Here is a 72,089-nt window from a genome sequence, read left to right as displayed (position 1 = left end):
TCTTTGGTACTACCTTTCTTATGTATTAGAATTATTTTGGCTGTATTCCAGTCTCTTGGTAATGTTCCACAGTGCAAAACAACCTGAAAATATCTTAGCTAAATGCTTTATGGATTCCTCATCCATCAGCCTTAGAATATCTACTGGGAGGTCATCACTACCTGGAGCAGTCCCTTTGCTTGTATTTTCTATTCATGTTTGACTTCTGATGGGAGTATTTCTGTAATTTGGGAGATAGAAGCATCCAATTCATCTAGGATCAAGGTATCATCATTGACTTTACTGTATAGGTTAATATAGAAATTTCCAATATATTCAAGTATTTTTTCCTTGTCCGTAATTCAGCCTTGATCTGTGTCCAATGCTATTAGCTGATTCATTCTGATCATAAGCATTCGCTTGGCTTTCTTTAAACTAGATTTATTCTCAAGACTGACTTTTAGCATGTCTTCTTCATACTTCTTGATGTCGTCTTTCATGCTCTTTCTCAGAGCTTTGCACAGGTCTGCATATTCTATCTTATCTTTGTCTGTATCAACTTTCATTCTTCTTCTCTGGTCCATCAAACCTGTTGTTTTATTTGTCAGTTTCTTGGGTTAGTTTTGAGATTTACGTAAGCCACCCACTTTTTCAGCTGTCATGATTAGTACATATAATACTTCTGCTTCACATTCTTTTAATTTTCTCTGAATTCTTTCTTGAAATTCCTATTTCTGTTTTCCAAGATTTTTGACATTTAAAATTTTACTTTCTTGATTAATTAGTTTTAATCTTTCATATTTTGTATGAAATTCAAATCTTGCTCTTACTAATCTATGATCACTGCTTGTCTTGAACCTGTTTAACACAGTGACTTCTTTAATTTTTTAGGTCAATTGGTGAGAATGAAGTCACTTCAGAGTTAGAACTCCTCCAAGTCCATTTATGACTTGGGTGCTTCTTGAAAAATGTATTCATAATAGGTGTTTTCATGCATTCTGAAAATTGTACCAATCTCTCACCTCTATCATTTCTTTAGTGTATTCCATATTTGCCAACACACTGAATCACCTTCTTTGTATGTTCCAACTTTGGCATTAAAGTCTCCAATTATGAATTTATAAAAACAATCTCTGTCTTTTTCATAGGCTTCCTCGAGACATTCGTAGAAAGATTCTATCTCTTCATCTGAGTGAGCAGATGTAGGTGCATATGCTTGAACTATTTTGATCTTATATCTGTCTAATATTTTTAGAACTAAGCGTGCAATTCTGCTTGAAAATCCTTCTGATACTGTTATCTTGTCGACAATGGTTTTGTTTATTTAAAATCCAACTCCATTTAATTTTCCATTTGGTTCTCTGCAGTAATATAAGAGATTCCCTGAATTCAAGCAAAGGCAGTTTTCGCCTTTATGGCACACTTCACTTAAACCAACGATGTCCCAGTTTATTTTCTCTAGTTCCTCTTCTACTTCCAGTAATCTGTCATCTCCCACCAGCATATGACAATTGTATGTACATATTTGAAGGCACTGCTTCTCTTGGTTTGTAAACTTAGGATTCTGTGACACTAAAGCAGCTCCCAGCCGGAGATCTGAACTTGGGGCTATTTTAACTCCGGAACATTTTACCTTACTGTCACACATTATGACTCAAAGGTGAGAAGCATAATCACCATGCTTGCTTCAGAACGGATTGGCAATGTAACTTTCCAGGCCGCCCCTAACATGGGGTACAGATGCATTTGGCAGGCCGCTCATCTGGAGTACAGATGCCGCCTATGCATGAGAAGTATATGTTGGAAAATGAAAGACCGAGGATGGCCAAACAGGAAAGATAAAAGTGAGGGGCCTGGCATAAGTAAGTGGACAAAATTCAAGCTTTCGCAACAAACTGTTGCCTCATCAGGAAAGAGAGGAAGGAGAGGGAAAGACGAAAGGATGTGGGTTTTAAGGGAGAGGGTAAGGAGTCATTCCAATCCCGAGAGCAGAAAGACTTACCTTAGGGGGAAAAAAGGACGGGTATACACTCGCACACACACACATATCCATCCACACATATACAGACACAAGCAGACATCTCACAAGCAGACATATTTAAAGACAAACATAATAAGCAGAAGTGGACCAAGTGTGGATCCTAGCTTGCTCCTTTAATGGTATGACTCCAGCATTTTTTGAGGTGATTACAACTTTTTGTAATCTATTTGAGAGATATGATCTAAATGATTATTTGCATTTTCCATTAATTCTAATATGTAGCAGTTTACCCAGAAATAATTCATGGTCGATAAATTGCAAGCCTTTATGAGATCAAGGAACACTCCTGTTATATGTTTTTGTGTCGCTGGGTGCACTATAAGCTTCATTTAGAAATGAATTTAGGACCCCAGTTATTGGCCTCCCTTTATGAAAGCCAAACTGATGAGACCTCAGTAAACAGTTGCTTTCCATGAACCTTGTATATGCTTGATAATATCGAGATAGGTTTGTAGTTATTTCATCATTTAAAAGAGAGGTATTGTACCATCAGATGCTCAACAGAAGAATATAATTAAAAGCTTCAAGAACTTACTCCCTACCACTACATGTTCAAAACTTTTTTATAGGTCAGTCATTTGGCTTAAATTATGGGATTACACTCTTCACTGTCTCTGGCAAAAATTAGTAAGCCATCTCCTTTTGTCAGTTTTCAGAACTAAGTTACACAGTGGTAGCCTGAAAGAGCAAAGCAGGCAACTTCATCATCTTTAAGACAATTCTCAGCAACACAAAGCAAATCTATGGTTTCTAAGTGGCTTTCCAAGAATATTAATTGTAAGCCTAATCTTTTGTTTCTCGTGCTTTTCAGATTTTGGAAGCAACCTTAGAATTATGATTCCTTTGTATGGCTGCACTACTTTTAATTGATGTTTCTCCTGCCTGTGATCACTTTTAATAAGGAATGATTGACTGATCAATTTTAAATAGTTGACAGATTAGTTTGCATTATACTTTTGATAAAATTGGGCTCTTGTTAAGGCAGGATACCAAAAATTTGGAAGGGTTGTGGGTATTCTGCTTCTAGTTAACTTTATTCCTGTTCCTGCTGACTGTGTAGCATCTAATGGGTTTCATGGAACTGCTTCTGTTGGTGGAGCCACTGCTTCTGCTGTGATGTTTTAGCTGTTGGTACTGGTACTGCCTCTGTGGTGCTACTGCTTGTGCTGAATGTGGTAATGTTGTTTTGTTTGGAGACTTCTTGTTTTTTCTTGTCTTTGACTAAAAAATCATTTGTATGATGACAAGGTATAGTTTTCTTCCTATTCAATTCATTATCCCCGGTTCCATCTCTTGATTAGTCACCTTTTTGCAGTTTTTGCTACTAACACATTTTTTGTTGGCACTGATGACAGTGCTGCTGGTTTGACCTCTTTTAGTAGTGTTGTTGTTCTTCCTGTTGGGATTGATGGCGAAGTTGCTATGAAAAGCTTAGTATTGAAACTATTTTGGTGATTTTGATTTATTTTATTGTCAAATTCACCAGATATTGTTCCCCAAGCCTTTCAGGTGTAGTGCACATTGCATATGAAACCTACATCCTATAGTGCTTGTATCAACAAATTTCACAGTTTTGAAATATCTACAGAATCTGATAAACTGATTATTGTGCAGCATACTCCTTCCTGCTTTGCCCATATTCATTTCAGAAGATTATGGTATTGTGGAATATTTACACTTATGACATTATTATGTGTAAAGTTTTTCAGACACTGTTTAAGATGGTGTTCAGCACTGACAAGTCACTGACTGGATGCTTTCTCAGCAAACCAAACAGCTTGTACTTTCTGAGGTTTACATTAATTATTTGTTATTGTCAATAAGTAAATAGGCAAAAGCACTTATTTTCTGAGGGTAAAAGCATCCTAATGAAAGGCAACTCATTATCACAGAACACAACCAAACAATAATTTAATAGTTTCACAGCAAATATTTTACCATAAGGACTTCAAAAACGTCTTACATGGTTTTGGAAAGTGAATAGTAGCTTCTAGTTTCCTATAATTGATATTAAAAGGTAGAAAAGCAAAGAAACTGCATGTAAATGTCTTAGACATCTAAACTGATATTCAGTTAATAAATTAGCATATTGCTTTATGCCTCAAGAAGTGAAGTTTAGTATGTTTTACTCAGATATTTGTTACAATTATCCTGATGAGTACATAGAATAATCATCACATTTTGCATATTTTGACTTCCTTCTGTATTACATAATAATATACAGACGAAATTTTTGCATTTTGTCATTACATAGTTGTGAATTACGGTCTAGCTCCCTGTAGGAAGCCAACATCAAATTTGGATGTAATATATGCTTATAATCATGTAGTGATTCTGTATAATGCACAACTTTTTTTAAGTTACTGAACTAAATATAACTAGATAAACAAGATCAAAGCACTTTCAGCTACTGGTCTGCAAAGCAAAATAAATTAGTGCTCAATGATGTAAAAACAATTATATCTACATCTACATCTACATCTACTCCCTGCAAACCACTGTGAGGTACCAACTAATATTTTCTTATACAATGGGCTTCGTCAATAAGTTCAATTACAGTATAAAGATGGTTATATTCTCATAACAATGTTTATATAAATCATATGAATGTTAGTGTAGTACAATAGCACACATTTGGAATTTTATATATTTTTAATTTTACAATAAAAAAGAAAACATTATACAGATTTATATTAAGCGAGGAGTATTCATGTTGATGACACTATGTCATTATCATATACATGTTGATAATACTATGTCATTATCCTAAGCTATTGATACAAATATAGAGCACTCGAAATAGGTCTATTATGCCTACATGTTAGATATTGTTTTTCCAAATTTAGTTCCTACTACAGGCAGAGGTACCTTTCTCTATGTTAAAACAGCAAATCTGCCATATTACAATCTTGATATTCATCAAGATTCTATGCAGAATCGGAGAGGAAAGGAATATGTGGAAAACACTGATAAGGAGAAGGGACAGGATGATAGGACATCTGCTAAGACATGAGGGAATGACTTCCATGGTGCTAGAGGGAGCTGTAGAGGGCAAAAACTGTAGAGGAAGACAGAGATTGGAATACGTCAAGCAAATAATTGAGGACGTAGGTTGCAAGTGCTACTCTGAGATGAAGAGGTTAGCACAGGAAAGGAATTCGTGGCGGGCCGCATCAAACCAGTCGGTAGACTGAGAGTAAAATGCTTTACCTTTGAGCCATTGACCCAATGTTGTCTTAAATTTACTTTTAGATACTGTTCGTACAATTTTAGGGAGCACATTAAACAGTTCGAGGCCTACATATTTATAACTATTATGTATCTTGGACAGTCTAGAGTATGGCAGATCAATTATGTGGTTTCATCTTGTATTGTGGTTGTGGACAGATGACCTAAGGGGATATTGAGCTATGTTTTCTTTTACGTGTAATAAGCAATAATAGATGTACAAACAGGGAACGGTCATGATGTTAAGTTTTTTGAAATGATCCCTGCATGTATCTCTAGGAGATAAACCCACTATACATCGAAGAGCTTTTTTTTGCCATCTGAAAATTGATATTGAATTGGGAGAATTTCCCCAGAGCAGAATACCATATGAAAGATGGGGGTGGATATAAGCAAAATATGAATGCAGCAGCAAGTTTTGGCTGACATTACTCCTAAGCTTATAAAGTAGGATCATAGCACGTGAAAGTTTAGAACAGACGTATGTGATATGTTTATCCCAGCTAAGTTTCTGGTCGATCATCATTCCTAACAGTTTAACGGACTTATTTTCTTTGTTTGATACCTTCAAATTAAAGAATATTTCCTCAGTTTTAGTTTCATTTATGAATAGGGAGTTTGCACTAAACCAATGAACCGATTTTTCAAATATTATATTATTTTTTTCTCGTACAGATTCAAGAGTCTTGATAAAAGTTGTATTGTCCGCATAGAGGAATGTTTTACAGGGTAAATACTGTGGCATATCATTAACATACACTACAAACAGGAAGGGCCCAAGTATGGAGCCCTGTGGCACACCTCTTTTTATTGTTTGTGGGTTTGACAGCTGCCCATTTACACTAACAAATTGTACTCTGTTGTTTAAGTAGGATTCTAATAATTTCAGGGTGTCCTCTTCCATGCCGTGGTGTCTTAATTTCATGATCAAAGTACTACGATATACAGTGTCAAATGCTTTACTCAGGTCTAGGAGAGTAGCACAGGAGATTAATTTATTTTCAAAGTCATCATATATATCACTAACAATATTTTCAACCACTTTAACTGTGGATAGTTTAGACCTGAATCCATACTGTTTGTTACTTAACAAGTTATTCCTCTCAAAATAGTGATTCATTTGTTGGTGAACACAGTCTTCAATTATTTTAGATATTATTGGGATTAATGAGATAGGGTGATAGTTACTTGGATTTGATTTATCTCCTTTCTTAAATATGGGAATAGTTACTGCTATTTTCAAACAGTCGGGGAAAATCCCTTGCTGTAATATACGGTTAATGAGAGTGGTTGGAGGGGGCAGAAGATCACTTGATGTCTTCTTTATGACAAAGTTTGACAGACCATAGAAGTCCTCTGCTCTGGAACTACTTAGTTTGCCTATTGCTTTGCTAACATCATTTTCCGTTACTGTTGCCCAGTAGAATTTATGGACTACATACTTATTTGAACCTAAAAGAGTTTTAGCATCAAGCATGGTGTTGAGGGGAGACAAATCTTGTTGTAAACTGAAGTTAACAAAGTTAACAAAGTTAGCTATGGGTATAGCTAGTTGAGTTGTTGGTCTATTTATTTCACTTTTACTTACTTCTCAGGCAGCTTTACAGCTGTTTCTGGATTTAAGAATATAGTTATCATTCGCCCTACATTTTGCCAAACTTATTTCAGATCTATAATTTTTTTTTAAATTCTAATGTACATCTCTTTGTACTCGCTGCTGTTATGAGATCTGTCCTTAAACATAAGAAGCATAATCCTGATGCTGTTGAGGTATGGTGTAAACCAATTATTTAGTCTCTGTGGTTTATGAGCTTGGTTATTATTCTGTCTTTTTACTAATCTGGGACAACACTCATCAAATATTCTTGCAATTTCCTCTATAAATATTTTGCTTGTGTTATTCACACACATATCTTTGTATAAGATGTCATTCCAGTTAACTGACCTTAATCTAATTCTAAACTCTCTTATCTTGCATTCATTCATAGGTCTAACAGTTTTGTGTTGTTCATCTGGAATGCTGATTGGAACTGTAATCCATAGGCCATCATGGTCAGCTAGACCTAACTTGACTACTCCAATTTCAACATTATTTTAATGTTATTATATTGTCTAAGCATGCATTATATCTTGTAGGCTTAACATTTAGACAATAGCAATCGAAAGCTCTTAGGCTATCCAAGAATTCCAATATGATATGACTCTGTATCCTGACATGCATATTAATATCACCAAAAATTAAGATTCTTTGGTATTTACATTTAGGCTTAGTTAGTAAGACTAACAGTTTTTTTAAATGTACTATAAATTCATATTCACTAGAAGAGGGTGTGCGACATACAGATGCAACAATAATATTATGATTAGGTATATGTACAACTGCAGCCTCAAAGGTGGTGTCTATACACAGGTCTGTGACATCAATAGTAAAGTATTGTAGATTTAGTCCATTCTTAATATATATTGCAACACCCCCATGTCCAATTGTTGATCTGCAGTAACTACTAGCTAAGGAGTAGCCAAATGGAATATTGAGGTCAATTTCTGATGAATATAGCCAGTGCTCATTTACACTAAGTATACCACAGTTGGAAGTTTCTAACCAGTACTGCAATTCTTCCAACTTCTTTCTTAAATACTGTATATTAATATGTAAGAACAGAAGACTATTTTTGCTAACCCTGGGCGGTAAAGATGAGGGTTCAGATTGTCTTCTTAAGGGCACTTCTATATAGCTGATATCTTGAGTTGTTCGTAAGTCTACTGCTGGTAGCCAGGCCCCATTTTGACAATGTTCAGATACATCTAGTTTCATGGGCTCAGAGTGAATGGTTTGAAGATTATTTTGATCCTGCTGGAGCATATCTGTTAATATTTTGCCAGACAGACCAGCAGGCTTTACAGGTTTCCCTGGTCCAGCGGTATTACTGTAAAGGTGGCCATTTCTTTACTCACAGAGATTGAAAGAATGTATGTTGAGATAAAGGAAATTATTTAGATAGTTAAGACAGAGGCAAACTTAATTGTGATGGGTACTGGAATTTGGTAGTAGAAAGAAGAAGAGAAAGAAAAATAGTCTGCAAATATGGACTGGGGAAAAGAAATGAAAGAGGAAGCTGCCTGGTAGAATTTGGGGCAGAGCATAATTTAATCATTGCTAACACTTGATTTAAGAATCACAAAAGAAGACTATGTGGAAGAGACATGGGGACACTGGGAGGTTTCATGTTGATTATATAATGGTAGAAAATGAGATTTCGAAACAGGATTTTACACTGTAAAACATTTCCAGGGGCAGGTGTGGACTCAGACTATAATTTCTTTGTTATGAATTGTATATATTAAAACTGAAAAAACTGCAAAAAAGGTTGGAAAGTAAGGAGATGGCACTCAAATATGGCGAAATAACAAGAAGTTATTGACAGTTTCAAAGGCAACATTACACTACATTCACTGAAACGGGAGACAGGAATACAGTAGAAGATGAACGGGTAGCTTTGAGAGATGAAATAGAGAAGGCAGCAGAGGATCACACAGGCAAAAAGACAAAGCATACCAGTAATAGAAATCTTGGATATGGCAAGAGATACTCAATTTTATTGATGAAAGTGGAAAATATAATAATGTTGCAAATGAAGCAGGTGAAAGAGACTAGATAGTCTAAGAAATGAGACTGACAGGAAGAGCGAAAGGGCTAAGCAGAAGTGGTTAGAAGATGAATATACATCTACAGAAGCATTTATAATGAGGGGAAAGATAGATAGTGCCTATAAGAAAATTAAAGAGGTGTTTAGAGGAAAGAGAAGCAATTGTATGAAAATCAAGTGCTCAGATGGAAAACCTGTACTAAGCAAAGAAAGGATAGCTGAATGGTGGAAGGATTATATAGAGGGAATACACAAGGGAAATAAACTTGCAGGCAATGTTACAGATAGGGAAGAGGAAACAGATAAAGGTGAGATATGACATATGATGACTTATCTTAGAAGATAGGTTAAATTAAGGCAGACCTATGTTTATAGCATTTGTAGACTTAGAGAAAGTTTCTGACAGTGTTGCTCTCTCTAAATTTCTGAAGCTAACAGGGGTAAGATGAAGGGAGCAATAGGTTATTTACAGTTTGTACAGAAACCACACTGCAGTTATAGGTTGAAAAACATAAAAAAGATGGGTAAACATTGCTGAGGAAAACCAAGATATGAGTACAGTTAGCAGGTTCATATGGATGTGGCTTGCAGTATTTATCCACAGATAGAGAGGCTTGCAGTATTTATCCACAAACAGTTAGGTTTGTTTGCAAGGGACTGAGTAGCATGGAGAGCTGCATGAAACCACTCTTCAGACTGAAGACAACAACAACACACTAGTCACACACCTTGGCTTTGCACCTACAGCTCTAAGTGTCTATGGCTACACAACTTGTATGGCATGGTGATAATACTTATAAATTATATACACAAACCTTCCTCATGAATTATTCTATGTATTGGTGAAAACTGTATCAGAATACCTACAGTAATTACTGAGATTAACTTTCACATATAGACAGAAAAACATGGCAAAGGACTTTATAATATGTATAGATAAATGAAATAACAACCAATGTATTACATTATTGAAATACTGTATGAACCTGTTAGAAAAATTTAGGATATTGAAAACCACATGTCAGGATATATAAACCCTGATGGTATTTGTAGCAGGTGACTGCACTCATGTTTCAAACAAAATGTGTCATTTGCAACACTTTCCCTCTCTCATTTTTTTCATGAAACCCATCAAGAAGAAGAACCTGCAGGGATGTAGCACACACAAAGGTATACTTTTACAAAAGACAAAACTATCGTAAAAGCTTGATTTGTATAGGCTACTGTATTAACTATAAACTATCATTATACTACTTAGTGCTATTCACACTTAAGCTGTCTAAATTTAGTCAAGTAAATTAAAATGAAAACTGTTACTTTGAAAAAAGGTGCTGCCTCATCTGCTTTAATATGTAGTCACTGATTATCTGCTATAAGTAGCTTAAAATTTGTTAGATTAGAGTGGTATTTTTCAAAGTAAATGTATTTTTATTGGCTGCACCCCACCTGTCTTGCAGAGTGGAACAGAGCCTTGATGACTATTGTGTGCCCAAAATCAAAATCAAAATATTTTTTCTGTGAACATGCCTTCTGTTTCTTTATAAAAGTACCATAGTAAGTTAATATCTCATTTTACTTAATATGAATAGGAGTAATTCATCAATTTATGCAAGAATTACTTTTTAACATAGTCATAGGCTAAGTTTATTTTATTCCTTGTACAATGTAGCAAGACTTATAATACTAACAGTTTTATGCAAATAAATATGATATACTATATGAAAGAACACCACACACTGTTGAACAACTGTGAACAGGAAAATACTTGTTTTAATCAAGGAGTTTCTTGTAGCATTCTTAACATTATGAATTGTTCCACGTTATTATGTTCATCATGTATCTGATTTGTAGTGAATGTAGCAATTTTGTGCTATACATTGAGTTCACTTTATGTATCACATCTTAATCAGTTTAGCAGTTAACTGAAAGAAGTGCACATGCATAAGTTACATAATAAAATTTATGGTCATCTTAATAGATTTCAGAGTCAACTACTATTTAAAATATGTCACATAGGGGAAACAAGACAAATAAATTCACATATCTGTGCTGTGTGAACTTAGTTCTCAAATATTCTGTCTCTTCTTGTGTAACTTGAAGGACTGTGATGTTCATTCATAATTTTCATCAACTGCCTTACTAGAAGAATACTGTTTTATGCTATGTATGAAACTAATTCTTAGTGACATTCTTAAAAATACATAAATAAAGATACGTACAAAACATTTCCAGACACAAGAAATTCTTAGAATAATTATTAAAAATTCAAATCTTCCATTGGTCATAATATTCAACTGTCGGTTTAATAGCAGACCAAAGCACCAGCTCTACAGGAAATGGAGGAGACCTTGAAGGCACAAAGGAGACGCACTCCGTGTCTACTCAACTGAATCATTATTGTCTGCAGTGTCACTAACCTGATGTTAAGAAACTGGTGTGACAAATTTGGTTTCCTCAACTCCAGTACTACATTACACAACATAACAACTTTATCAAAAAGATTTCTGTGAATATCTATTACGATAACGTTTAAAAAGAAGAGAAAAAAATTGGTTTTCTGTATTGTGTCAGTATTAAAGAATGAACTTCCAGTAATTTATACTTGTAACTAATTTTCAGTAATTACAAAATAAGGAGGCAGAGCTCAGTATTATATGGTTAAAAGGGGTATTGTCAACATTGTTATTACTGTCAGTCATTCTGAACACTATTACAAATTTTCACACATGACCCTGCAAGGAAGTCCTTTATTATGCAGTGCATGGTCATATCCAAGGCCATCCAATATCCTGTTTCTTTTACTTCCTTTTCACAGAGGTGGGAGAACCTTTATATAAGGAGGACTGGCATAGAGACCTCAGCAGTAAGACTTTATACTTTTCTCTGTGAGAGTGAGTGACAATGAAAGCAAACAATTACTTTTATTTTGTGTGCATTTTATTAAGTGTGCTGGATAGTTTTATGTGCAGTGCATCTAATGGGATAGAATTTATTGAAAACAAACATCAGTCACTTAAGGATTCACCATCATATTTACTTTCAGTATCTGAAGATCCTCATAATTTTCAAAGGTATTTGAATTTTCGTGGAATTCTACTAGACCAAACACCATCGAGTTCAGAATTATTGGGGCCAAGTATTGATTTAGATTACACACATTTACAAGAAGATACTTCAGGAAAACAAAGTCATGGTATTTCTAGTGATTCACGTGGTTTCTACAATGAAAATGATGCTGCTAGAGCCACAGGACGTCTTGGATTTTTTGGAAGTTCTGCAAAACAGGGTGCATCTGGGCATATGTCTGAACATGCTTATGATGGCCTTCAGAGAAGAGTTCATCATGATTCATCTGACAGAAACTTTTACAATGGTATTTCTGGAGCACATGCTGATAGACGGTTTGGAGGTCTGTACAATGGTGGTCATGAATTAAAACAAAAAGGGCTCGCAGCTGCTGCAGTTGGATCTAATGGTTCACACCGTAAAGGCCATCACTCATCAGGTTTTCATAATTCTTATCATAAAGATGAATCAGGAAACAATACAACTTTCTACGATGATTCTGCAGATTTTGGTGGACATTTCTTCTTAGGTTCCGAAGATGGTTCATATATGAATCAAGCGGATGAACTGTATGGAGGTAACTATAACCATGGTGCTTTCAAAGACCAAGTTAAAGGACGGCAAAGCAACTATGGTCTTTCTAATGCGTATGATGCTGTTAATGGTCATAAACAAAATTATGGTCAGGGTCGTTTCTTCGATAATGCAGCCGGTTATGCTGAAGAGGAGCAAGTTAAAAACAATGAGCGTGCTTTGTTTACTGGACGGAATGGTGATTCAAAAACCTATCATGGGGCAAACAGAAACCATGAGCAGCTTTATGGTGGAGGTTTGAAGCCTAAATTTCATCCCACACTTGATGAACCCGAACATAGAAACAGTTTCTCGAGTGAAAAACGTAATTATTATCCAGCTGATGGCCGAACTTACGCGCTACGGAAAAGACCAAGCGACAGTTTAAGTGACTATGGTATTGACGATGGGGCAAGGCAATATTCTAAACAGTACGAATCAAGTGCGAGTAAATATCTTAAACCACAAACTTCTGCTGAAATCGGATACTATGGGACTTATAGAGGTATTACTTACTGAACAGCTGTCAAATGCGCATCGTTTATGGAAAGGTACTAAATTTTAACGAAATGTGTTTAGTGCGTGGGAGTTTTATGAAGTAATTTAACGGCTGCAATTCTTTCTGCGGCTTTCACAATCTGTATTCCAGAAAACCAGTCACAATTTCTTTTATCGAGTACTTGTAAATTTTGCTGTGTAGTAATGTGTTCTACTGGAAATTTTTTGTGTCGTCATTGAAGGAAAGCTTGATATTGTAACTACTGTTAATTTTTTATGTGCGTAAATATGCCATTGTGTTTTATACTTTGATATCACTGTCAACTCTTTAATTTTCAATAAATTAATTAGTAGCAACTTTTATAGTTTTGTTCTGTCATTTATCAACCACCACAACATTTGGTAATGGGATTTGATTACAAGTGCTGTTTACTACTTCAGTATTTAAGCTGTTGAAATATAATAAACAGTCATAGGTACGATTACGCCAGCTTTCATATCGTTATTTACATAGTTCATTATCTGTCGTGACGTCCTGAATAATATCATTGTCCAAAGAGGTATGTGCATCGTCCTTATCCTCAAAGATACTGCGCCTTGCAAGTCACCCCTATGAATGTGGCGTGACCGGCATGACAACGTAAAAGTTGTCAAGATGGCGGATACCTTGGATGTGGTGGAAGAGAGCGGGTTTCTTTCAAGTTTAATATGGGAAATTCTTAAAAGTCCAATTAACATTGCTTTGGTGGGAATAATCAGTTATCTTGTATATAAAATAATAAAAAGCAGGCAAAAGGTACATGAACCTGTGCACATTGAACCAGAATTACCGAAGTTAAGAAGAGATTTTACAGTAGAAGAGCTACGAAAGTATGATGGAACTGGCCCAGATGGAAGAATTCTTGTTGCTGTGAATGGAAACGTCTACGATGTCACGAAAGGGAAACGTTTTTATGGACCAGGTGTGTAGTAATTCTTGTTGAACCGTAGTATATTCTGAAGGTTCCAGGTTGCATTCCAAGTGATGGACAGGTTTCTTAAGTCTTTAATGTATCTATATCTACTTTTACGCCTTCACACAGTATGTAGTATAATAGCATGCATCGAATGACAAATTCTCGCCTTAGTGCTATCAGAATAAATCTTAGCTAGTTTATTATAAACACCGTAGTTTGTCTCATGTTCACATCTTCTGAAGAAAAACATTTTTCATTGAAGCTAAATAATTGCCACTTTCAAGGAGTCATAAGTAACTTTGAGGGACTGTTCAGTGCGGGATTATGATTTCAACCATTAAAAGAATGGGAAAATTATTCATTCAAGGAAGTTGATAAATTATTTTTGCAATCAATTTTGTACTATGGCTATCATTCACATAGTTACTGTGCCATTTACTTACCATGTTTGTTATTGAATGTTTAATGAAATGTAGTAGGATTGTGAGTCATGCATAAGTGGTATGCTCACACCATATCTAATCTGTTCCATTTAGAAAATATGAACAGTGCTTTGAGTTCCTTTGCATTCTGTATAGCTAGAGGAGTAGCAAGCTAATCTATCCTTATTTCAGTAACATAAAAACTGTACAGTAGATGCACCACTATATATGGGCCTATAGGCCTAAAAGAAGTTGAATGTACTTCAAAATAAGATATATTTTACTTTAAGCTAATGAGAAAATCATTCAGATTATTTATACAAGTAAATATGCTTTGGCATTTACTTTCATGAAATGGGGTCAACTGAAGACTAGGATACACTCTGTAGGCTTTGAGCAGTGACGTCATAGTTTACTCATATATATTGTCTTTATTTTCAAGTCGTAGATAATAATAAATCTGTTATCTTCAGTGGTGAGGCATCATCATTGTTCATTGAAGTAAATGAATGTGTTCTTAAATGATAGGGTTAGACACACTGTAAGATTTGTCACTTGTATTAATTTACGTCATATGTTCATTGCAGTTCATTAGATACTTATTTTCGTTCTTAGTGAGATAGTTTGGAAAGAACTGCTTTTCATTCTAGACAATTTTTACTTTTTTATCTTCTTATGTGGGTTGGATTTATCTATATTAACTGCAGCAAGGTATATAAATTTTTTGTTCGCATTTTTTCAGTTGGTACTAGTATTATCGCAGGTGAAAAGGCAGACATTCTAAAAATTATCTTATATCTCAGTTGAGGTATATAGGTCCACTGAAGAATACAACATTAGTGCTAGCCAAGACAAAAAAAAAGTGACATACGTAACATCAGTATCCTGTACCTCAGTTGAACTACGAAGGTAGTAACATGTTCTTCAGTTGACCTATATAGGTGTTATGTATGTCACTATTTTTCTCCTTCACTAGAATCTTGGTCCGTCAGCTTATATAGCTCAACTGAATAACAGTACACTACCTTCACAGTTCAACTGAGTGTAGGATGCCAGTGTCACATATGTTGGTTTTTTCATCTTCACTAGCAGTAGTATCCTGTTCTTCAGTTGACCTTTGCAAGTCAACTGCAGCATGGGATACATATTTTACACATGGGTCATTCCATGTCAAATCAACCAATTGTACTACATGATTTGAACCATGACCTCTTAGATTCTCCCCCCCCCCCTCGCCCTCCGGGTAAGGTACCCACTAACACTAGTTTAAATTTGAAATTTCAGATTTTTCTGACCTTTGGTTTTGGAGTTTCAAGGGTTTAAAAATAAAAAAATCTGCTTTTGATCAGTCGATGATTGTTTTAATATGCTGTAGCTCAAAAACTATACAACCTAGAGAGCTCAAACTTGCACAATTGTTTTCCTGTAAAAATTCCCTTCAATTTTATATGTAACATGACTGTTGTTGTTGTTGTTGTTGTTGTTGTGGTCTTCAGTCCTGAGACTGGTTTGATGCAGCTCTCCATGCTACTCTATCCTGTGCAAGCTTCATCATCTCCCAGTACCTACTGCAACCTACATCCTTTTGAATATGCTTAGTGTATTCATCTCTTGGTCTCTCCCTACGATTTTTACCCTCCACGCTGCCCTCCAATACTAAATTGGTGATCCCTTGATGCCTCAGAACATGTCCTACCAACCGATCCCTTCTTCTGGTCAAGTTGTGCCACAAACTCCTCTTCTCCCCAATCCTATTCAGTACCTCCTCATTAGTTATGTGATCTACCCATCTAATCTTCAGCATTCTTCTGTAGCACCACATTTCGAAAGCTTCTATTCTCTTCTTGTCCACACTATTTACCGTCCATGTTTCACTTCCATACATGGCTACACTCCATACAAATACTTTCAGAAATGACTTCCTGACACTTAAATCTATACTAGATGTTAACAAATTTCTCTTCTTCGGAAACGCTTTCCTTGCCATTGCCAGTCTACATTTTATATCCTCTCTACTTCGACCATCATCAGTTATTTTGCTCCCCAAATAGCAAAACTCGTTTACTACTTGAAGTGTCTCATTTCCTAATCTAATACCCTCAACATCACCCGACTTAATTCGACTACATTCCATTATCCTCGTTTTGCTTTTGTTGATGTTCATCTTATACCCTCCCTTCAAGATACCATCCATTCCATTCAACTGCTCTTCCAAGTCCTTTGCCTTTCTCTGACAGAATTACAATGTCATCGGCGAACCTCAGAGTTTTTATTTCTTCTCCATGGATTTTAATACCTACTCCGAATTTTCCTTTTGTTTCCTTTACTGCTTGCTCAATATACAGATTGAATAACATCGGGGAGAGGCTACAACCCTGTCTCACTCCTTTCCCAACCACTGCTTCCCTTTCATGCCCCTCGACTCTTATAACTGCCATCTGGTTTCTGTACAAATTGTAAATAGCCTTTCGCTCCCTGTATTTTACCCCTGCCACGTTTAGAATTTGAAAGAGAGTATTCCAGTCAAGATTGTCAAAAGCTTTCTCTAAATCTACAAATGCTAGAAACGTAGGTTTGCCTTTCCTTAATCTTTCCTCTAAGATAAGTCGTAAGGTCAGTATTGCCTCACGTGTTCCAGTATTTCTACGGAATCCAAACTGATCTTCCCCAAGGTCGGCTTCTACTAGTTTTTCCATTCGTCTGTAAAGAATTCGTGTTAGTATTTTGCAGCTGTGGCTTATTAAATTGATTGATCGGTAATTCTCACATCTGTCAACACCTGCTTTCTTTGGGATTGGAATTATTATATTATTCTTGAAGTCTGAGGGTATTTCGCCTGTTTCATACATCTTGCTCACCAGATGGTAGAGTTTTGTCAGGACTGGCTCTCCCAAGGCCGTCAGTAGTTCCAATGGAATGTTGTCTACTCCGGGGGCCTTGTTTCGACTCAGGTCTTTCAGTGCTCTGTCAAACTCTTCACGCAGTATCATATCTCCCATTTCATCTTCATCTACATCCTCTTCCATTTCCATAATATTGCCCTGAAGTAAATCACCCTTGTATAGACCCTCTATATACTCCTTCCACCTTTCTGCTTTCCCTTCTTTGCTTAGAACTGGGTTTCCATCTGAGCTCTTGATACTCACACAAGTGGTTCTCTTTTCTCCAAAGGTCTCTTTTAATTTTCCTGTAGGCAGTATCTATCTTACTAGTGAGATAAGCCTCTACATCCTTACATTTGTCCTCTAGCCATCCCTGCTTAGCCATTTTGTACTTCCTGTCGATCTCATTTTTGAGACGTTTGTATTCCTTTTTGCCTGCTTCATTTACTGCATTTTTATATTTTCTCCTTTCATCAATTAAATTCAATATTTGTTCTGTTACCCGAGGATTTCTACTAGCCTTTGTCTTTTTACCTACTTGATCCTCTGCTGCCTTCACTACTTCATCCCTCAAAGCTACCCATTCTTCTTCTACTGTATTTCTTTCCCCCATTCCTGTCAATTGTTCCCTTATGCTCTCCCTGAAACACTGTACAACCTCTGGTTCTTTCAGTTTATCCAGGTCCCATCTCCTTAAATTCCCACCTTTTTGCAGTTTCTTCAGTTTTAATCTACTGGTCATAACCAATAGATTGTGGTCAGAGTCCACATCTGCCCATGGAAATGTCTTAAAATTTAAAACCTGGTTCCTAAATCTGTCTTACCATTATGTAATCTATCTGATACCTTTTAGTATCTCCAGGGTTCTTCCATGTATACAACCTTCTATCATGACTATGCTACCTAAATCTGAAAATTTTAAACTATTCAAAAAACCTTTTTTGAAATTCCCAAAATATGTACCCTCGGATTTTTTTATAAAAATTGTGTGTTGTCCAGTCTAACAGACTACATGCATGCAAAATTTCAAAATGGGATCTCAGTGGGTTCTTGTATAAAATATTTTACTACCACAATACACACTAGTGAGGTGAAAAGCAGACTATTTGTAGGCTATGAATACTAAGCTAGGCCTATGTAATTCTAACAAACTTATATTATTATGTTAGCCTTTTTATGCAACATTACACTCTTATTGTTTGTTAATTCATTAAATGATATAGTGTTGTTTTTAATTTAATGTTCATGATTCTTTTAACTACGCATCAGAAGGAAGTGAACACATTTTAATTGGTAAAATACGTGCTAGAAGTTAAAATTTTGAATAAAGCCACTCACCTTCATCCTTAGTTGTAAATGGCAGAAATTATCTTTTTCTCGGTTTTCCAGTGTTATTTGAAATCATTTACAACAAGTTCCTTATATTAGAAATTGGCATATAAGTAATTTCACTTGGGAAAAAGATTAACTTGTTGATATTTGCATGGATAGAACTGTATTTGTAATACTAATTGGTATTTACACAACTTAGTGTTTAGTGAGGGTACGTGTAACATAATTTAAATGTGCTTCTTTTATGATCTTTTAGGATATTTTTCCAAAGCAAGAGAAGACAACTTCATTTCTTAAGCACTTAAAGTGTTGATTCTTCCCCTAGCTGTTGTTGGATTCGCTGTTTGTAAAAGAGTATTTTCTGGGTCATCTCTTGGTTGTGGATAGTAAAAAGACTGTGCTGGACCCTTTGGGTGTAAAAAAAATTTATTCGGTACATGTCTGTGTTTTTCTTCAGTGCATCCTAGCCACTAAGTCATCATATGCTACTGTCACAAAACCAGCAGCAATATTTTCCACGTGTGATGGTGTTGTTCAGTGTTGTCACGTATTCAGGAGACTCATCGGAAATACGGAAGCGTCCGATCCCACCCATCTGCTTTGACCCATGACGTCACAAATATGGCGGAAACAAAAACAAACACACACACTTTCAACAAGAAGCCTAATGACACTAACAGGACAAGTGCGGGAAATGGGGTGTTTTCGGTGGGGGGGCAAACTAAATATAAACAAATTCAGACGCCTTGTGTAGCTACAACGTGTAAGTGGAGACAGCCATGCATGAATACCCACCCACCTCCCCAGGGGTCGTAACCCCTGCAACCCATAGAAGATAAAGATGCTTCAGTTGCTGATTAGTGTTTTTAGTCTTTTTTTTTTTTTTTTTTTAAAAAAAAACTCACGGGATAGAACAAACAGATCAGAAAGATAAATATAATAAACTAAAACAGAAATTGGAGGAAACAGATAATTAAAATAAGTAATAAGTGTTTTTAAATTTTAAAAAAATCTCACGAGATAGAACGAACAGATCAGAAAAGTAAATAAAATAAGATAAAACAGAACTGGAGACAGCCACACTCAAACCAAACTCCGCGCCGTCATGACGTCACACACGACAACACCCTTACGTCACGGGTCAAAGCCGATGCGTGGGATCGGACGCTTCTGTCGACCCGACTCATCCAGACTAAAATGATAAGGCTTGACAGTAATTTGACTCTCTTTGCAGGGTTTGGGTCGACCGAAGCGTCAGAACCCACCTGTAAGACTGTTGTGGTGTGTGACGTCACGATAGCGCGGAATTTAGTTTGTGAGTGGCGTGTTTGTAGGTGTCGTTTTGATGCTATCAGTGGTGCTCTCTGGTGGTGTGTTAGATGATGTTTTTGGTTTAGTTTGCGAGTGTGGCGTTATGTGTGAATTTTGGTAAATTGCTTTTTTCTGTCTTTGGTAGGTATGGATATGACTGACAGGGTCAACAGTTTTCGGTTGTCGGCTATGATGGGGGACAGTGCGTTGTCTCTAATAAAATTTCTTCAACTATTCATATTTTTGGATGAAGTTGTGAACTGTTCAGTATGCTGTCAAGAAATGAGGCTTACTTAAAGTTCCGGCATCTCAGACCCGGGACGGCTGTATGTGGAAATGTTGAAAGGATAACAGGTCAAGGGAAGTGTTCGATCCCAATGTGTGGCTGTGAATGTTGGTATCGGGAGAGGTTTTTGAGCTATATAGGTCAAGGGAAGTGTTAGGTCCTAATTTATGGGATCCGGGAGCTGCTGTTGAGCTATATAGGTCAAGGGAAGTGTCAGATTCCAGATGATTTTGTGTTGTATTTGGGGAGTTTTGTGATGTCATTTTGCGTGGTTTTGTATGGTGGTGGATGTCTAAATTTGTTTATACACTCCTGGAAATTGAAATAAGAACACCGTGAATTCATTGTCCCAGGAAGGGGAAACTTTATTGACACATTCCTGGGGTCAGATACATCACATGATCACACTGACAGAACCACAGGCACATAGACACAGGCAACAGAGCATGCACAATGTCGGCACTAGTACAGTGTATATCCACCTTTCGCAGCAATGCAGGCTGCTATTCTCCCATGGAGACGATCGTAGAGATGCTGGATGTAGTCCTGTGGAACGGCTTGCCATGCCATTTCCACCTGGCGCCTCAGTTGGACCAGCGTTCGTGCTGGACGTGCAGACCGCGTGAGACGACGCTTCATACAGTCCCAAACATGCTCAATGGGGGACAGATCCGGAGATCTTGCTGGCCAGGGTAGTTGACTTACACCTTCTAGAGCACGTTGGGTGGCACGGGATACATGCGGACGTGCATTGTCCTGTTGGAACAGCAAGTTCCCTTGCCGGTCTAGGAATGGTAGAACGATGGGTTCGATGACGGTTTGGATGTACCGTGCACTATTCAGTGTCCCCTCGACGATCACCAGTGGTGTACGGTCAGTGTAGGAGATCGCTCCCCACACCATGATGCCGGCTGTTGGCCCTGTGTGCCTCGGTCGTATGCAGTCCTGATTGTGGCGCTCACCTGCACGGCGCCAAACACGCATACGACCATCATTGGCACCAAGGCAGAAGCGACTCTCATCACTGAAGACGACACGTCTCCATTCGTCCCTCCATTCACGCCTGTCGCGACACCACTGGAGGCGGGCTGCACGATGTTGGGGCGTGAGCGGAAGACGGCCTAACGGTGTGCGGGACCGTAGCCCAGCTTCATGGAGACGGTTGCGAATGGTCCTCGCCGATACCCCAGGAGCAACAGTGTCCCTGATTTGCTGGGAAGTGGCGGTGCGGTCCCCTATGGCACTGCGTAGGATCCTACGGTCTTGGCGTGCATCTGTGCGTCGCTGCGGTCCGGTCCCAGGTCGACGGGCACGTGCGCCTTCCGCCGACCACTGGCGACAACATCGATGTACTGTGGAGACCTCACGCCCCACGTGTTGAGCAATTTGGCGGTACGTCCACCCGGCCTCCCGCATGCCCACTATACGCACTCGCTCAAAGTCCGTCAACTGCACATACGGTTCGCGTCCACGCTGTCGCGGCATGCTACCAGTGTTAAAGACTGCGATGGAGCTCCGTATGCCACGGCAAACTGGCTGACACTGACGGCGGCGGTGCACAAATGCTGCGCAGCTAGAGCCATTCGACGGCCAACACCGCGGTTCCTGGTGTGTCCGCTGTGCCGTGCGTGTGATCATTGCTTGTACAGCCCTCTCGCAGTGTCCGGAGCAAGTATGGTGGGTCTGACACACCGGTGTCAATGTGTTCTTTTTTCCATTTCCAGGAGTGTATTTAGTTTGTCCCCACCCAAAAACCCCCTATTTCCTTCGCTTGTCCTGTTAGTGTCATTAGGATTTTTGTGGAACGTGTGTATGTTTGTTTTTCGATGTATTTTCGTCCTCTTAATGTGTACGTAACGACTTTATTTGCGCCATATTGGAATCGTGGTTTATGGTCATTTCCGCCATATTTGTGACGTCGTGGGTCAAAGCAGACGGGTGGGATTGGACGCTTCCGTATTTCCCAGGGTTTATATGAGTGAAACTTTTGTGTTCCCATAATCGCTTTTGATTCACTAAACTGAGGAAGTAAGTATTCTTTGGTCAGTTCATAGTCCTCTGTTGTGCAATATTCAAAGTCATTGTTTTTGTTTTCCATGGCAAATACATAAAGTGATTTGGGTGTTAAGATTTGTTGGTCATATGGCCTTTGTAAGCTGGCTTTAGCAGCTAGCCGCTTAACAGTTCTGCCAAGGCCATCGCATGCGCTCTTGCCAAGGGATGTTTTAAAGAACCCCCACTCTGCCACAACTTCAATATCAGTTTTGTGCAAACACAAATTAAGGAAGTTTTTCTGATTTTTATATTGTGCAGCGCTGCCATCAAAAAAGTAAGTAATCTTTTAAGTACAAAAGGCAAGGTTTTCTTTATGATTTCTAGCAGTTTTTTCTGGAATACACAGAAAGTGACTGTATTATGTTTCAGGCAATCTAATATGAAGACAAACTGCAGATATTTGTTTTCCCTCCCATTTGTAATATATGATGAAAGGATGCAGTGTAGTTTGGGAGGTAGTCCAGTGGAATGATTGTATTTCATCTTGTACTACGAAAGAGTAGTTTTCTGCAAAATCACAGTTGACTACTACATGGCCTTCAGTTAAATTGGACTTCATTTCGCTGTAGTATTCTTTCTGCTGACTAGCTATATAAATGAATGAGTTTTCACCTTCATTAGTGTGACCAAAAACTCATCCATAAAGTCATCAGTACTTTTTACTACAGTTTCCATCAAACACCTATCTACAGTTACCCACTTTTTCTAGGTAACTTCATCAATCATATCGTCAGTGAACTTCGCATTCAATAGATCCTTAAGTCTAGACACACCAGGACATTCTTTACAAATATCCATAAAACATTGTTGTGATATGGATTGCACATCATCTTGACTATGCAGGAATGATAGATTTCAAAGCAGTTTTATCTCCATCCAAAATAAAATTTTGCATCTTAGCACCATTCATCATTAGCTTAATGTTTTGGTGTAAGGTACACACACAAACAGTATGTGTGCCACTTCTTCCAGCCAGGATACAGTTCCTTGTTTTTAATTTGCAAAACTTGGAAAACCCAATTTTGTTTGCAGGGATCTTTTCCTTAAATAATTGGTATATTTCTTGCAAATTTGCCAACACTAGCCTCTTTTGAACCTGGATCTTCCCATCTTTATTTCTTATGGTCACATAATCTTTTTTCCCTGGCATCATTCTACTAATGTCGTCAGAATTGTAAAAGTCTTTTACACAGTCAACAATATTCTCATTTAGAATTCTTCCAGGTTTAGGATTAGGATTTGACAAAATTCCTTTTTCTTTTACTAACAGTTTTACTGCACGAGCCATGTAGTTTGTCACTCCAATTATTTCTCCTATTTTCTGACAGCTCCAACTCGTAGGTGAGATAGACAAAATCATCATGTTTTCACTTCTTTTTGTTGTTTGAGCAAACTTTTCTTTTAACTGTTGAATAATCTCCAATTCACCTTCGGAATGTTCAGTAATAACTTCTTCAGGGCTCGATTCTGGAAGTAAGTTTTTTTCTAAGCTAGACTTTATTTTATCAAGTTTTTTCTTTGTGTAGGTAGGCACAGCAAACTTTTTCTTCTTTTGTGGTGGCTCACCAATGAGTTCCAGTGACTTGTTCAAATAGTCTACAGAAGAATGAGGATCAATAAAAGAATCGTTTACATTTCCGCTACTGCAAGGTAAAACTACTTCTTCTGTTTTGTGTTTCTCACTAACCTTTTTCCTACACACATCACATATTTTATGCTGTTAATGATTCCTAAGTCTAGAGAGCACATCCAGTCTGTTACATTTGTTAGTGATTGTACACGGACTTTCTTATGTTGTTCTACTTTAAAAGGGTTACAACATTTTGCAGCAATGATCGCCCAATTCTTCTGAGATACAATTTCTGTAAGGTAACAAATTCTACTATCAAAAAGTAATATATAAACTTAAATAACTACATTTCTATTATTTGGAACATTCTAGAAAAAATAAATACAGTAAATAATCGTATTTTATGATGTTTTATATATTACCACATGCATAGCACGGCATACACAAAGACTACACCACTCTATACTAGATCACTTGGACAACTTAACACTAAAACAGAGTACAATACAGAGCACTCATAAGTTATTTTGCTATGATTATTTCACACACATTTTAACATAGGGTCGAGGCCCCACTTACGGCCACATTAATGACATGTTTTTAGGCTTTATCATGTTTAACTTGTAGGAAATGAAAATAGAATACATAATCTTACCTCTCAATAAATTAAGTTTCTTCTGATGCTTTGTACAACATGTAGAATAAAAATAAAAAAAAACACACATTGCGTGTTGCTTAAAGAAAAACACTACGTAACTCAACTTCTGCAACAGATCTTTTCATTGAATGGTGACTTCAAACAAGACCAAACAAAGAAATGTTTCTATAGACAATTGAATAGCACATTTCATATTGCTTATTATTATCTATGATAGGACTGCCTGGTATTCCAGAGGAACTTAAAATTGCACCCATTACATCAAGGTGGCCATAAGTGGGGTAGTGGCCAAAACTAGAGCCTTGACCCTATATGAAAGTTTCATGTTTTTTAATAATAAAAAGTGAATGTCATATAAAATCATAAGATTCTTGTCATTTTTTTATATATTTTATTCTCGCATTAAAATATCATTCAATGAATTAACAAACAAGAAGAGAGTAATGTTGCATAAAAAGGCTAATACAATAATTTAAGTTTGTTAGAATTACATAGGCCTACCTTAGTATTCATAGCCTAGAAATAGTCTGCTGTTCACCTCACTGGTGTGTATTGTGGTAGTAAAATATTATTTTATACAAGAACCCATTGAGATCCCATTTTGAAATTTTGCATGCATGTAGTCAGCTAGACTGCACAACACATTAAATTTTTATAAAAAAAACGTATTTTGGAAATTTCAAAAAATGTTTTTGGAATAGTTTTAAATTTTCAGATTTAGGTAGCATGGTCATGTTACATAGCAAATTGAAGGGTTTTTTTAGAGGAAAACAATGGTGCAAGTTTGAGCTCTCTAGGTTGTATAGTTTTTGAGCTACAGCATTAAACAATCATCGACTGATCAAAAACAGAGGTTTTTTGATATTTAAACTCTTGAAACTCGAAAACCAAAGGTCAGAAAAATTTTAAATTTCAAATTTAAACTTGTGTTAGTGGGCACATTACCTGGGGGGGGGGGGGGGAATCCAAATCTGAGATATCAAGGTTCAGACTGTTAGTTGATTTGCGATGGAATGACCCACATGTCAAGTTTTCGCCTTCTGCAGCACCGGTAACCTATTCCTCAGTTGACCTACATATGTCAACAAAAGTATTGGATTCATTTCTCCCCCCCCCCCCCTCCTCACTAATACTATTATGATACTTTCAGTCGATACTATTACTATTGAACGTGAAAGAAAATTGTATCCTCTACTTCAGGTCAATTGAAGTATGGGATACAAATTTTATGTATGTCTTTTTTTAACCTTTGTGTAGTTCAACTGAGGTACAGGATGCCAATGTTAACGGTTATAGATTGTTTTGTCTTCACTGGTATTAGTGGACCTACATAGGTCAACTGAAGTATGGGGTAGCCTACAAATTTTACGTATGTCGGTCTTTTCTGCCTTTGCTAATACTAGTATGAGCTGAAGACTAGGATTCTAATAGTAGCGGAGGCAGAAAAAGCAACAATTGTAAACTTTCTATCCCATACTTCAGTTTACCTACATAGGTCAGCTGAAGAATAGGATACTAGTGGTAGCGAAGATGAAAAAAATCAACATTATTAAATTTGTGTCCTGTAATCCAATTGATCTGTACATATCAACTTATGTTCAGGATGCAACCCATATATGTCAACTGAGGTAGTCCATGGTAACATTAATACTGTCCCTTATTTTATTCTTTCCATTTTGCATTAATATCCCATTCTTCAGTTGAGCTATATAGGTCAGCTGAAGAATATGGTACTAGGACATATTGTGTCTCAGCACTTTTCTTTGCTGTTAAATCTGTGCAATGCAGCATCTTGGGTAACTTTTGATGTCATTTGTCAAAACCGACAGGTTGTATCCCATTCTTCAGTAATACCATGAAATGTGTAACTTACAATAAGTTGATGGCTGCTTGTGTGTTGTTGCTTGAAAACAGATTGGTATATATTCTTTAGGTACCCATTATATGGAAAAATATATTGCCTTGATCCAGTTTAAATTAATTTACTACAAAATGTTCAGAGTGCTTACTTTTTGGATACCTGGTGGTTTCAATATCAGTTGCCTTTTGTGGTCACTTACAACCTAGTATTATGTGTACTCGTGAAATAGAAGTTGCAGTTGTTTTCTAGTACAAATGCAATATGCTTCTGGGTGTTGTCTAGGTCTGTTACCAACATTTATCAGTCGATTAAATGAAACCTCTGATCTCTGCTATTTGTGGCCGTTACGTGTATATAAGTACTTACACTTCTGTGTTATAATTAGCACTTGTAGATTACAAATATGGCAAATGAATAGAGACAGATGGTGGGAATGTGTGTATATTGTGGGCAACACGCAACTTACTTTAGCATATTTAGTCTGCTTAAGATTCCTCAATACATGTTACAATAACTTTGGTATGGATGTTTTTATATATTGTAACAAGGCACTTAAAATAGGCAATACTGGGGCACAGGAATGGGGTAAATTCTAGTGTCTGATTCCACCTGTCAGGCTTTGAGCAATGACGTCATTTCTAAGGCTACTGATCACGTTCTTAGACAGTTGAATGCAACATATGATAAAATTACTACTACTACTACTACTACTACTACTACTACTTAGCCACAAATTGTATCGGAAAGAACTGAAGGCAACAAAAATAAATAAGAATAGAAAAAGAGAAATGTACATGTCTGAAATTCTCATCATAAAAGTGACAAAATCACACAGTTTTTAAATCCATTATAGCCTAGCACATGGTGAAGTTGTAATATTATGAAATAGCATTAGTTTTTAGTAATGATTATAGAATCTAAAGGGACTATTGTGAGAAAGTGGTGGTTTTGGTTGGGGAGAAACGAAAATGTAGCATAAAAACTGGAAAAGTGAAAGTAATTATATACTATACACAAAAAGAACAGTAACATGAAATGTGGGAAAACCAACTCCAAAATTGTAAAAGAAAAGCCTCTACACAGGTAACGAAAATTGGAATTGGAAACTAGAATTAAGATACGCAGGACAGTTCTGATTTCTGATTCCAGCCATTCTGTGGCTCATTACGTAGATCGTTTATCCAGCAGTTGTGTGCACTGAAATGTAATAGGATTTCTACATCTGTAATTGCTCTTTGAGCTCTGCAAAAAAAGTAACAAATATTGGAATTCATAACTAGCATCAAGCTATATAGATTAGCAGATTCCACTATTTGTTACTTAGACCATTTTTGCAACAAGTGTCCCAGTGGTATACGATATCTACATTTGGTATTATTCTCTTCATAACTGAGAAAAAGAAAAAAAAATCTTTGAGTCAGTACCTACAATACTTTTTACTGTTTCACAGTAGTTCAGTGATCAATTAGAACTGTAGACATCATCTGAAAACAGAGTTAACACACTTACTGCACACATGTCCTAAATTAAAAACCATTGAATGGCTGTAATTGGTGACTAGAATTGACCTCGATTACAGGTCAAGTCTAGTTACTGACTCAAACAATTCCATGGTTCATTATTAAGATCATTTTTCAGGCAGGTGTATGAGCTGAAAAGTAGTATGATTTGCATTTCTATTTGCTCTCTAAAACACTGTGAAAAAATGACAAATATTGGAATCGGTGACTAGAATTAAGCTATTTAAGAGGCCAATTATGGTTATCATTTCCAACCATTGCATGGCCCAGTATTTAGATTGTTTTTGCAGCATGTGTGTTACACTGAAATGTATAAGAAATAGGATTTCTGTAATTGCTATTGCTCTCTGAACTGCTGTAAGAAAAGTACCTAATATTGGAATCGGGTACTAAAAGTAACGTATATAGGTCAATTTCAGTTACTGATTACAATATTAATTACTTTATGAATTTTTGTTCTTTGTGTGCTGGCGTTTTGAGGATTTGTCTCGGTTATTCCACATTTTATGCTACTGTTTTATATATGTTGTTGATTATTTCATTTTCCCATTGTTGTTAGATTTTAGTTTCTCCTTGCCCAAAGCCACTACTTTTCCATGATTGTCTTGATATATTCAGTAATTATTATTATAAATTAACACTTTATATTATTATAAACTTTTATATTGTTATAAACTAATGCTTTTCAACTGTGTTTTTGAAAATATCATCGGGACCTGGCGCAAAAGATTAATGGAAACCAACTATAGCCCATTGTGGATTGTAACCAAATTGAAGGGGATTGAGGTAGACTGCTTGGCTTTTGCCAATGACATTGCCAATTTGTCAAACGATGTGGACACCACTAGCATTCAAATCAAGCTGTTAAAAGAAATCTCTGAGCAAACTGGTCTCCATATATCATTTGAGAAAACAGAAGTCATGACTAACATTAAAGATGCCCCACGAAAACTCTGTACGAAATACGGAGTCATTGCCCGGGTACACAAATTCAAGTACCTGGGCGAGATCATCATGAAATGGACTGGACAAGGAAGCGCTTAGGGAATGGATACACAAACTAGAAACAGGATCTACGGCAAGAAATGCCTTTACCAGAACACTAAGATACGTCACTATGAACCAGTTTTGAGGCCAGTAGTTTTGTATGCAGCCGAGACCTTATCCCTAAACACTGATAAAGACTCCTCAAGGAACTGGAAGAAGAGCACAAAATCATTAGAAAAATATTAGGATCCAAGTACAAAAATGGCATCCATCAAAACAGATCCAACTAGGAAGTCTACAGTAAAATATAAAAATATATTAAAAACAGAGATACCATGACTTACTAAACGGGAAAGTGCTGGTAGATATCTACCAGCGCTTTCCTGTTTGGCAAGTCATGGAATCTCTGTTTTTAATATATTTTTCCCATGTGGAATGTTTCTTTCTATTTTGCTTGTGTCTGTGTATGTGCGGATGGATATGTGTGTGTGTGCGCGCGAGTGTATACCTGTCCTTTTTTCCCCCTAAGGTAAGTCTTTCCGCTCCCGGGATTGGAATGACTCCTTACCCTCTCCCTTAAAACCCACATCCTTTCATCTTTCCCTCTCCCTCCCTCTTTCCCAACGAAGCAACCATTGTTTGCGAAAGCTTGAATTTTGTGTGTATGTATGTGTGTGTTTGTGTATCTATCGACCTGCCAGCGCCTTCGTATGGTAAGTCACATCATCTTTGTTTTTAGATATGTAAAATACAAAAAATTAGGCACAATCCAGAGAAGACTGGGACGATTTTATGTTCATCTCCAACGGATTGACTGAAATAGATTAATCAAAAATATATTTCTCTTTTTTGATTCAAAACCAAAAACTACAATGCCATGGTTTAAAAACACCAAAGTAGGCCTCCAGGTGCTACATACAAAACCCGAAGATTCTATTGACATTTTTTTGCAAACAGGCACACTCACAATGAATGAGGGAAATATGGGATCAGAAAAAAGCCAGGCTCAGTGCTAAGTGCAACAAGACATGACATGGTCTTAGATGGCCCCAATGAGTAAATAAATACTAATGCTATTTTATAATACTATGACCTCACCATGCACTATGTTGTTGTTGTTGTTGTTGTCGTCGTCTTCAGTCCTGAGACTGGTTTGATGCAGCTCTCCATGCTATTCTATCCTGTGCAAGCTTCTTCATCTCCCAGTACTTACTGCAACCTACATCCTTCTGAATCTGCTTAGTGTATTCATCTCTTGGTCTCCCTCTACGATTTTTACCCTCCACGCTGCCCTGCAATGCCAAATTTGTGATCCCTTGATGCCTCAGAACATGTCCTACCAACCGGTCCCTTCTTCTTGTCAAGTTGTGCCACAAACTTCTCTTCTCCCCATTTCTATTCAATACCTCCTCATTAGTTATGTAATCTACCCATCTAATCTTCAGCATTCTTCTGTAGCACCACATTTCGAAAGCTTCTATTCTCTATCGCTATATGATAATAAAATTTAAAGGTTCTCTGTGCTTATTTTACTCGCATAATTTACAACTAATTTATTTCACACATATACTTCCCTTTTGCTATAGTTATCTTCAATTCATTTCGATATAATTTGTGGCTAAGAAAACAATTGTGTGTATTGTGATTGTAATTTTATTGTAGGCTATATTCCTTTGTTTATGAATACCATCTGATGCTTTCGAAGATTGCCTCTATGTAGCATCCATGCCTGTGGTATGACCTCATTGCTCAAAGCTGGCAGGTGAAATTGGACTCTAGAATGTATCCCAGGAACAGGTAGACTTCTTCACGTTAGATTCCAGCAGTCCTTGCATGACCTACCAAATTACAATGTGTCTATGGTATGTTCATAATACAGATTAACATGATAGTGTAAAAATAGATTCAGTGTTATGAATGAAGTGTTACTTCAGTCCTCTCTTTCTCATTGTATTATTGTTTCTGTACTTTTGATCAATATGTTCTATTGATGCAATTAAGTGTCTCGGGACACCTTTATCTGTGGTGACTGCACATACCAGTCTTTCGGTGTGATTAGAGTGAATTTTAAATGTGAATCTGTGCTTCCACTAGTTTATGTAACTTATCCTTTGCCATAGCACTTAAGTGTTGTTGATTGTGTGTGTGTGTGTGTGTGTGTGTGTGTGTGTGTGTGTGTGTCCACATTTATATTGAATTTAAAAAATGTTTGACTGCAACATTGTTTCCATCAACGCCCACATTTTGTTTGTAACTATGTTTATTGTCCCGTAATGTGGAATATTCATTACTGCTATGGTTGGGCATATGTACATGAGCACTTGAAAGTGACTGTTCAGTCAAAGGTGGTCGATAGCGTGGTTAAAACATCTTATATCATAGTGATCGAGAGCCGCAGCAGAAAAAATGGCTTGTTTTATTATTCCAAAACACCCAAGGTCATCTTTCACTAGAAGTGTTTAAATGCATGTTGCACCTTCTCTGGGCTTCACATTGTGTTCTTTTTTTTCTGTCTCTTAAATTTACACAATGTCATCCTTTAATAAATTACAACTTGCCATTTTATTTTATTTCCTGTTTGTTTAGTGCATAATATTTTAAAAACATGTTTTACTTCCTTATCCAAATACTGATAAACCTAATCAAAGAGTGAAGAGGAAAAAGAAATTAGAAAGTACATTGAGAGACAGTTGTTGTACTCCTCTGCGGAATTGAGACAGCAGATTAATTTCGGCTTGAAATTGTGTTGAACAACTACTTTCATCTAACAGGCATAGATATTCTGGTAAGAACTAACAGTTCTGAAATACATCCCATCTTGGAAAAGAGATATTTAGACTTAGATCCTGATTAATCTGAAATATGATACATTTTTTGTGTTTTGTCATGTGCACATTTTTTGCTTCTGCAGATTTAAAGTAGACAGAATTGCAAATCATTTGAAATTTGAACCGATTCTGACTGAATAATGTAGTTTCTTTCAGATAGCAATTTCACTGCAGTTACTTCCTTCACCTGCAAAAATTTTGAGGTTACTATTAATTTTGCCTACACTGTCACTAATGTGACTGAAGAGCAACTTTACTGTTGATGACTCTGAATTCAAGATAAAATGATGGATTCTCTCTACCAAGAACTACTGAATCCACTCACAAATGTAGTCTGATACTCCATATGATCATATTTTCATTAATAAATATTGTTGCTGTTGTGCGTTCTCCCCCCCCCCCCCCCCCCCCCTCGAAGGGAGGCGGGGATACGCAACCAACTGATGGCTTCGCTTTTTTGGGTTTCAGGGCATCATGTAAGAAAAATGAGCATTGAGTTTTGCAGGGCCAACATTTTCAGAATCCATGCTGGTTGAGAAACTTCAATACATTTGATCTCAGAATATGTTCTAAGTATCTAAAACAGATAGATGTCACAGATACTGGATGGCAGTTGTCAATCACTTCTGCTACCCTTCTTGTAGATGGCTGCATGTGCTTTCTTCTGATCATGCACAGTTTAATTTGTTTGAACAATCCACACTATACTGTTCTTGAGAGCTGAGTTGTAATTTCCGTATAGAATCTGACAGGTTTCTAGATAGACTCTCCACATAGCTCATTCACTCCTCTTACACCAGGACCGTGACAGCACAGCAAGTGTCGCCCCCCCCCCTCACACACACACACTTCTCTTCCAATATTCATCCATTGTCCATTTTACCTCCATCTGTTATCTGTGTCTACATTGTGGGAATATAAATTGAGTGGAGGAGGGTTGGGGTGACCAGTGAATCCAGGAAACAATTTTATGTCTGTGTTCAAAGTCAAAGATATAAAATTAGTTTCCATCTTTGTACGAAAGAAGCCTCTAACTGTAAAAAATAGACCTTTTCATCTCGGTATTCAAATATACAATTGTCAACGCAAATTAAAAATAATTCTCTTTGTTTTATGTGAATCAGAAAATTTTCATTCTTGATCGTTATTTTTACATTGATCTTGTTTTTTTTTTCACATTAGCTTAAATATGACAACAACAAATGCAGGAGAAATTTTGTAAGAGATGAACAATCATGCAAAACATGTGTAAGTGAGCTTAAATGTTCATTATCTACCTCATATATAACTATGGTATATCAATATTGCAGTAATGTTCTTTGTTTGCTTTTGCATGTGTGTGTTACGAAATTGAATAACTTGGTACCCTGTGTTATGTAATTTTGTCAAATCTTGTTGGTTTTATGTATATGCGACGTCTCCTTTATCATTATGTACTTGCTTAGTACACCAGGATGTGTGTATATTTCAGAAGAAAACCTCATAACCAACAAAGAGAAATAAAAATTAAAGAAACAGCATGCCGTCCATCTAACCCATTATCTTAGATTTGGATGAAACTTCACTTATTTCTCCTCCCTACAGAGAAAAGTAACAATACCAAATTTTAATGTTTTATTTCGCTCCATTATCATTTTATAGCTTTTCAAATTTGGAAGTTTTGATGTTTTTAATGTGACATGATACTTGCTAACATTTTCAAATGTAATTGCAATATTTTCTTTTAGCATCTAATATGTATGAAACAAAAGCTAGATAGTGATATTGGACCTACCCCATTGAAATCATGGTTGCGGTGACACTGATCTGTAGTGTAGCCCAGGGTCTAGGTTGGGCTGCATGGTGGTAATGTGGATGTGAATTAGCGGAGCCAATGAATGTGAATGCCAAATAGAGGTTGTGGTAATGCATTGACCTGTTGCATAGCCTAATGTTTATGTTCGTGCTATATTTTAACACACTTGACCAGATAACTTATTATAGACAAGCCTCCAATGAGTATTTTGTTGCGTATTATGTTTATATATTGTTTATAAATGACAAAAAATTTAAGGTGGGGTCCATTATGTAACATTTCACTGAAATGTGGTGGTTGTGTAATATAACATTCTTATAAACAAAATTACTTAATACTTTTAAGTACATTTATCTAACAGATAGGAAACTGTAGTCGGTACATAATGTCACATAAAGGGGAAGGGGTACCCCCCCAGACTGCCACCTGGAAAATAAATGTGCTGGGATTCTTGTTATTTTACAGTATTTTTCCTGCTATTTTAAAAACTGTAAATCAGTTTTCATTCAGTCATATTACAAAATCTGTTGTTCAGACATTTGTAAAAATACGTTTTTGGTTTGTGTTTCAGAGTTGTTATCCTTTTTAGTGTAATAGACATGTTGTTTAAAAACCCAGGAACAGATGACAACGGGCTAAGTCATAAGTCATGGAACATATGCCTATCAAAACTGTAATTTTAAGTAATTAAAGGTATTAAACTATCTCCACTGGCCAGAATTACAGTAACAAAACTTTTGTTTTTAACTGCACACTGTAAAATGAAAATAATTAAAAGCAATATTTTTTCCGAATGAATATTCAATTTTCTTCCACTTGCAGTTTTAGAATGTTCAGATACCAAGAATAAGAGGTGGGCAAATAACCTATTGTTTGGAGCAATGGAGTGTTGGTTATGAACCTGCAAGATACATAAATTGAACAGTTCGTGTTCTGTTGTATACATTTCAATGAAAATTTGAAAGTACCATAGATTGCAGTATTTACAAGCAATGTAGTGATATGGGTTGGCATTTTCTTCTATCACATGAGATTTCAGTTTATTCCTTAAAATTACAGAAGGTTCCACATTGTTACTTATGCAACTGGCTTCCAACGATGTAATGGTATTAAGTTGTGGAAACTTCTGGTTCTTTGAGGCCTTCAAAATGTTCCACAAGGTCTGAACATGGCTAATATACAGGCTTTTCCAAATTAAAGTTTAATGGTGTTAACATTATATAACTGAAACGACTCTAACGAAAATGATATTTGACTTGCGGAGTAGAGGTGTTTATAGATTTCCTTTTCTAGCTAGCCTTTTATCTAGTTCCTTTGTACTGTCTCAGTTTTTTCATGGTTAGTTGCATAGAATAACTCATCCAGCACTTGACCTCATCATTTTGATCTAGGTGTATACCATATGGTGTACACCATATAGCAGAGATGCTGAGTCGCAGATAAACGCATTAAAGACTCTCAGAAAGTGAGCTTTTGGCCAGCAAGGACTTCGTCTAAAATAGCTCCTCCCCCCCCCCCCCCACACACACACACACATTCTGGCACTTCAAGAGCGAGAGTTTTGTGTGTGTGTGTGTGTGTGTGTGTGTGTGTGTGTGTGTGTGTGTGTGTGTGTTTTGACTTGGGCCTCCCTGTTGTTTGAAAGCCCACTTTCCTGCAGTCTTTTTATTATGCCTATCTGCAACTCAGCATCTCTGTTATATGGTGAGTAGCAACTATCATTTTCATAATATTGTTCATTCCACCAGGGATTTTCCAATGCTTGATCTAGGTATAGTTTTTTTTTATATAGTGGCTTGTACATCCATCAATAAAATTGTGGATTTTTGTAGCATGTGTAAACATTTATTCTGTGAACTCTATTGCAATTTTCAAATTTTGTGGGCTGTTTCATGTTACATTTGGCCCAAAAACACTATTCTTTTTCCCTCAGTATTTTTTTAGGTAAATTGTAACAACGTACAGTGCAAGATTCAAATGTCCATTGGTATCCTTGGTCTTTCTACTTAAGTCAGTTATTTTCAATGAAGCCCATATGCCCTCACTGTTTGGTCCCCTCCCCCAAATTAACCAAACCATATCTGGCACTGTTAAGGTGGAGTACATTTGCAGGAGATGCAATATTCCTCAGTGTGATTGGTATGATTAAATCTAAAATCATTAACTTCATTTCATAGTTCTCAGACTCCTTGGTTTTATTAATTTTGATTTTGAGGCATATATATAGATACAGAGTACCAGTGGGAGTACATTGTTCAAATAATGAGTGTACTTGTGCGAGAGTTTGACATATTACATACCAGTATTACTTACTATTTTTCATGTATAACAACATGTGTTCTCAAACAAGACTTCAAAACTCGGTGAGCAGATGTGCCCCCTCCCCTCTTCCCTTGCTGTCCCTTGCCTCCCTCATCCTGTGAATAATAGAGCTCTGGTTGTCACTTCGCTGTACATTACTTTGCAGTCAAGTTTTAGGCAGCTGCAGTGGGTTGGAGCAAATGATAAACAACTGGTGCGCATTCTAATGGAACCCTATGTCTTGCCTATAATTTAAACTTTGTTAAATGATTGACGAAATAAAGTTAAAGTTAAGAAAAAATGCTGTTTAAGTGTTTCCAGACAGAGAAGTGATTAAAGTTAATTGCAGGACGTGGATCCTTGAACTCTTTTTTGATACCACCGAATTTCAAGAAAAGTAATTGAGAACAATACTAATCATTCTGTTAGATACCGTATTTGTTGTCACACGTTCTTCTGAAAATAAATGTATTATTTTGCCAGTAATGGTGAACCAGTTGGACTCATTTTCATATGTATTCTTCACTCTCAAATAATCACAAAACAATTTTCTGTGTTACTTGTACGCTAACAATTACTCACAAAAGTAAGCCAGAGATGAGTTACAGTTAGACTTTTCTCCATCAAAGCTAACAACAAAGTTCCGAGGTCAGGTCTGTTTGTTGCTATTAGGTCCAGTATATTTCCATCATTTTGTTCTAGGTAGTTCTCAGACAAAACATTTTATAATGTTTCAAAGCTTGACTTGTCAATCCCACCACTTAAGACAGTAATTCTCCCAATTGATTGATTGCTGCTTAAAGTCTCATCCAGTGATGATGACATTGTGATTGGGAAACTTACTTACTAGTGAACTGAGGTTTTCTCTGAAGTTTTTGGTTATATCTGTAGGCGAGTCTGGTGGCAGATAGATCTGATAAGTTTATGGCTATTCCTCACACTGTCATCCCCAGTCAGTCTAACACACAGCTTCAGTTCCTCTTTCGGTGCATTTCAGTTCATCTACTGTGTAAAATACACCACCTCCATTCAGTACACACTTAAAATTTCCTCTAATATCTCATTGCTATTTAGGATTTTAATCAGCTTTCTGTATCTGGTATGAGAGAGAGTTCCACAGCTTTTTAGGAGCACATCAAACTCTGGCATTTGTTATAAATGCTTTTGCAGTTAATCACTAGCATTTTAATACTCTTCTGTGTAGGGTGCATTTCTTTGAATCCTAAACTGACACTTCCAGATCACCTACAGCTGTTATCTGGCTTGGATGGAGTGTCTACATCCCCCACGCACTGTCAGCTACCTGGATAGCAATGTCTGATCTTTGGTGCAGACCTGACTCATTTAAGGGGATCCTACACTTCTCAACCCTATGGCTCAAATCCAGGAAGTCGCAGTGTATATTATGACAGAAAGTTTGAAGTATCTGGTTCAGTCCTTCCACTCAACTCAGCACTAAGAGTTCAGTCAGTTCTGCGGACAATGTTACTAATTATGAGCTTTGTTACAGCTTCGTGCACAAGGCTGGTTTTCTCAGCCTTCTCTGCCAGTCTCTGGAATGATCCAGCTATGACCTTGGAACCCATATGACAGGTATTGGCTGTTCCAGTATGCTCCACGATCTGCTATTGATTGCACCCTGTTTCCTCAGTGGCTGTCAGAGTAGGTTCAACTCATCGACCAATGCCGCCTTTGACCTGCTGAGAATTAGTAGACTCTGCCCTTTTTCATTTGCCGCCTCTTCACATAGGATACAGCAACTTTCCCAAGAGGTAAAGTGTCACTGGCCCAGTTTCAGTGAAAGTTAGCACATCGAACTTGTTGATTAGGGTGGTTAGTAAAACACTCTTGTGTTCTCCTTGGTTCTTGTTTCATCTGTACAGGACTCCTAGCCTCACCACCAACATGCCGCTCAAGTCCAGTGAACGAGTAGTGATAGATTCCATACTTCCTGTAAGTAGTACTTGTGTTAACTTTGGTATCTGAGGTACACCACCCTTGGGAGCTCTCACGACAAACTAATTCGTAACAGCTTCCGATCATTTGACAGTAGTCGGGCCAGTTTCCTGCTGCTTATGAGTGTCATCTGACTTGTCCCATGTTCGAGAACAGTATTCACATTAAGGCTGCAGTGTGGCTGTTGTAATGTTTTACAGGATAGTAAACAAATAACTTTATAATAAACCTACTGCTTCTTTTAATCTGTCAAGCTAAAAATATTCTGATTCCCTTCAACAAAAACACCAGCAGTTAGTACACATAACGAGCTTTTATCAAGGCAACGGAAAAACCTGGGATAAAAGTTACTGTGCGACTGCTGCGGTCGCAGGTTCGAATCCTGCCTCGGGCATGGATGTTTGTGATGTCCTTAGGTTAGTTAGGTTTAAGTAGTTCTAAGTTCTAGGGGACTAATGACCACAGCAGTTGAGTCCCATAGTGCTCAGAGCCATTTTTGATAAAAGTTACTAATTATTAACAAACTCTAAACCATCATTAATTTGTGGTAAATGCTGATAATATACACTGTTGTGGAGTGGAGGCATTAGATGGAATGTGTTATGTCAGTTATGATATGTATTACTGTCATTTAATCGCAAACGTCAATTTACTACCTGAAATAGCTTACACAACAATTGTAACTTCAAAATTCTCAAATTAGGGGTGAAGTATTCTTTGGCAGTAACTGTAAATATCAAATTCTGATGTACTGTGAAATAAGTTATCCACTACACTCGTAACTTACGAAAATTTCCAAAAATATACTTTTGTAAGTGCCCAAAAAGTCCCAGAAATGTACCTCTATGCCATGTAATTGTACAATGAAAGTAGGGAACAGTTGTTGCTGGCTGATGATACTGTTGTAAAAAGCTTCTAAAAAATCACAATTTAAGATTAGGCCTACAGTTGATAATAGTGTGAATTATTTGCAGCACTCGCAGATATCGGAATTTCACAATATAACACAATACGCCCTATTATTGACACAACCAATGAAAGATTATGTGAAAGCAACACGAATAGTAAAATATTAGAATCTAGAATTTCTAATCAGTGTTCTCACATAAAGGAAAATTGGGAAGTCGTCATATGTGCGAATTGGACAGATCTTTTACATAGCTGAATTTATTACACCGTCTACTATCATGTGCCAAAGCTGAATAATGCAGTGTCAGTTTCACAGTGAAATGCAGTTGCTTAGATGTCCTTGTTTTTCACTGGTACATTATCTTCTATTTTTATAAGAATGTCTAGAGACTTTAATTCCAACTATTATGAAATTCAGTTATTTTCTCACAAGCAATTCTGCTTTGTCTTCCTTCTTGTGATATAACATTTCTTTCCACTAATGATGTGCTTTTAGGTGTTGTGCCAACACTCTTTACCAGTATAAAGCTACATAATCCATTTGTTGCAAGGTACTGTCATTTATATAAAAAAAAACTGTAAAACTAAGATAATTGGATTGGTAAATCCTAGAATTAACTGGAGAAATCTAAGATTTACCATCGCAGCGTGGTAAAAGTCTGAAATTTCTCATTATGTGCATAGATTTTGAACTTTTGCCAAGAGACATTGGTAGATTTTGGTTCAGACAAGTTTCATTGTTGCTGATTTTGTGTTCAGATAAGTTTTTTTTTTTGTGGGCAAGTAAGAGTCCTCAGTCCACTCACTGCTACGTAGTTTGTCAGTGTCAAGCATCCTGTGTACAGTCATCTTTGCAACTTATTTTAGTTGTGTTTCTTCTTCAGCTTTGCATAAGAATGAGTGTCATTATGCGTAAAAGATTTTACAAACTTTTAAGTGAATCAGTGAATAAGGAGGGGACAACAATTTTTATGTAACTGCTGAGCAGTATAATATTCTGTTAAGTGAAGTGGCAAATGCAAAAATCGTTTTCAATAAGAAATCTGTTCACTACAGATGTTTGAAGCGATATGATGATCTCAACAGCGGAGGTGAACAGAAACTCATAGCACCGGTGTTGCTAGAAAAGAAGAAATTTGTTATTACATTTGTTTTGATGAACTGTTTAACGTATGACATGAGACCCACATTACTATAGGCCATGGCAGCCAAACATGGATGATTGTGGAACTGAATTGTAAGTACAAGAATGTGACTGTTGAATCAGTTGTTACTTATTTGAGATTATGTGAACTTTGTCGGAAAAAGCAAAAAAAAAAAAACATTGAAAAGGGGTATTGTAGTGAAAGCTCTCATACACAGTGAAACGAATTCATGATGCTAAATTGACGTTATCGACATGCAGGCAAACCCAGACAATAAGGTGAAGTTCACACTTGTATCCAAGATCATTTGACAAAATTTGTTATCCTCCTCACATAAATTTTGAAAAGGGCTGATGGATAGCATATCATCTTTTGGACATTTTTACCATCTTTGGTGCCCCAAATACCCATCATTCTGATAATAGCAGAGAGTTTTGTAACCAAGTAATTCAAAGTTTATGTGGGTTGTGGAGTGATATAAAGATAGTCTACAGCAGGGCTTCCCAACGTGTGGTCCGCGGACCCCTTAGGGGTCCGCCGGCCCCTTCTAGGGGGTCCGTGGCCACCCTTCACGAAATCGTGTAAAATAATGAGTAAAATTATTGAATAAAAATGTGAAAATCAAATTCATCACTTTTTTTCGTGTGAAAAAAATGTGTACTTTTACTTCAGGTCGTATTCCCAACCAGCCTTTGCGGTTCCTAAGTGAGAACGCATACACAGTTTAGTGCCGGAGAATGCGGCTTCTCTGATAGACTGTTTCGTAACAATACGGGGGTCATTTGTGCACCGGCTCACGGCAGTAGATGCGCTGAAATCTTTTACGCATGCGCGGAGCGAGCTTTGTCTTCCAATCACAGCACTTGCTGGCACGTTTGCGGCCCCAGGCATCATTAAATGTTAAACTTGCTTTGTCAGTGCACTACCTATTTCATAAGTCGAATTTTGACCTTCAAGTTGTTTCCATTCATCTCTAAACCAAAGACTATTGATACTTCGGGGGGGGGGGGGTGTCATTGGGAACTGACTAGGGGTCCGCCATGGATTTTCGACTGAAGAAGGGATCCACCAGCTGAAAAGGTTGGGAAGCCCTGGTCTACAGGAAGCCGAGGCACAGTAAGTCTCAGGGATCAGTTGAAAGAGCAAATAAAGATATCAAAAATATTTGTAAACTTGTATGGAAACAAATGAAACTTCAAAATAGTCTAAAGAGCTGAGGCTTGTGCAAGCAATGAAAAATTGGGCTTATCATGAAGGGATCAGATGTTCACCATAGGGGGGGGGGGGCAGTGAAAATGGACATTATGACCTCAGTTGTTCCACGTGATTTAATAAACAATATAGTCACTGAAGAAGACTTGGAAACAATGTTAAACACCACTTCCACTGACTCACAAGAGATTGAAAATGATGGTCAAGGGATTGATGCCTCTGGATCAAGTGCTGGAACAGAAGGAATGGCGGCAGAAAGTAAAGCTGCAGCAGGTGAGGCAGCACCAGATACACAGGATTTGACAACAGTTAACAATGAGACACCAGCACCAGCTAATGGTTGTGATGAGACACTGGCAACTTCCAACAGTGTTAATAAAGTGAAACGGATGCAATAAGGTGCCAAAGAAGGTCTTAAAGTGCAGGCAAAGAGAATGAAAGCAGACTCATATAACAACATTCCAAAACTGTCAGTTGGACAGAAAGTAAGAATTAAAGTACTGGCTGTAGATAGGGCAAAAATTGATGCAAAATCTGTAATAGCAATTGTGATAAATATTTGGGATGACGAATTTTATCAACTTGGTACCAAAGCGGGTAAACTGAAGTCATTGTACAATATCAACCAATTTGCATTGAGCAAGGAAAATTTTACCCGCATTGAAGAAATAGCAAGAGAAGCAATTAGTCTATGGGAAGTAGTTTCCAATCAATCTTTTCTTGGAGGACAAGGATTCAAAAAGTGCAATTGCTTAAAATGTTCAACTAAAAAATACTTGTGTAAATAGTCTTCCATCTTATGTAACTACAAATGCCGCAATAGTGAGCCTCACAATGTAACTTTTTACAACATTTTTCATTACTATGGAATATTGCTTATTATAATTACATTGGACTGCAAGAATGTTTAAAATACATATATTTACAATAAATACAAACTATTTCAATAAATTGCTAAGCTGATTTTTTTTATTAAATAGTTTTATCGGTTGGTATAGGTAAATCCCAAGATTTACCAATGTCTCCTGGTAAAAGTCCGAAAGCTGTGCACATAATAAGAAATTTTGGACTGTTACCACACACAGCATCTTTACATATGTTTTCAATAGTTTGTCCAAGCCATTTCAATTGCGTCATTGTGTTTCCTTATGCCAGGCCATAGCCAATTGCATCCTCATATGAGTGTGCATGCTTGTACTTTAGATATAAAGACCCTAGTGTTCCTAGAAGAGTGAGCCAACCCATTGCTTCCTGCTACCTATATTTCTCAGAAAAAGATTAAGTTAAAATTATACATATTACAGTGCTTACCGAGGCTTACCAGCAGTCACTCTGTTCCTTACTCATAACGTGAAAAGGGGTGGGGGGTGAATGATAGTGGTACATGAAGTAATGTCCACTATGCAGCATAAGACAAGTTGTGGAGCATAGATGTACATTTTAATGATTGTTCTGATTACCTTGCTGTTGCTAAAATTCTAATCCTATGCTTCTGTTTCAATAACAGATTAATCTCCCTAAAATCTTTCGTGTGCTGTTGGCAGATGCCTGGCAACAGAATTTAGTTGACGTATATTATTTAGAACGTGTGTTTATTGTGACAAAGGTCACATAAGAGTCAGTTACAAAAGGATTTATTTCTTTATTTTAGGTGGTCCATACTCAGCATTTGGAGGACGTGATGCTTCCCGTGGTCTTGCTACGTTTTCTGTTGATTCGGCAAAAGATGAATATGATGACTTGAGTGATCTAAACACGATGGAGATGGAATCTGTTCGAGAATGGGAAATGCAATTCAAAGGTAAAATTAGTACCTAAAAGAGCAAAATTTAGTATGCCGTATTTACCACTAAAATTAACATAACATTACAATGTGATATACGTATGTTTTTATTTTAGGAGAATGTCAACTATTCTTTTGAATCCTTAAGATTGTCCTGACATTCTTTTTCCCTGCCTCATACCTTTGGAAATGTCTCCCACGATTTGTCCTTGATGTTGATGTGTATGTTGTATGGTAGGAAAGGAGAAGCATTTGCAGAAGAGTGTCTAGTGCTAAAGGGCAGCTGTGCTTTTCAGTGACAGAATTTTAAATAAACTTTAAACAGGTGATGTACATAGGGCTGATGGCAGGGGGATCGGATATCTCTGTGGTCGTAATGAGTTAATCATCGACAGATCTGTCACTTAGTATGAGATGCGTGGAACTGAGTATTTACAAGTGTGAACTGTCTTTTCTGTATGTTCCTTAAGGACTGGAATTCCTTGCCAGAAACTATGGTAAATATCTTGGCTATATGCAGTCTACTAAAAAGATAAAATTTATCCTGCAACTGAAAACTATTTAATGGTACAAACACTCCACGGGTGTACTGCTGATCCATAGTGTTCAGCGGGCAAAATATTTCAGCAACCAGACACGTCGCAATCATCAGGTGCGCTGACGAACTGAGCTTGTGAGGGCGGGTGGCTGTCTTAAACCCTCTCCCCCTGCGAGGCATTCTCTCCGTGGTCCGCGGCCGCGCGTTGGCAGTCGCTGGCGTCTGTGTCTGTGGTGGCGTCGGTGTAATTGCCTCGTCCGCCCTGGTTGCCTGTTCATTTTCTTTGCTGAGCGTCTTTTTAGTTAGACTTAGTGCTGTTTCCCATGCCTTGCTGAGCTTATAGTCACAATCTTGGTTGATGAGTCTATCACTGGTACGAATTTAGATAGCCTCTCTAACAACGCTGTCCCAGTATTTAGATGTCTGTGCCTAGCCCCTGGTATGTTGGTTGTCCATTTCGTGATTTCCAGACACAGTGCTCTGCGACTGCCGACTTGTTGTCGTACCTAAGTAGAGTGTGCCTCTGATGTTCTTGGCAACGATCTTTGATCGTGCGCACTGTCTGTCCAATATAAGTCTTCCCACACTAACATGGTATCTGGTATATGCTGACCTTCCGCAAACCGAGATCGTCTTTGACACTTACTAATAATGCTTGTGTTTTATTGGGTGGGCAAAAGACAGTTCCTACTCGGTGTTTCCTCAATATTCGTCCTATTTTCCCCAATAGTGCGCCAGTATACGGTATATAGGCAGTGGCTATCTCTTCCTCCGTGACTGCTTGTGTCTCCACATGCTGCACTGTATAGGTGGGGTGGAGAGCGTGTCTGGTCTGCCATTCCAAGTACCTATTTTTCTGGAATACAGTTTTGAGGTGTTCCAGCTCATGGGGCAGACACTCTGCATCAGAGATGGTGCGCACCCTGTGCACCAAAGTTTTTAGCACCCTGTTCCTCTGCAAAGGGTGGTGGCAGCTATCTGCATGCAAATACAGATCAGCGTGCGTTTTTGTCATGTATGCCCCGTGGCCCAGGGTGCCATCTGCTCTTCTTTTGACCATGTCGTCCAGGAATGGTAATCTTCCTTCTGCTTCAGTCTCCATAGGGAACATGATGTTCAGATGTATGGAGTTCAGCTGTGGAAGGAAGTCTAGGAGCTTGTCACTTCCATTGGGCCAGGTCATGAACGTGTCATCCACGTAACAGAGAAAACAAGTATGTTTCCATTTGGATGATGCCAAAGCTTCCTCCTCGAGGTACTCCATAGAGAAGTTCGCTACCACAGGTGAGAGTGGGCTCCCCATTGCGACTCCTTATGTTTGTTCATAGTATTCTCCTTTAAAGAGAAAATACGTGGAGGTCAGAATGTGCCTGAAAAGGTCAGTCATCTTCTCATCAAATTTCTGTGCAGTAAGCTGAACTGACTCTCAAAGAGACACCCTGGTGAATACTGAAACGACGTCAAAACTTACCAGGATATCAGCCTTTCAGCTTGAAGTTGTTGAGACATTTTACGAAGTACACAGAATTATGAACCTAGTGAGGGCATTTACAGACATAAGGTCTTAGTAATGCTGCCAGGTATTTGGCCAGCAAATATGTAGGTGCCCTAATGTTGCTGACAATTGGGCATAACGGCACCACTTCTTTGTGGACTTTAGGGAGTCCATAAAGTCTTGGTGGTACAGGTCCTTGAGGTGTCAATTTATTGGCGACACCCTCTGGTAAATCCACGTCCTTGAGAAGAGCACGAGTCTTGTTCTCCACCTTCTTTGTGGGGTCAGCATTGATCTTCCTGTAAGATTTGTCATTTAGCAGGCTCTGCATCTTCTCCATGTAGTCCTTATGGCCTTAGTCAGCCAGTAAAACAAAAATCTCGGTGCTCTGTCTCAGGTCTCAAATGGCTGCCCTCTCCGTGCTGGTAGTATTCAACTTGATCAGTTTAGTTCTCATTGGAGCACAGTAGGTTTCCCGGGATACTTCTTAAGCTGCTTCAGGTGACAGTCGCTCAGCAATCTGTTCAACTGCAATGACAATGTCCACTTCTGGTGTGAACCTAGGTGTGGGAGCAAAATTAAGTCCCTTCTCCAGAACAGAAACTGCATCCCCAGTCAGCTCAATGTCTGTAAGATTGATGACCATCTTGCGTGGGGCCTTCAGCGGTGATTTGCTGGAGAGACGAAAGAATTTAGATATCTGATGTCCCGAAGCCTTCTAAAGAGCAGTATTGGTGGTCACCCAGGTAACACCATCAATCCAGTCCCAGGTCCTGGAATTAAAATGATTGGCTAGTTGTAGACGTAGTTTAAGTAGTTTGAGAGTTGTACTCAAGGCTGTGTCTGGTAAAGTGTACCCTCTCACAAACCAAGGCGAGGGTAGCACACTTCATTATTCTCTTAGCTGCTGCAGAATCGATGTGATGCATGATCTTAGCAGAGTTTGGCACAGCCTGATCGGCACGACACCTCTTCAGAAAAGCAAGAGCACTCAGCAAACGGCTCCTTCAGTGGCACAGGTTTTCAAATTTCTTCATGCTGCGATACATCTCCTCCCTGTAGATACGATTCTTCAGTTTCTCCCGGCGTATTTCTTGCTCGAACAGTCCACGGGTGTACTGCCAGTCCATAGTGTCCAACGGGCACAATATTTTGTGATCTGGCCCCGTGGAAGGCACAGGCTCCTAGACTTTCTTACGCACCTGAACTCCATACATCTGAACATCAAATTTACTATGGAGACCGAAGCAGAAGGAAGTACACCCGTGGACTGTTCGAGCAAGATATATGCCGGTAGAAACTGAAGAATCATATTTAATGGTAGTTAGGAAAGAACACACAGCAGAATACACATTTCTATATATAAACTCCATGACAGCTCAGTGTAATACGTCATCGATTCCAGTGCTCCTGAAAGTCGTGAGTAAAGCCATTTGACAGCTGGATCATAACAATAATTAGCACACGCAACACAACTGACACTGCACTACTCTGTGCTGAGAGAGAAGTGCGGTTTGGTCACTACATCGGCCCTCTTGGGGAAGCAGATTGCCATCCAGGTAGCATGTCGGGAAGTGTACTCGCTGTCCAGATCCTGTTGTGTATGTCTACGGTGGTTCTGCAACGGGTAGTGCCAGTGTCAGTGTTGGACATCGGGTGGTCGCTCATCGTGTGGAACATTCACCGATTTAACTCTGTCTATAGAGACTGTAGTAAGCTGGTCATTAACCAGTATCTCAAAGGTGTGTCCCCCTTGCTGCAGTACCTTGTGGGGACCAGTGCGCGGTGGTTGCAGAGTATGACGTTAAGTGCATGTCTGTAGGGCTTGATGCACTTTAGGTGGTGGAGGTGCCGTGCCTTGAAGCTTGAGGGGGCAATGTCTGGTGACATTTTCTCTCTGTCAGAGTGCAAAGTCACAGGTGTTGGGTGATAGTGATGCTTATGCTTTTACAAACTCTCCAGGTAGGTGCAAGGTTTCACCATAAACAAGTTCTGCAAATGAAGTGTCTAATTCAGATTTATATCATCCAGAGGACCAGAAATATAATTGGCAGTGCTGACATATAATCTAAATCCTGACTCATTACTGCCACCTTGAGCAAGCGATGCCAGTGCTCAGTCATACCGTTGCTGCTTGGGTGGTAACTCTTGGTCTTGTAATGCACTGGGCTGCAGAACATTGTGAGTTAGAACAGGTCTGATTTGTCAGCCGTGCTCTGTCGTTATGTACAGCAGGCAGCCAAAATAAGAAATCGATCTTGCTGTGGAGGCGGACACCATATTTTCTGCAGATATGTTATCTATCGGTATTGCTTCGAGTCAGCGTATAAAGCAATCGGTCGTGGTAGTATGGTATCATTGTCCATTGGAAGAAGATAATGGTCCCACAACATCGGTATGGAAGTGTGCAAATCACGTGTTAGTGATTGGAAAGTTCTCAACAGGTGCCTCTACTTGATGGTTGACCTTGCTCCATTGGCATTTGTCACACGTACAGGTCCATTCCCGACACTTTTCCAATCATCGGCCGCACAAATCAGTGAGACAGCAGGCGAACTGTTGACGTGAAGCCCGGATGACGTAAGTTGTGCAGGTTGTGAAAGGTGGACTCGCAAAACAATACCGGTAAGAAAGGCCTGGTTTGGTCAAGAGGTCACAGTATATTTTGGTGTTGGCACTGAGCGCATTAACTAATCTCAACTTAAGTTCTCTTGATGGATCCTTGAGAGTACATCAAAACTTTTGGTTAGTTTTCTGTGCCTCAGAGAGTTGGGTAAAATCCCCAGTGCTAGAGCTGTTTGAAATGCCATAGATGTGAGATAGACACAGTCGGCCACAACATTGTCATTACCAGGTAAGTGCACGATGTCTGTGCTGAATTGTGCTGTGAAAACAATTTGATTGTGTTGGCGAAGTGAGCAGTTGTTGGTCTGCCAATATGCATACGTTAGTGGCTTGTGCTCCGTAAAAATTGTGAACTCCCATACTTCCAGTTGTGGGCGAAAGTGTTTTATCACTTCATATATCGCAAGGAGGTCCTGATTGTATGTCCTCCACATCTGCTGAAATGTTGACAATTTATGGGAGCAGAAAGCCAAAAGTTGCCATATATCTTCATACAATTGTTGCAGAACAGCCCCAATCACTGTTTGACTCACGTCAACTACAAGTGCGAGGGGGTGCCTAATTCAGGATGTGCTGCATCTGCTGTGCTGCTTTTTCCTGCTTCAAAAGCTGAAATCATGGCATCAGTCCAGTGGAACGGCAAAGTCCCCTTGATTTTCAGGCTGTTGAGTGCTGTAATATTAGAGGTTCTTGTAATGCTGCAGTGTGTGGCAAATGTGGCACTAAAAATTTAACATTTTGAGAAAATGACCTAGTTTTCAGCCTCACGTATCAATTAATCTTTAAAATGCATAAATGCATGGACATTTATGTATTTTGGGCATTTGCCCAGGCATTTATCTTAGACATTTGCCCTGACTTACAAAGCCCAGGCATTTTACACCACTACCCACAAGGGTGAAACTCGTCATTGCCAATAAATAAATAAATAAAACAATTTGCAACTAAGACTTTCTTCAGACGCATGTAAGTATTTGGTGAAAAGCCCTCCTTCCAAAGTAGGATGTGCCTCCCCCCCTCCCACACACACACACACACACACACACACACACAAAGGTTGCTGTGAGCTGACTGTAGTCTGCAACTGTGACTGGTAGATGCAGCAGTCTGGCTTGGGTGGTAGGAATAAGGATGTGGCATTGGTCAGGAGCGGGGGGGGGGGGGGGGGGGGGTGAGGATGGCAGTGTAGGGGTCAGGAAAGGTGTAGTGCTGCTTCTGGGAGCATGCAGGGTCCTGTTGGGGTGTCGGGAGTTGCAGGTGGGGGTCCTTGTATTATATCAGAAAAGGAGAGAAGCCGGAAAAGAGTAGTGGGTGTGTTGGTGGAATGGAAGGGTGCAAAGTGCTGCAGTGAGAACAGAACAGATAGGTGGAGGACAAAGACTATGGAAAGTTGGGGCCAGGGTTTTACAGGCACGTGGGGTATATTGCAGGAGGTGTTTCCACCTGTGCAGTTCAGAGAAACTGGCATTGACTGCAAGGATCAATATGGAACAGGCTGTGAAGCAGTCACTGAAGTGAAGCAGTTTGTGTTACGCAGCATGTTCAGCAACTGAATGGTCCAGCTGTGTCACAGTCACAGTTTGTCGGTGGCCCTTTTCACAAGTAGCCCTGCCTTTGATGATGGGGTAGGAGGTCCCTGTGACCATTCTGTAGTATGTGGTGGTATGAGGATGTGTGGAACAGGCATATGAGCCGTGAGGTAAGGGGTTGGGAGTGATCGATAAACTAAGCTGCAGCCACTGTGCTGCTTCCTACGTGTTCATGACAGCCAACAAGCTGTCTGTCCGTCTGAATGCCCACTGACAAACTGTGGCCGAGGGACAGCTGGATCACCCAGGTGCTGAACATGCTGCCCAACAAAATGTGCTTCACTTCAGTAACTTCTTCACAGCCTGCACAGTCTGGATCCTTCCTACCAGCAACAGATTTTATGAATTGCATAGCTAGGAACTCTCCCTGCAATGTATTCCATATTTCCATAACACTCCCAGCCTCGACCTTCACTAGTCTCTGTCCTCCACCTACCTATCCCTATCCTTGCTCCCTCTCCAGCACTAAACAGCCTTCTGTTGTGCCATTACATCTACTAGTCTTCTTCCACTTCTCTCCTTTCCTGTCTCCCCCCACCTTCTCCCACCGTCCATGCAAACTTCCTGACTGCACCTTGCAGACCCACCCTGTGCCCAACATGTCCCTGCATGCTGCCACAATTGGCGCTACACCTTCCCCCAACCCTACACTGATAGCACTCATTACCCACACTTCTCTCATAGGCGCACACACGCACAGTGATTCCATCGTCTTTAACTTCTTAAATAAAAAAGTATTAGCAGTTGCACAGCCAGCTGGAATTCCAAGGCCTCTCATCTGTGACGCAAATGCCCATAACAGGGAAATGTGGTGTTGTAGCCATAAAATCTGGATTGTAGATCAATGGAAGAATGTAACGTTGTCGGGTGAGTTGCATTTCAGTTTCCAACTTCTGGCTGACTTTGTCCCAAGAGTGAAGTGTGGTGGGGGGGGGGGGTTTCAGTGACATGGGAAGCCATATGATGATATTCCCTGGGCCCCAAGGTTACTCTGCAAGGTCACTTCACCACCAAGGATTATGTGACTATTTTGGCCTATCAGCCCCATACCATGGTACAATGTCTATTCCCAGGTGATGCTGTGTTCCAAGACACCAAGGCTCCAATTCACACAGCTTGCATCATCCAATACTGGTTTTGTGAGCACGAGGATGAATTGCTTCATCTCGCGTGGCCACCAGTCACTAGATCTAGTATTGAGCCTTTGAGGTCTACTTTGGAGAGAAGGTAGCATGATCACTGTCTGCTACCATCATTGTTACCTGAACTTGCTGCTATGTTGCAGGAAGAATGGTATAAGATTCCTGTGACAACCAAACAGGATCTGTATTTTGTCAGTTTGGAGAGGACTCAAAGCTGTTTTGAATGGCAAAAGTTTTCTTAAATCTTATTAGGCATGGTAATGTATTGTTCTTAAGTGTTTCCATATTTTTGTCTGCCCCTGTAAAAGTTGACTTGAACATCACATTACTCTCTCTTCTCACTTTTGTGCAATCAACACTACTTTCTAAGTTATGAGTATAGCATAATTATGGCATAAGTACAGACAGGAAAAAATTGTTTTATTTTTTTGCCCAATTTCGGTGTTGTTTTTTGCCCATTTTCTCATTTTATATTTTTCATATTTATTCTTTATTTTTGTCTTATTTGTTTTCAGTGCTATGTTATAAATGAAAATAAACCTCACAATTTAATTATATTTATTAGTCATAACACATCAGATTTATTTCAATTTTTGGACAGAGAAAGAAATTCTCCCAACAGATTTTAAAGCTGTTGTTTTTGTCTTTTTCTTTGAAATTCAGTACTTCGTTGAGAATGGAAATATACTTCTCAGTTATATTGTAATTATTAGACATTATACATCAAACGCATTTCATTATTGTACAGAAAGATAAACATTTATATTAAACCAGTTGATTTTCTCAAAGAAAAATTGAACACTTACCTGTACACCAAAGTCAGTTTTTCATGTGAAATCATTGTTATTTGTTCAAAGTACTCTTGTGTGAGATTGTTAGTAATTCGTTATTTTATGAAAATAACCGCTCCGAGTCTCTGTTTGAACATGGTATTCAAATTGCCTTCACTGCAGCTGCAGCAAATTGTGGTCTGTCAAATTTAGTTGCCTACAGGTTTTTGACAATATCCACAGTTCCTGCTGAAAGCTGCTTTCTACTAAATTCTGAAGTGATGTGTGTCCTTTCAGAATGCCCATGTTACTAAGAGCTGCCATCAAAGTTATACATGAGACTCTTTGCCATTCATCATTAACAGAGTTTGTGATTACCGTCCTAGGGTTGAAACACAACCGTAGGACTGAGAACAGGGACTTCAATGAATTTGTAGCCATGAGCATTATCACCTTTGTTTGGAGATGCAATCTGGTAGGTTAAAGTGTTTCTCTCAACTGTGCCTGAAGAGTATGCATCTTCACCTTGTTCATGAGCTTGCTGGTTTCCTCACAGAATTTCCAACTGCCATAATAGCAACACCATTTTCCAGACGTTTAACTTTGAGCATGATTCATTTGAGGTAGGGTGATTTGCAGACTCTTTTAAGTACACACTAATGTTCATCAAATCATTTTACATGTTCTTATAAACATGACTTCCACAAGAATTGAACTTATATCATCACTAGACAGTGAATTATTGTAACCAATAGCTGTGTTGGACAGTTCCTGCAGATCAACACTGTAAAAGAATTGCACCATGTCTTCAAAATATTTTCCTCCATATGTGACTGTGGAAAGTGGAGAGCTCCAACGTGTTAACACCAGAAGAGGAAATGCCTTTTGGATCCCTCTTCTTTGCCTTTCAAAACTGTGGATATAAAGGTTTTCTCTTTCCAGTATTCAGGAAAGCATTCTTTTAGTTATAGCTGAGTTGTTTCAAAAGCTCCTTGGAAAAAAAAATTAGTTATCAGATTCATCTTGTGTGCTCAACACTGAACATGGATTAAATGGTCGCCTACAGTTATTTGCAATGAACTGACACATTTATTTATATACCTAACACTGTCAGCTACAGCAGCTTTTAATGTTATCACATTGAATATTAATGCCAAACAGCCAATATTGCACCCAACTACACTGAGTGGAGTTTGCTGTATCAAGAACTTGCACACTCGCAATGAAAAGTTTTTGTTTATTCCAAGTCCCAACAGTCTTTTACTGTCACAGCCAAAACATGACAACCCCCTTTTGTCAGTGGTCTTGTCTGCTACCACTGCAACGACCTTGCAGCTATTTGCTGCATCACCTCATCCTTTCATTGTTTTTGTATTGAAGGTACAACTGTTTCCCTGTTTGTCTTGGCGCATTGAATGTTACCAACACCTTAAATAAAATTAACCCCGTTGCTAGCATTTGATTTAAAAATAACTTCTGTCTGTGCTAACAAAATTTATTACTTTATTAAAAATACAGTGGAAAGCTGAAAACTACAATCATGCTGTTTACTGCATGCATGCATGCATGCCAGTGACTATTATTTATTGATAAAAATAGTCTTCACCCAAACATATTGCTATTTGTATGTTTCACGGATCATAATTGTTGCTATCTCATTGTGACGTGGAAAGAGTTTTACAATTAATAAAAAATAGTAGATAGTTTTACAGTTAATGAAAATAGTAGATAACAGAAATACAACAGCGTAAAATTTACTTCAGTTTTTATTAGTCTTTTACCTTTAATGAGGTCTCAATTTAATATGATCTGAAGTATAGTTTGGAAACTGTCCCACTATCGAAGTTACACATTTTATCAACACACTGCTTCATAGTGTTCGAATACTAAGTTCTCATGATTTTGTTAACTGTACCTTCTGACCACATTTTCGAATAAATGTTACATTAATAGCTTTTCAGGGTTTCAAATTCTTTTTGTTTGAAACATTTACTGCTAGGTGTATATATTCATATTAATCATGAAATCTGTTGCAGAATGGTCTAATCTACACAGTATCCCTTGCTTAAAAAAGGGAGGGGGGGGGGTGTAGAAGGGACCTAGTTTTATGCTAGCCATTAAATCATAATTACCATAACTACAGTTATTGTTGTGTGCAGTGAACAACCTTCATTCAGTGTCATAAAAAATACGTTGTTGTTGTTGTTGTTGTTCAGGAAGCTACAAAAAATAGGATTATATAAATTTTTAGGAAATTATTTACATTGATTATTCATTGTTTTACCTGTGTAATTGAGGTATAGCTTCCCGAGCCCCAGAACACACTCTTAAGACAAAACAATGGTGCACCACAAATGCATTATCTAATGGGGACGGAAATTGGTAGGTTAATTTTTGTATATATAAGAACAAATGATTACACTTTCAGTAAAAATGGATGCTTTATTCAAGAGGAAGAGCTGCAAAAAGTGTGATGCAGAGCAATTCAGTGCTGAAAGGAAATGAGACAAATACATATATTTAAGACTTCTGATTATAGAGGACTTTCTCAATCTGGTGACCAACTGGAAACCAAAGAGTGATGTACTGAGTAAATGGTTCCTACTTAAATTTGATACTCCTGTAGAGTACATTACTGTCTTGAATATTTTTAAAAACAGGTGTTAGCAAAGTTGGCCAAAAAATGTAGGTCTCTGCTGTCACCTTCACCTTTGCTACAGTTGGTTTAACAATACCATCATTGGTACAGAAAAATTCTGTTTTCTGGTGCATTGCATGTATTGTTGTTACTTCAGTACTTTGTTAAAAATTCCACATTATTTAGACCTTTTGTAATATTGGCATGAATTGGTTCCGTCTAGACCTTTTATAGTATTGGCGTGAATTAGTTTCGTGAAGACACTGGTACAATTATCAATAATTTTTCAACAACTTTTCAAGTATAGGTTGAAATATGGAGCTGTTCTTTAGTGCCTCAAAGGCTTCAGAAAATGGCTGCATGTGCAAACTAAGAGACATCCAGAAAAAGGGCACATATCAGTGGATAGAGCATCTCTCCAAGTTTCATTTCACAGTAAGCACCTGATTTAGCTGCATAGCAGAACATGGTGTATAATCTGCGTCTGCATCTACATACATAATCAACAAACCACCGTACAGTGCATGGCAGTGGGTACCCTGTACCACTATTAGTCATCTCCTCTTCTGTTTCACTCACAAATAGACTGAGAGAAAGACAACTGTTTATATGTCCCCGAATGAGGGCTATTTCTCTTATCTGATCTGTGTAGTCCTTATGTCAAATGTATTTTGGTGGCAGTAGAATCATTCTGGAGTCTGCTTCAAATGCCATTTCTCTAAATTTTCTCAATGGTGTTCCTTGAAAAGATCACCACCTTCCCTTCAGGGTTTCTCATTTGAGTTTGCAGAGGATCTCTGTAACACTTGCATTTTGTTCAAACCTACTGGTAACAAATCTAGCAGTCCACCTTTGAATTGCTTCGATGTCTTCTTTAATCTGAGCTGGTACGGGTTCCAAACAGTCGAGCAGTAATAGAGAATAGGTCCCACTAGTGTCCTATACATAGCCCCCTTTACAGATGAACCACACTTTCCCAAAATTCTCCAAATAAACCAAAGTCAACCATTCACCTTCTCTGCCATGATCCTCACATCCTTGTTCCATTTCATATCGCTTTGCAACATAACGCCCAGATATTTAAATGATGTGTCTGCAAGTGGGACACTATTAATGTTGTGTTTGAACATTGCAGTTTTGTTTTTCCTACTCATCCATATAATTTAAATTTTTCTACGTTTAGAGCTAACTGCTATTGATCACACCAGCTAGAAATATTGTCCAAATCATCTTGTATCCTCTGTAAGTCACTCAATTTTGACACCCTATGCCCCAGCATCATCAGCAAATGACCACAGATTGCTGCCCACCCAGCCCACCAAATCATTTATGTATATAGAAAATAGAATAATAGTAGTTACGTGACACTTCCCTGGGGAACTCCTGGTGATACCCTTGTCTCTGATGAACACTTGCTGTTGAGGTAAACATTCTTGGTCCTATTACTTAAGAAGTCTTCGAGCCACTCACACATTTGGGAACCTATTCCGTATGCTTGTACCTTCATTAATAGCCTGCAATGGGACACTATGGTAAATGCTTTCCAGATATCTTGAAATATGGAATCTGTCTGTCTGCCATTCATCCATAGTTCGCAAACATCATCGTGTCGGGTTTCGCATGATTGATGCTTTCTAAAAACATGCTGATCTGTGGACATGAGTTTCTTGGTCTCAAGAAAATTTATAATATTGGAACTGAAAAATATGTTAAAGGATTCTGCAACCAACCAATGTTAGGGTTGTTGGTCTGTAACTTACCGGGTCTGTTCTTTTATCCTTCTTTTATATTGAAATTACCTACACCTTTTTCCAGTTGCTTGGGACTTAGTGTTGGGTGAGAGATTCGTAATAAATGCAGGGCAGTTAAGGGGCTAGTGCCGTAGAGTACGCTTCGTAAAACCAAATGGGTATTCCATCTGGACCTCACAAATTATTGTTGGGTCTTTATAGAACTAAGTAATGTCAATTCACTTTCTAAGTGCTCATTTTAGCAGAAGTGCTATGCTAGCTTTCTTGAGTATATTATTAACTTTTGCAATCATAGTTGTTGCAATGACATGATAATCACTAAACCCCATCTATGTTCTGATACTGTTGATAAAGTCCACATGGTGTAAGGAATTTCCATTACATGTTGGCTGCCTAACTAGCTGCTCAAGACAGTTTTCAGAAAACGTGTTCAAAACTACTTCGCTCGATTGTCTGTCTATACTCCCCACACTGAACCCACAGACGTTCCAGTCTATACATAGTAGGTTAGAGTTACTGTGCTGTTTCTGTATCTTTTGAATTTCATAAATGTGGGTCAATTTTGACAGTTCAATGATGATTTCATACCAAATATTAAGTGAAAACTTTAACAAACAAAACAATCCCTGAGTGGTACAATATCTTCAGTGAGACTGGCTGCTTATATGGAGTGGTGTGGGCAGCTGGGACTGCCACCAGAAGAGGTGGAGCATGTGGAAGAGTCAGTCATCAGGAGCCTGAAAAAAAATCAACAAGATGTCCGAGCAGAGCTGCAGGTACCACTGTCAACTGCTTGGTGCATTCAGCAGAAACATCTGCGAGTAAAATCATACTGACTGCAGATGTTATATGTGCTGGCTACTCGGGTAAATGACTTTTGCTCTGACTTCTGCAATGACTTGCAGCAGCTGCTGGAGAAAGACTGTTTTTCACATAAGTTCATTTTCGGTGAGGAAGCCACATTTCGTGTTTCTGGAAAGTTGAGTTTGGTATTACATGCATGTTTGGTGTGCAGAATGTCCACAAGAGATTGTAGAACACATTCATGATTCACGTAAAGTTAATGTCTTTCGTGCTATATCCTCTTCAGAAGTTTACGAGCCATTTGTCTTTGCTAGGAAAACTGGCTGGTTTCATGTACCTGGACATGCTGCTGCTGTTGTTTATGCCACAATTACATCAACACCACAAGACTTCATGTTGCAGCAAGGCAAAGCTCCATCAAGACCAACTTCTTTCCTAATCTTTCCTTTGATAGCTGTAGTAACTTCTGTTCTGTTGTGTTTTTATACTGACCCAGTTATTTCCAACAATAGATCTTTTTCAACTGCGAAGAATTTGAACAGCACGCCTTTTTCTGCTGACTTTCCTCTGTTTTTAAAACTGGACACTTTTAGTAATAATTGCTGTTCTAATTTTACTATCTGTCTGGTTGAACATAAGCTTATTGATATCCCCCCCAAGTCTGAGCCTGGCTGATACACACACTATGTGTGTATGATGTGCAATTAATACCTGCAGTTGAAGTTCCATAGTCATATTGATAGCTGATTTTAGCAGTGTTACAAAGTGTATTTCATTCTAACTTCAGCCCCATTTCTGAAATAAGATGAAAATTTATCTCCAGCCGCCAACTTTTATACAGTTGGCACCCACTCTTACACGGGTATATTGCAGTTATATCAGGTGTAGGATGATCTTGGTAGGGTGAGTGGTGCAGTAGACCATATTGTCTCAGTAATCGAATTTAAAGTCATGACTTTTTACAGAACACTGAATACCCTCATAGACCTTTTTCCTATCGAATATTGTGGAGAATGTTACAACACACAGTTTTGTCTCAGTTATTGCATTGCAATTTGTGACTTGCTACAGGATACGAACACAATATGCACTGGCTGACTGGGCAGTTGTGCTAGTTTTACATTGTCAGCACAAAAAATGTTTGTGCTACAGAAGCTGGTTTACACTGTACCTATCTGTGTAGCACATTTTAATCCAATTCGTATATTGACTGTCCCACCTGATAGGAATAGAAAGCTGGCTAAAGCCGGAGATAAATTCTGCTGAAATTTTTACAGAGGCTCAAACCCTGTTCAGAAAGGATAGATTAAATAAAGTAGGTGGTGGTGTGTTTGTGTCTGTTGGTAGTAGTTACCTTGTAGTGAAGTTGAAATAGATAGTTCCTGTGAATTACTATGGGTAGAGGTTATACTCAACAGCCGTACCAAAATAGTATTTGGCTCCTTCTACCGACCACCTGACTCATCATAGCTGAATGGTTCAAAGAAAACTTGAATCTGATTACAAATAAGTACCCCACTCATACAGTTATAATTGGTGGAGACTTCAATCTACCCTTGATATGTTGGCGAAAATACATGTTCAAAGCCGGTGGTAGACAGAAAACATCTGAAATTGTACTAATTACTTTCTCTGAGAATTACTTTGAACAATTAGTTCATGAGCCCACATGAATTGTAAATGGTTGCAAAAACACACTTGACCTCTTAGCCACAAATAGTTCTGATCTAATACAGAGCGTCATGACTGTTACAGGGATTCATGAACACAAGGTCATTGTAGCGAGGCTCAAAACCATACCAACCAAAACCACTAAAAATAAACGCAAATTATATTAGTTTGAAACAGCAGATAAAAATGCGCTTGATGCCTCCCTAAGAGTGAGTCTCCATTCCTAATTATGTAAGTGTAGACCAGATATGGCTCAAATTCAAAGATACAGTATTGACAGCAATGATAGATTCATAACACATAAGTTAATAAGAGACAGGACTGATCCACCATGGTACACAAAACATGCCAGAACACTGTTGCAGAAGCAACGAAAAAAGCATGCCAAATTAATAGCAAAATCACCAAAACTGGCTAAGTTTCACAGAAGCTCGAAATTTAGTACGGACATCAATGCAAGATGCTTTTAATGGTTTCCACAATGAAACATTGTCTCAAAATATGGTAGAAATCTCAGAGATTCTGATCGTATGTAAAGTACACCAATGGCAAAAAACAGTCAATACTGTCACTGCGCGATAGCGATGGAAATGTTACCGATGATGGTGCCACTAAAGCGGAGGTACTAAATACAGTTGTCCGTAATACCTTCTCGAAAGAAGACAAAGTAAAAATTTCAAGATTCGAAACCAGAACAGATGTTAGCATGAGTGACATAAAAGTAGATATCTTAGGTGTTGCGAAACAACTCAAAACACTTAAGAAAGGCAAGTCTTCTGGTCCAGATGGTATACCAATCAGGTTCCTTTCAGAGTATGCAGACACAATAGTGCCTTTCTTAGCAATCGTATACAACCGCTCACTTGACGAAAGGTCTGCTTCTAAAGACTGGAAAGTAGCACAGGTCACACCAATATTCAAGAAGGGAAATAAGAGTAACCCATTGAATTGCAGACCCCTCAATTTGCCGTAGGATTTTGCAGCATATACTGCACTCGAACATTATCAATCACCTTGAAGAAAATGACTTATTTGATACATAACCAACACAGTTTCAGAAAATATCGTTCTTGCGCAACACAGGTAGCTCTTTATTCCCATGAAGTAATGAGTGCTCTCGACAAGGGATCACAGATCGATTCCAGAAGGCTTTTGATACTGTTTCTCACAAGCGACTACTAATCAAATTGCGTGCATTGGAGTATCGTCTCAGTTGTGAGACTGGATTCGTGGTTTCCTCTCGGAGAGGTCACAGTTCGTAGTGATAGAGGTTAAATCATCGAGTAGAACAGAAGCCCTGCAAGGTAGTGTTACAGACCCTCTGCTGTTCCTGATTTACATAAATGATCTAGGCGATAATCTTAGCCGCTCCCTTAGATTGTTTGCAGGTGATGCTGTAATTTACCGTCTCGTAGAAATCATCAGATGATCAATTCCAAATACCTTGATCTAGAGAGAATTTCTGTATGGTGCAAAAAGTGGCAATTGGCACTAAAAATAAAAGTGCGAGATGGTCATCCACATGGGTACTAAGAGAAATCCGATACATCTTGGGTATACAATAAATTGCACAAATCTAAGGGCTGTCAAATCGCATAAATACATAGGGATTGCAATTACGAGCAACTTAAATTGAAAAGACCACATAGATAATATTGTGGGGTAGGCAAAACAAAGACTGTGCTTTGTTGGCAGAACACTTAGAAGATGCGACAAACCCACTAAAGAGACAGCCGACATTACACTTGTCCATCCTCTGCTGGAATATTGCTCCATGGTGTGCGATCCTTACCAGGTAGGATTGACGGAAGACATCGAAAAAGTGCAAAGAAGGGCAGCTTGTTTCGTGTTATTGCGCAATAGGGGTGAGAGTGTCACTGATATGGTACTAGAGTTGGGGGTGGCAGTCAGTGAAACAAAGGCGGCTTTCTTTGCAGTGAGATATATTTACGAAATTTCAATCACCAACTGTCTCTTCTAAATGCGAAAATATTCTGTTGACACCCACCTACATAGGGAGAAATGATCATCATAATAAAATAAGAGAGATCGGAGCTCAAACAGAAAGATTTAGGTGTTTCTTTTTCCCACATGCAATTCGAGAGTGGAATGGTAGGTAAGTAGTATGAAAATGGTTCGATGAACCCTCTGCCAGGCACTTAAGTGTGAATTGCAGAGTAACAATGTAGATGTAGATGACACATTATGCCACCTTTAGATATAGAATTATTTTGATGTTATCAAACACTGCTTTATGTAGCATTATTGTTGAGTGAAGTGCAACTTTATAGATATGACATCACATAATCTAATTCAGTATTTCATGTTGTGATTTTTAATAGAAAAATACGAGTATGTTGGGCGGTTGTTGAGGCCTGGAGAGCAACCAACCAACTACGAAGAGGAGGAGGAGGAAGATGTGCCAAATGCTGCTCAGACAGATACTAAACCAAAGGATGAATGAATGTGCTTTTGCTACTGCAACTTTCTGTACTGGACTGTACTGTACTGTCTTGTCGTCATTCAACATCCACAAGAATGGGCATGCCCCTTCATTGATTTTTCAGGAAGAAAGGGGGTTTCAGTACAGTTATCTTACGTTTAAGGTTGCCTTACTTTTGTATATTTCTTATGAGCTTACAGCTTTACATATATGGAGAAAGGCCAATTTAGCACTGATTTAGTATATCCTTATTTTTATTGTTTAGAGTGGTTGTATTTGAGTTTATGGTAATGTGTGATCTACGGTGTGGAAAATTGATAAAGTATAATCTATTAAAAATTTAATATATTTTCATTAATTATTCCAAAAAGAACATATTCTAAAATTTTATTGTTGTCAAGAGATAAAGAGGCTGATTAACTCCATTCAAATAAGTGTTAATGACAGTTTTCTTTATAAGCTGTTGCAGAATGTTGATTTTTTTTTTTTTTACAAATATGTAGAAAAGCTATCTCTTTAGTTCATGTAATTCATACATTTTTAAGGTGGTTATTACTGCTGACTGTGTTAATATACAGTTACTAGTTGGCTGTTCAGGTACTGTTGTAAATATGAATACTGATTCCAAGTTTCGTCTTGTTTGTTGATACTGTTGCATTTTCTGCTTTGTCAGATTATATATCACTGTCAAATTATGTGTGTTTTATTTTTCTTTTTTTTTTTTTCTTCTTTTGTCTTTGGTCAAAATTTCATCAAAATTTGAGTGTTTTAAGTTTCCATTGTAGTTAATGGTAATATTTCGACACCTGTGGCATAATTAATCTTAATCAGATTGTAATGCGACTGGATTCTTGTGATAGAAGTGAGAGTGACACATGTGGTGTTTTAAGTTGTTTTACTAACTTGGTTTTGAGAATTTTATATTACGTAAATTGGAAATATAATGCTTATTACCAAAGTGAATGAAAGCTCTCTGAATTAAAACTTTCTGGGAGTAAAACATTTACAGTGTTTTATATTGCTTTAAATATGAAAAAGGAAAAGAATTTTATTCTGATGAAAATTAGAAGAAACACTTGTTCCTGTCTGGCTTAATTATATTCATATTGTTATGTGTTCATTGGCTCATTCCACATAATGTTAATTCTTTTGCTGATAAAACATTGATTGTTACAATTTTTACTCCAGTTTTGATGTCCTTTGATGAACATCCACATGTTCTGTACTGAGTTGCTGTTAAATTGTTGGTATACTTATTTTGTAAATTCTTGTCTGATTTTGTTCTTTTTGCATTGCAATGTGGGGAACCACAGATGTGTCTTCTGTATATAAATCATAAAATAACATTACTGACAGATTTAATTTAATTACTTTGCCTTCCATTGAATGCATTTTGTAAGTTTTTCTTCATTGGATTGGCCTGATACTCATTCCATCATAGCTGTATTTTCCCATAAAGAAATTAAATATGTGTTCTAAAAAGATGTCTGTATATATATACATATAATTATATATTTGTGTGTGTACTTTTCATACATGTTCTTAACTGAATAGGTGGTTGTTGTGCTGTGCCAGATGGCTGACAAAGGCAAATAAATTTCAGATGTGATGTTTTATGAAGTCCTGTGAATGTAAAGCACGTTTATTTTTTATGATTTGTAATTGCTTTAGATTGCTAGGTAGTTTTCATTAATTTTTTTACCAGTTTTAACTCGCGGTGAAGACTACCTTGAGGAAATCGAGGCTGCAGACACAGGCCAGCTTTGGAATATTGAAACAGATTCACAGTTTTGCTGCTGTAGAATAAGTTAGTTGTATTATTCTAATATAATAGAGTACAACGAATTTGAAGTTTTTGATGCCATTAGTTCATTTATAGAGACTGAAGGTAGGCAAATCAAATGGGGAGGAAACAGAAGTTAATTACTTTCTAAAGTAGGCTGAAATGGCTCAGTTGAAGTAGCAGGGGAATATACAGTGTTTACATAAAGTCTGGGAACACTTTCTATTTATTGCACGAGAACTAAACACTGTACAGATGTCATACATATTGCATTTTGAAGAGAAACTCTGAAAGTTTTTTTACCAACATTCGATATGTGAACCATGAGTGACCTAGCAGACATAAATATGGTAATCAAATTCTTGCCATACCTGTCCCAACATGGCATTGTCGACTGTGGCAGTTGCTTCCTGTATTCTCTTCTGGGGCTCTGCTACATCACGTGGTAGAGATCTTTAATGTGTCCCCACAGAAAAAAAGTCACACAGAGTGAGATCTGGTGATCAGGGAGGCCATTTCATGGAACAGTTGTCCCCTGCTGTAGCATGGCCAATCCATAGATGTGGCAGCTCCATGTTCAGGTGCCAAGAATTTACCAAACTACAGTGTGGTGGTGTACATGAAGAAAAAAACTTTCAGGGTTTCTCTTCAAAATGACATATGTATGATATCTGTACAATGTTTGGTTCTTGTGCAATAAATAATTGAAAGTGTTCCCGGACTTTATGTACGCCCTGTACTAAAATCATTTCACAAAACTTTAAGCAGTCATAAGTAGTACCAGCATCATTCACATGTTAAACCTCTTCATAAGAAAAGTGACAAGGCTGAAAACAACTATTGTCTAATTTTCTGACTGACATGTTCTTCCAAAATATTTGGAAAAGTAATGTACTCAAGACTATTCTCATATTTACGTAGGAACAGTGTGCTTACCATATCAGAGTTCTAATTTCAGAAGGGTTGCTCAACCGAAAATGCTGTTTTATACATTCACCCACCAAATGTTACAGGCCTTAAATAATAAAATATCACAAGTTGGTATTTTTGTGAACTGTTCAAGGCAATTGATTGTGTAGATCACATTACTTTCTTAAAAAAACTCAAGTTTTATGGTATTGATGGCTTTGCACACAATTGGTTCAAATCATTCTTAACAAACTTAATGCAGAATGTTGTGCTGAATAAATCAAGCAATTTTGCAAAGGTAGAAATTTTTAATGACTGGGGAGTAAAGACAAAGGGAGTCCGGCAGCATTTGATTTTGGATCCACTCCTGTTCCTTATGTATGTGACCTACCTTCCACTTGAAATTCAACGTGCAGATTTAGTTCCTTTTTCAGATATTATTAATAGCTCATGCGAGAGAGAAAGTGACAGAAGAGAGTTAATTCCAAATAATTATTAAGCTTTCTCTGAAAATGGACTATCCCTAAATCTGGGTAAAACACACTGTATTAAATTTTGTTCAACAAATAGTCCTACCAACAATTGATATAACATAGTGTAGAATGCTCCAAATTTTTGGTAGTACTTAAACTGATGAAAACTATAAGAAACACATTAATGAGGTTCTCAGACAACTTAAGTTCAGCTACTTTTGCTCTTCATATAATTGCTAGTCTTGGAAACAAACAAATCGATCTCCTAACATATTTTCCATATTTGCTCTCAATAATTTTCTGGGCTAACTTGTCACTTAGAAAGAAGGTATCAATTGTACAGAAGCAAGCAGTTTGAATAACATGTGCTGGTTACCTGCGGTGAAATTCATCACAAATAATCCATCACAATTTGAGAATGATGTGACGTCCATACTTACCACACCAGAGAGAGAAGACGACTTTTATTGCCCATTATTGAAGCTGTCTGATTTATAAAGGAGTTCAATAAGCAGCAAAAAAAATTTTTCTCGTTTGTCCAATACCGTAAAATTTTGGACATGTAGCAACCACATTGCTTCATCCATTAGATAGTGCCTGCTTATCTTTTGTTAATATCTTAATATTTACTTCATTACATTGGTATTTCTGAAAGAAAATAGTTGAATAGATCTGTATCAAGACCTGTTTACAATACACTTCTATTTATGTGGCTTTACAGTTGCCATGCAAGTGATAGAAATTCTAAATGATTAATGGAAAATCTCATATAAAGATGTGAAACAAATACTAACAAAGAGATAGAGGGGCTGGCCAGTACTTACATCAGCTCAGTACAGCCGATAGATACACAAAACAGAACAGAAAATTGAGCAACGTGTGTTCGTTTCCCCTGATCTGGACATACTCAATTGGTCTGGTCAACCTTTATCTGTACTTTTCCTTTTTTTTCCGTATAGTGTTTTTCTTATGTAGTGGTCTTCCTTTGGTACTGAACATTACAAACACATTTTCTTTCTCATCCTTCCCTCCTTGTTTTATTCCTTCTTATTGTTACTATTTTAACTTTATTTATTTAATTTCCCTACCCACCAGTTACCCACTATGTACTCTAATCCTATACCATATTATTTATTCATTCCGGAAACATGCATTCACCATAGCCAAACTGCAATCCTATATACATTTCCTCCGGTCCTGTTTAACCTTCAGAATTACCCCTAAAGGACTTACCTTAAAAGTTCGCATCTCTGGGTGCAATCCCTCCTTCCACCAGTCTCTCCTGGATTTCCAGAACCTTCAATCCTTAGCTCTTACCCCACTTGTCCTGAATCTCTACACTACTTTGTGTAACCACCACTCCCAACAGCTCCTATCTCTCTTCAAAGTCCTCTGCCTCTCAAACTCCTGCTTGGAGAACACACTCAGGAACATCATCCTAGAAGCCAGCTGTAAACTTGAGTTCCATGCCACACACCACCTGAGAAAACTATCCACAGTGCTAGTGCAACACCTAAGTAGTGGGGTCCCTCTCCCTATCCCTCACAACACCACCAACCACAACAGCAACTTCAACAACCCCCCCCCCCCCCCATAGCCAACAGACCTAGCCTAGCCTCCTTACTCAATCTCCTAGTCCCAGCACATACCCCTCACAGACCAAATCTCAAGTATAACCACAGTCAAATGCCACATATCACCAGTCCCAATTCAGTTCTAAACCTCACATCCAGATCCCTCTCTCCTCCAGAGACATCTGTTCTATCAAAAGGCTTAACCTATAGCCCCACGCCCAAATTCAACCACACTGCCATGGTTAAAGATCTCTCATTCACCCAGAACCTCAACTGGAAATATCACTTCACCACCCAAACACAGCCCCCAAATACTAGACACAGTGTTGAATCCTGTCTAGAACAGTTCCGATCGCCTTCTCAAAGGGATCCTCCTCCCCTCCCCCAAAACCATCCCTTGCAGACATTTCAGGAATTCCTTACGTCAAGTGTTGCCTCCCAGTCCTTCTTGAAGAACATCCAGACAACCCCCAACATTACCCCAGCTGAATCCCGTGCTATTAAGGAGCTGAAAACAGACCACTCTATTGTCATCCTCCCGGCAGATAAAGGCTCCACAACTGTGGTACCTGACCATGTGGAGTATGTGGCAGAAGGACTGCATCAACTCTGACACCTCAACCTACAAAGCTGTTACCCAGGATCCCATTCCCTCCATCCAGACTGAGCTGCAGAAAATCTTAAAAATCCAAGGTCCCTCACAACGGCTTCCATAGACCTACTCACTTCACCTGAGCCACATACCCCTACCTTCTACCTGTTACCCAAAATCCACAAAGAGAACCATCCTGGCCGTCCCATTGTGGCAGGCTTCAAAGCCCCAACAGAATGTATCTCAGCTCTGGTAGACCAAAACCTCCAACCTATCACCTGCAGACTCCCATCCTACATCAAAGACACAAACCACTTCCTAGAACGCCTCAAATCCATTCCCACTCCCACCTGAAACCTTTCTTGTCACCATAGATGCTACATCCCTTTTCACAAACATCCCACATACCCATGGTCTCTGCCCTTGAACACTACCTCTCCCAACGCCCATCCGAAGATCTTCCAAAAACCTCATATCTTATCACACTTACCAACTTCATCCTCACCCACAATTACTTCACCTTTGAAGGCCAGACCTAGAAACAAATCAGGGGAATGGCCATGGGAACCAGGATGGCTCCATCCTATGCCAACCTCTTCGTGGGCCGCATGGAAGAGGCTTTCCTGGAGACCCAACAGCTGCTTCCCCTGGCCTGGTATAGGTTTATAGATGACATCTTTGTGGTCTGGACTCATTGTGAAAAAACATCCTTAATTTCCTCCATAGCCTCAACCCCATTTCGAATCTGAATTTCACGTGGTCCTTCTCCAAAACCCAAGCCACCTTCCTGGATGTTGACCTTCATCTTGTTGAAGCTCACCTCCACGCCTCTGTCCACATAAAACCCACAAACAAACAACAGTACCTTCACCTTGATAGCTGCCATCCATTCCACATCAAACGTTCCCTTACCTACAGCCTAGGTATTCGTGGCAAACGTATTTGCTCCAGTGACGAATCCCTCAACAATTACACCAATAACCTGACCAGTGCTTTCCTCTCCCGCAACTATCCTACAGACCTTGTCCACAAACAGATCTCCCGAGCAATACTTTCCTCCCCATCCAACAACAATGTTCCTACCCCCAGACCACACAGAAGCATCCCCCTTGTCACTCAATATTATCCTGGCCTTGAATACATCAACAAATTGCTCCACCAGGGATATGACTTTCTCAAGTCAAGTCCTGAACTGAGATCATCCCTTGACAATATTCTCCCCACACCACCCAGAGTTGCCTTTCATTGCCCCCCTAACCTCCGTAACATCCTTGTCAAGCCCTACAATATTCCTAGACAACCTTCTCTACCCAGCGGTTCCTACCCCTGTAACTGACCCCACTGCAAAACCTGCCCCATGCACCCCCCCCCCCCTCCCCCCACCACAACCACCTACTCCAGTCCTGCTACTGGTAAAACATACACAATTAAAGGCAGGGCCACGTGTGAAACAACACGTCATTTATCAGCTGACATGCCTGCACTGCACAGCCTTTTACATTGGTATGACAACTGAACTGGCTGAGCACATGAACAGGCACAGACGAACTGTCCGCCTAGGAGATGTCCAATACCCAGTAGCAGAGCATGTCCTCCAGCGTAATTCTAGGAACCTGCTACACTGTAAATGCCATTTGGCTTCTCCCACCCAACACCAGTCCCTCGGAACTGCGAAGATGGGAACTTGCACTCCAACACATCCTTTCATCCCGCCTTCCCCTGGACTGACCCTACGTTAACCAACCTCACTCCCATTTACCCTTCAGTCTTCTCTTTCCCTTTCCTCTTTAGCCATTCACGCATTTTTTCATCCTACATAGTTTTGTTTATCTTTATACTATATACCTCTTTATTTCTGTATGCATCCTCTTTGGTTTGAAGCTGGCACAGTACTTACAGTAGAATATCTTTGGCTTCCCTCTGACACCCATGCCTCCATTTTTGCTACCCTCCCTGTTTACCTTTCCCCTGTTGCTTCATAACATGGGTTGTGAGTAACTGAATCCACTTTCGCTTCTTCCCCTCTCTCACGAAGGAACAAAGTTCCGAAAGCTAGGATACGTAAATTTTTTGTTCCGTTTTGTGTATGGAACCACCATAAATTCTTTACTTTTGAATACATTATGGGAGTGACAGTGATCAATGTGTTACAAATATCTATTATCACTCAGTAGTGATTCTCCAGCAGACCAAGATTCTAACTCATTGGTCAGAAGATGACCACAGTAGTGGTCGAAACTGGTCGCCATAGTAAATAAATTGTGATCTACATTTAAACTCCGCAAGCCACCCAACAGTGTGTGGCAGAGGGCACTTTATGTGCCACTGTCATTACCTCCCTCTCCAGTTCCAGTCGCATATGGTTCATGGGAAGAACGGCTGCTGGAAAGCCTCCTTGCGCTCTCGAATATCTCTAATTTTACATTCGTGGTCTCCTCGGGAGGTATAAGTAGGGGGAAACTATATATTCAATACCTCATCCAGAAACACACCCTTTCGAAACCTGGACAGCAAGCTACACCGCAATGCAGAGTGCCTCTCTTGCAGAGTCTGCCACTTGAGTTTGCTAAATATCTCTGTAATGCTATTACGCTTACCAAATAACCCTGTGACGAAACACGCCACTGTTTTCGATTAAAACAAATTCTGATGAATACGTGATGACACTGAAGAAACTTAAAGCTCGACTGAGTCATGTTCGACCACATTGGCAAAAGCAGGATGTTTTGCTGTTGCACGACAATGCACAGCCACATGTCAGTCAAAAAACCATGGAAGCGATCACAAGACTCGGATGGACAACACTGAAACACCCGCCTTACAGTCCTGACCTGGCTCCACGTGACTATCATGTCTTTGGGAAAGACTCTTTGTGAAACAAGATTGGAAGATGATGACTCCCTTGTGCATGCTGCCAAACAGTGGCTCCAACAGGTTGGTCCAGAATTTTACCGTGCGGGTATATAGGCGCTGGTTCCAAGATGGCGCAAGGCAGTTGAGAGGGATGGAAATTGTGGAGAAATGAAAATATTGTTCCTAATAGATGTACCTACACACGGTAAAACTTTCAGACATGTAGAATAAAAGATGGATTAAAAAAAAATGGTGTGCATTTCTTTTGGAGTGACCCTCATATTTGTGACGGGGGGGAAATTAAACAAAGCTCCAGGGCCTGGTGGAATCACTATCAGATACTACCCTGAATTTGATTTTGAGTTATCTTCTCTGTTAACTATAATCTATCGCAGATTCCTCAAACAAAAAACCATGTCCAGCAGTTGGAAGAAAGCACAGGTCTCACCCACATACAAGAAGCAAAGTGGAAGTGATCCATAAAACCACTGTCCAGTATGCTTGATATTGATTTGCTGTACAATTTCAGAACATATTGTGAGCTCAAATGTAATGAAGCATCTGAAACAGAATGACCTCCTACAAGCCAACTATCATGGATTCCAAAAGCATTGATCAAGTGGAACACAACTCAAACTTTTCTCACATGACATACTGGGAGCTTTGGATCAAGGCAGTATTTCTTCCATTTTGAAAATGTATTTGACTCAGCGCCACAAGTATGCTTGTTGACAAAACTGTGATGACATGAAATATGTGACTGGGTTGAGTATTTTTTTGGTAGGGGGGACACAGAATGTTATCTTGCATGGAGAGTCATCATCAGATGTAGAAGTAACTTTGGGTGTGCCCCAGGGAAGTGAGTTGGAACTCTTGCTGTTCATGTTGTATATTAATGACCTTGCAGACATTATTAATAGTAACATCTGACTTTTTTATGATGATTCACTATATTGCATTGTTGGTGCTGCAAATTTTAGCAACTTTGATCGAGAAAGCTTACCTGCTGCAATGTTCTTCAGCACGCCAGGTAGGGAAACATTCCACGTAGGAAAAATATATCTAAAAACAAAGATGATGTGACTTACCGAACGAAAGCGCTGGCAGGTCGTTAGACACACACACACACATACAAAATTCAAGCTTTCGCAACAAACTGTTGCCTCATCAGGAAAGAGGGGAAGGAGATTGAAAGACGAAAGGATGTGGGTTTTAAGGGAGAGGGTAAGGAGTCATTCCAATCCCGGGAGCGGAAAGACTTACCTTAGGGGGAAAAAAGGACAGGTATATATATATATATATATATAAAGAAAGATGATGAGACTTACCAAACAAAAGCGCTGGCAGGTCGATAGACACACAAGCAAACCAAAATTCAAGCTTTCGCAACAGTTTGTTGCGAAAGCTTGAATTTTGTGTGTATATTTGTGTTTGCTTGTGTGTCTATCGACCTGCCAGCGCTTTTGTTTGGTAAGTCTCATCATCTTTCTTTTTAGATATATTTTTTCCACGTGGAATGTTTCCCTCTGTTATATATATATAAGCAGACATATTGGAAGACAAAGAGTTTGGAGAAAAGAGAACCATTTGTATGAATATCAAGAGCTCAGTTGGAAACCCAGTTCTAAGTAAAGAAGGGAAAGCAGAAAGGTGGAAGGAGTATATAGAGGGTCTATACAAGGGCGATGTACTTGATTGCAATATTATGGAAATGGAAGAGGATGTAGATGAAGATGAAATGGGAGATATGATACTGCATGAAGAGTTTGACAGAGCACTGAAAGACCTGATTTGAAACAAGGCCCTGGGAGTAGACAACATTCCATTAGAACTACTGACAGCCTTGGGAGAGCCAGTCCTGACAAAACTCTCTGGTGAGCAAGATGTATGAGACAGGCGAAATACCCTCACACTTCAAGAAGAATATAATAATTCCAATCCCAAAGAATGCAGGTGTTAACAGATGTGAAAATTACTGAACAATCAGTTTAATAAGTCACAGCTGCATAATACCAACGCAAATTCTTTACAGGTGAATGGAAAAACTAGTAGAAGCCAACCTCGGGGAAGATCAGTTTGGATTCCGTAGAAATATTGGAACACGTGAGGCAATACTGACCCTACAACTTATCTTAGAAGCTAGATTAAGGAAAGGCAAATCTACGTTTCTAGCATTTGTAGACTTAGAGAAAGCTTTTGACAATGTTGACTGGAATAATCTCTTTCAAATTCTGAAGGTGGCAGGGGTAAAATACAGGAAGCAAAAGGCTATTTACAATTTGTACAGAAATCAGATGGCAGTTATAAGAGTTGAGGGTCATGAAAGGGAAGCAGTGGTTGGGAAGGGAGTGAGACAAGGTTGTAGCCTATCCCCGATGTTATTCAATCTGTATATTGAGCAAGCAGTGAAGGAAACAAAAGAAAAATGCACTGAATGAGACCGACCACGTAATAAAATTCACTGACATGGAAGTTCTGGCTGTAGAGAAGCACTATCACACGCGCTTGTTCAGAGAAGCTGTAGAAATACAAAAACATGCGAACAGTTTGAACAAGAAAGAGGAAAGCCTTGAGGTAAATGGATTCTGGCTTCCCGTACTGCAGCGAATGACCGTCGCAGGTAGCAAGAGGAGAACCGCACCGGAAATGACTGCGGAGAAGCCCTCGGACGTTGGCGCGCCAGGTACATATAGTCTGCGGCCGCGAGTTCGGCTCCAGTTCACCACCGGCAATGGAGGGTGAAGCTTTGACAATGCCAGCCACTCGTGCTGGCGAAACGTCAGAAAAATCATTAGATGAACGTCAGCCGAAGAACCCGAGACAGGTAATGAGGAGGTATTGAAAAGGTTTGCGGAGAAGACAAGTTTGTGGCACAACTGGACTAGAAGAAGGGATCGGTTGGTAGGACAAGTTCTGAGGCATCAAGGGATCACCAATTTAGTATTGGAGGGCAGCGTGGAGGATAAAAATTGTAGAGGGAGACCATGAGATGAATACACTAAGCAGATTCAGATGGATGTAGGTTGCAGTAAGTAGTGGGAGATGAAGAAGCTTGCACAGGATAGAGAGCTGCATCAAACCAGTCTCAGGACTGAAGACCACAACAACAACAACATATTAACTTTTAAAAACTGTTGCTTTTAATTGTATTATTATGTACTGCGTAAACTTTGTAGAACTAATATTTAATGGTACACATTGTACTACTGTGCATTGTATATACTTCATCAAAATATTCAATACTTTGGTAACAAAAAATTAGAAGCAGAAGTACTCCTGAGTGAAGTAAGACCAGACATATTATGCATAAGTGAACATGGACTAACTGAAAGTAAAATACATAATGTGGCAATAAAGGACTACAAACTAGCTAGTTACTTCTGCAGATCTAAATATAAGGGTGGTGGCGTTTGTATATATATATATAAACAGGTACTCTATCAAAGAATGTAAACAGTGAAGCTGCTACATTTCCCATAGCTAGAGAAAAAGACTTTGAAGTTACTGGTATAGTGGCAGAGGATTTTAGAGTGTTTTGTGTGTACAGGTCATCATGTGGCAATATTAGCATCTTTCTAAAAAAAGTTGCTAGCTTATTGAGAATGAATATGAAGAGAAATCTTATTATATGTGGAGAC

At 38.5% G+C, this 72,089-nt stretch overlaps 2 protein-coding genes across 2 annotated transcripts; both read left to right on the top strand.

Moving 5' to 3' along the window:
- The first annotated feature begins 11,722 nt into the window (after positions 1–11,722).
- Positions 11,723–13,349, top strand: LOC126253655 (uncharacterized). The gene has a single exon (XM_049955169.1). The coding sequence runs from the start codon at positions 11,797–11,799 to the stop codon at positions 13,051–13,053; it is 1,257 nt and encodes a 418-aa protein (XP_049811126.1). The 5' UTR covers positions 11,723–11,796; the 3' UTR covers positions 13,054–13,349.
- A 305-nt stretch (positions 13,350–13,654) lies between these two features.
- On the top strand, positions 13,655–61,887 carry LOC126253656 (membrane-associated progesterone receptor component 1). Its single transcript, XM_049955170.1, has 3 exons — positions 13,655–13,994; positions 42,670–42,819; positions 60,167–61,887. Exons 1-3 carry the CDS (start codon positions 13,688–13,690, stop codon positions 60,286–60,288), a joined length of 579 nt encoding a protein of 192 aa, XP_049811127.1. The 5' UTR covers positions 13,655–13,687; the 3' UTR covers positions 60,289–61,887.
- The last annotated feature ends 10,202 nt before the right edge of the window (positions 61,888–72,089 follow it).

Source organism: Schistocerca nitens, chromosome 4 (genome assembly GCF_023898315.1).
Source record: "Schistocerca nitens isolate TAMUIC-IGC-003100 chromosome 4, iqSchNite1.1, whole genome shotgun sequence".
Classification (NCBI taxonomy): Eukaryota; Metazoa; Arthropoda; class Insecta; order Orthoptera; family Acrididae; genus Schistocerca; species Schistocerca nitens.
This window is presented reverse-complemented; position numbering and strand designations above follow the sequence as displayed.

Excerpts from the sequence above, each read along its gene's own strand:
- LOC126253656 (XM_049955170.1), top strand. The coding sequence starts at position 13,688 with ATGGCGGATACCTTGGATGTGGTGGAAGAGAGCGGGTTTCTTTCAAGT. Across the intron at positions 13,995-42,669 it reads GAAACGTTTTTATGGACCAG|GTGGTCCATACTCAGCATTT; the intron begins GTGTGTAGTAAT and ends TCTTTATTTTAG. Across the intron at positions 42,820-60,166 it reads ATGGGAAATGCAATTCAAAG|AAAAATACGAGTATGTTGGG; the intron begins GTAAAATTAGTA and ends GATTTTTAATAG.
- LOC126253655 (XM_049955169.1), top strand. The coding sequence starts at position 11,797 with ATGAAAGCAAACAATTACTTTTATTTTGTGTGCATTTTATTAAGTGTG.